We start from the raw sequence: 59621 nt of genomic DNA, 5'->3' as shown, positions 1-59621 counted from the left end.
CGTGCCCAGGATCCAAACCAGTGAAACCCAGGCTGCTGAAGCGGAATGTGCGAACTTAACTGCTAGGCCACTGGGCTGGCCCCAACATCCTCTTAACACATAAATCTCACCATGGCACTCCCTTGCTCAAAACCCTCCATCGGATCTCAACTCAGGGTAAAACCCAAATCCTCCAAGGTCCTTGTGATGTGGCCCTTGCCATTCTCAGTCACTTTGCTCCAGGCTCCTTGAACCCACCAAACACATTTCTGCCTCAGGACCTTTGCACTTGCTCATTCCTTTGTCTAAAAAAACTCTTCCTTCGGGTAGGCACATGACTTGCCCCCTCCCTTCAGAGAGGTCTTCCCTGAGCACCCTACCTAAATAGCAGCCCTCACTACTCTCTGTTCTCTGCTGCCTCATTTTTCTTCATAGTACTGATCACCACTTCACATTTTCTCTTTGTCTACTTGTTTATCATTTCTCCTTCCCTACTCCATGAGAACAGGGACTTGTTTTGTTCATGGCTATATCTGCAGTGCCTAGAGGAGAGCCTGCCATGCAGTAGGCATGGAATATATACTCGTTGAATGAATGGATGGATGAATGAACAAATGACTGTGGCCCATGCTGATCTCCTAAAGTAGGGTCTAAGCACCTTAAAAGCAGGTGCCCCTACTTTATCATCTTTGTGCGGCAATGTTTGTGCCCCAATGTGAACATTTATGAACACTGACAACAGATGTGCAGTGATTGGAACAATTTGTAAGTATCATGTAGAAGCCACTCCAGCCAAGCACAGTAGAAGAGGGATGGGGACACTGGAATTCAGGAGAGCAGGCTGTCACTAAGGAGCTGTGAGGTCTGGGAGAAAGAGTCAATATGAGCCTCTCTTTTCTCAGCTGTAGAGGCAAGGCTTGGACTATGAACTCCCTTCCAGCCTTGACATTCTGTGGTTGTAAATTTAGGGCAATTGCACATTCATTTGACAAATATTTACTGAGCTGGGTTCCAGGGCTAATTGAAAAAACAAGACCCCAAACTCAAGAGCTCCCAGACTGAAGGAACAAAATAAAACAGGGTCAGCATAGCTTCAGGAAGAGCCCAGTCTTAAAGAAACGGCTGTGCAAAGGCAGGAGGCATGGGGACAAGGGATATTTGTAATTACAACCACACCACTTAATTTTACACACAGAGTTATTTGAAACAAATGGCTTTTGTAGGTCGAAAAGTGTGCCCTGCATCTAACAAAGCTAAAGCCTGTTTCAGCCAGAACATTCACAACTGGAAAACAGCCGGAAGAGGCACGCCCACAACCTAAATGGCTCAAGGTCAGGAAATGACCCGGCTTCCTCTGAGACCTGACTTCTTCCCCAGCGACCTATGGCGGCTCCAAGGCCACCGCACACGTTTCTACCTCCCCAGCTCACGACAGGCCCTAGGCTGGGCACAGTCAGTCAACTGCTACTTGGTGTGATCTGAGGGAGAGGGCAGGGTCTAACCGGAGGTCAGGCGCCTGAACCCGGCCAGGGCAGTTGCCCCCGGCATGACCCCACCCCCCCAGCTGGTTGAGGCGCCCCTGTTACCAGGTTCGCTGCGAGGGAGAGGCTGGGGTTTGCTCGCCGCTCATTGGTCCGCAGAGCAGCGCCTCCGAGGAATCCTCAGTCCCAGACGCGAGAACGAGAGCCCATTGGTCAGGACACCTCACAATGGCCCCGGCAGCGCGCAGGGTTCTTCCGATTGGCTCGCTGCCGGCCTCGGGAGACCCCTGTGGCCTCGAACGCAGGAAGGCTCCCTGGCGCCTCGGAACTAGCGCTCCCAAGCCGACCCCGGTCCTCATTGGCTGTTCTGAGGGCCGCCGCCGTCTAACGAGGAACAAGGCGCAGAGCATCCGAGCGCGCGCTCCCTGCGGCGGGATCCAGTCCCGCGGGGAAGGCGACCCAGCAGGGGCTGCAGGGGCCCAAGCTGACGGCAAAGGCTCCGGAGCCTGGCATCTCTGCGGAGGACACCTGTTCTCCCTCGGGACCCTGTCTGGCTCACAGCCGGGGCCTCTCTCGAGAGCTCTGCATCTCCAACCTGGCACCCACCCCAGAAGGCTCCAGTAAGTTCGAAGCACCCACGCGGCGTGCAAATCCTCTCAGGGCCGTCAGAGGGGCGTCCCAACTCCTGTGTATCCAACCTGCACCTCCATTTACTTCTGCCTCATCGTTTATCCACCAACTGTTTACCAGTTCATTTACTTGGTATTCTGGGTCCACCCCGCGCGCCACCTGTCCAGATCCTTACTTCTCTCCCACGGTGTTGGGAAATCCCGTGCCCTAAAGAATTCGAATTGAGTGGTGGAGACGAAGGTGAAACCCCGGAGGGACGATGTTCTACTATCCCAACGTCCTTCAGCGCCACACCGGCTGCTTCGCCACCATCTGGTAAGGGCGGCGGGGCTGGGTGGGTGCGGGGAGTGGCGCGCAGGGATCCCAGTCTGACGCTCCCTTCATCCCCACACCCCTATCCCTCCAGGCTGGCCGCGACGCGCGGCAGCCGGCTGGTGAAGCGGGAATACCTGAAGGTGAACGTGGTGAAGACCTGGTAAGGCCCAGAAAAGGGAGGCGTGGACTGGGGCCTGGGTGGGTTAGGGGATGGACTGGGGTGGGCAGTCCTTGGAGCCGGTCCTTGTGGGGCTTGGGGTAGGCAATCCTTGGCGCAGCAGTGATCAGGACACGTTGTTCCCCCAGCGAGGAAATCCTCAATTACGTGCTGGTCCGAGTGCAGCCCCCGCAGCCCGGCCTGCCGCGGCCCCGCTTCTCGCTCTACCTCTCAGCCCAGCTCCAGATCGGTGTGATCCGGGTCTACTTTCAACAATGCCAGTACCTCGTAGGTAAGGCTGGGAGGGCTCCGAGGGGGGCAGAACTGAGTGGGACTCAGCTAGGCTGGCTCTCTACCTTGCCCTCCCTGCCCACAGAGGACATCCAGCACATCCTGGAGCGCCTGCACCGTGCCCAGCTGCAAATCCGCATCGATATGGTGGAGCCTGAGCTGTGAGTTAGTCCCTGTGGGACTGGGACCACCCAGCCTTTGGTGGGGAACCTTGCTGCTTAGCCTCAGCCTCAGTCCTTGACAGCCCACACTGTTTCTCAGGCCCAGCCTGCTGCTTCCTAACCGCCTGGCCATGATGGAGACCCTGGAAGATGCTCCAGACCCCTTCTTTGGGATGATGTCTGTGGATCCCAGACTTCCTAGCCCTTTCAATATCCCTCAGGTAGAGCTCATTCCCTGGGGAAACTCAGACTGATGAGTTGACAGGGCAGAAGGCGAGTGCTTTTCTTGTGCCAGTCTGACACTGGGGTTGGGGGGGAAGCCTGCCACAGCTCAGCCCCACAGGAGTCAGTACAGGGGGACTGTCATGGTGGACCCATCCAGACAAACCCACCCTGCTTACCTATTCAGGACCATCCTAGAGGCAGCTCTTGTCCCTACTCACCTCCACACTGTTCCCACTGCTGAGGCCCTAATCCAGGCCCTCATCGTCCCTTGGCACTGGGTTTCCCTCCCCATGTCCTTCTTCCATCCATTCGTAACACCCCACAGCTTAGACAATGTTACTCTTCCTTCAAAGACACCTCCAGTGGTTCCCCATGGCAAAGAGCATACTAGCATTTAGGGCCTCCGTGCCATGGTCCAGGGCTAGCCATCCCCAGACATCTCTCAGCACATCCCCTGGGCATCTTAGGCTCCCAAACTTCAGTCTGGCTCCTGTGTTCTGAAGATGCCGCATTCACTTCTTTGCTCGTGCTGTTTCCCAGACCCATAATGGTCACCCCTCACTCTCTACCAGTTAAGTCCTACATATCCTTACAGACCTGATGCAAATGCTACCTTTTTCCATGAAGCCTTTATCCCACTCCCAGTCAGAACCAGATGTCGTTCTGGAACTTAGCACATTACTAGGGCCTTGATTTGTCTTTTGTGTTGACTCTTGCTGGGGTCTTTTACAAACTTATCTCCCCACTAGACCGTGTGCTCCTTAAGATCAAGAATCGTCTCTGGGGGCCAGCCCAGTGGCGTAGCAGTTAAGTGCGTGCACTCCACTTCGGTGGCCCAGGCTTCGCAGGTTCAGATCCCGGGTGCGCACTGACGCACTGCTTGTCAAGCCATGCTGTGGCAGCATCCCATATAAAGTAGAGGAAGATGGGCACGGATGTTAGCCCAGGGCCAATCTTCCTCAGCAAAAAAGAGGTGGATTGGCATCAGATCTTAGCTCAGGGCTGGTCTTCCTCACCAAAAAAAAAAAAAAAAAAAACAAAACGAATCATCTCTGTTCCCTGTGTCCCCCACAACACTTAATATAAGGATGCAGTGGGGCCGGCCCCATGGCGTAGCGGTTAAGTGCGCGTGCTCCGCTGCTGGTGGCCCCGGTTCGGACCCTGGGTGCGCACCGACGCACCGCTTGTCAGGCCATGCTGTGGCGGCGTCCCATAAAAAGTGGAGGAAGATGGGCATGGATGGGCACGGAAGATGGCCCAGGGCTACTCTTCCTCAGCAAAAAGAGGAGGATTGGCATGGATATTAGCTCAGGGCTGATGTTCCTCACACACACACAAAAAAAGATGCAGTGCTTCTTGCACAGGTTGACAAAGGCTAGATAATTGGGGGTGCTAGTGAGGGCAGGAATGTGAGGAAAGGAGCCCAGATGGCGAGTGGGTTCGTGGATGCAGATGGCAGTGCCACAGGAATTAGGCATAAAGAGGTGTTACTGTCCATTGTCTGGATAAGGTTATGAAAGTGGGAAAGCAAGGGGCTGAAGTTGAACCCTATCTTTTGTCCCCACTGCCTCCCCAAAGGTTCGACGTCTCTTAGAGGCTGTGATCCCAGAGAGAGTTCTTGAGGAGATCCCTCCTGAAGTCCCTACAGTGCCTAGGAAGCCAGGTGAGCAGAGAGAGCCTTCTTTCTGGCGAGAGGCATAGGGAGGTCCAAGAGCTGAAGAAATAACCATCTTTGAGCTTCTCTTAAGAGCCAGGCCTGTGAGGGGTACTTTATGTGTGTAATGTCATCACAGCCTCGCGAGAGTCCTATGAGATCAGAATTCTTATCCCCATTTTTCAGATGAGAAAGGAAAGCGAAGCCCATGGTGGCTAAGCAACATATCCGGGGTCAGATTGCCAGTGACTGGCCTAGGCCTGACTAGAACCCAGGTTGACTTGCCTGCAGAGTCCATGCTTTCGCCTCACCACATGGGTGTGGGAACTTGGAAAGCAGCAGAGGGGCTGGTGTGACTTCCCTGCCCCTCCAGACAGGATCCCAGTCACTGTGGTGTCTCCCGAGGCCATCACCCTCCTGGAGGCAGAGCCCATACGCATACTGCCTATTGAGGTGAGTGGTCTCCCTGCACACAGAGCCTGAGGCCCAAGTCCTGCTTCTGATGGCCCAGCGCCCTGCATCTACTCCTGTCTGGCCTTCTCCTTCTCCATTTCCCTACTCCCCACCCCTGGCACTTGAGCACCCAGTGGGCTTCAGCCCGGCCCTGTGGCACGCCTCTCAGAACCAGTCCCCTAGATCCACTTGCCTTTTTCAGGAATGGAATCCAGTCCCCTCTCCTTGTTCTTCCTCTCCCGACAGGGTGAAAAGGAACTCCCAGAGATCAGCCGCCGAGAATTGGAGCTGCTGGTTGCTGAGGAAGAAGAAGCTATCTTGTTAGAGGGTAGGCCTATTGGCAGCATAGGGCCCGCCCGCACCGGACAGTCAGGACCCTGACATGGGCAGTTTGGGCCTGGGCGGTGCCACCATCTCTTCTCTTCTTCGCTCTGAGCCCTGATCCTCTCTCTGCAGAGCCCAAGGAGGAGCCCCGGGTCCCAGAGCGGGAAGCCATAGTTCCCCCGGTCTCACCTGCAGCTCTTGCACCGTAAGGGCAGGAACCTCTAGGCTGGGTAGGGGGTCAGTGCTGGGAGGGGTGTTCTCATTTCTCTTGCCCATTTTTCCTCAGGGTGGAAGCAGAGCCACTTCCAGGCCTGGTCCTGGCCCCTGAGGAGCTGAAGCCGCCAGCCTGGGAGCCCGAGGCCCTACTTCCTGGTGAGTGCCCGGCACGTCTGGGTCCTTCCTGGGAGCACTACACACCTGCTGCAGACAAGAGCCCTGTATTTCAACTTGCTGAAGGGAGGACCCTTTAGTTTCTGGCCCGGGGGGCTGTGGGCGAAGGGTATAGGGCAGAGCTGAGACTTTGAGTGTTGTTGCAGAGGTGACCCCACTGCGGGAGCTGCGTCTGCCGCCCCCAATCAGCCCAGAGGTGAGTAGTACCCTTGCAAGCCTCCTCCCCTTCGCTCTCCTCTCCCAGAGCTGCTTGCTCCTACCAGCTTTCCCAAGCCCAAGGCCACTGCTAGCCTACACGGGCCTTCGTTGAAATTAGTAAAAGGTGCCCCTACCATACCCCATTTCATCCAGCCTGCACTTCCCAGATGGGGACCCTCATGCAGGGTAGGCGCTACACACACTCCTGGAGGAGGCTGTGCCCAAGCCCCTTCCCAGAGCACCTCTAAGGGCAGGAGTATGGGGCCTGTTTGCAGTCCACCAGGATGACGGGAAAAGGAGTCATGGGTAGCCTTGCCCCCTCCCCTGCTCCCTACTCAGCGGAGGAGGCCCCCAGTCTTCCCACCTGCTCGCCGCCGCCGCCGGTTATTGTTCTGGGACAAGGAAACTCAGATCTCCCGGGAGAAATTCCAGGCACAACTGCACGTCAGAGCCCACTGCTGGGAGTGTGTGAGTGCACCCAGGCTCTGCTGGCAGGAGGGCGGTAGGGAGGGCCTGGGGCGAGTGCATGGCTGGGCTTTTCAACTCCTGGGGAGGCACTGGGAACATCACTCCAAGTGCATGGTTGGGGGGTTGCACATGCACAGCTCTTCAGCCTTCCTTGGTGACCCCGCCCAGCACAACCATGGGCACCAATTTAAAAAGTCCTACTCTTAGCAATGAGTGGAGCAGGCAGGGGCATGAGCCTGAAAGAGTTGAAAGGCCAGAGGCCCTGGAACAAGGCATTGCAGAGATGGAAAAAGGGCAGTGAGGAGCGGCTCCCTCTTAACCGGGCTTTCGGCCTTCCCCACCGCACAGCCAATGGTGCAGCCTCCCGAAAGGACCATCAGAAGCCCCGGAGAGCTGTTCGGAATCCCGACTCACTGTAAGCAGTGGTGGGAGCTGGCATGTGGGATCCTCTGAGCCCATATTCCTTGCTCTTGGTGTTCCTCACACCTCAAACCTGATTCCCCCTTGTTCCCAGCTGGCCGGCTACCCCCAGAACTGCTGGCTTTCTGGACCCACTGTGCCCAGCCACCCCCAAGAGCACTCTGGCCACCCATGGAGCCTGAAGAGGAGGCTGCTGAGAGGGAGCTAGCGGCTGAGGAGGAAAGGAGAAAGATTGAGATTCCGAGTGATATCGAGGTCAGTGCACCCTCGCTCCTTCCTGGTGAGACCTGTCTGCTCTGCCCGAGGTCCGGCAGGCTGCCTTCTGCCCACGTGAGCAGCCGTGCCGGGTCCTGTCCTGGAGCCGAGGCCGATTCAGGGCTGGGACCGCCTCACCCCTGCCCCAGGTACTTCTGTGACACTTGGGGTCTCAGTGCTGTTTCTCTGGTCCCCAGGTCCTGAGGGAGGCCCTGGAGCCCAGTGTGCCCCTCATGGTGTCTGCAGGTAAGCACCTGAAGAAGGAACAGTGGAGACACCACCACCCTGACCACTGTCCCGGGAAACTGGTACCCCTACTGCTGACAGTTTTGGTCAGAGGGAGTGTTTAACAAGGAAGCATAGATGGATTCTCTTTAGTTCTCCCCACTGTGTGTTAACAAGTCCCTGCACAGCTCTAGCATCCAGTTTGACCAGGTGACCCCAAGGTCCCAACTGCTCAGATCCAAGCACCCGCTCAGGACCTTCCCCTCCCCCAACAGAGCTCTCCCTAGAGATGGCTGAGGAAGAGAAGACCCGCATCAGCCTCGTCCCCCCGGAAGAGCGCTGGTAAGCACCCAGCCCAGTGAGCTCGGGCCGCAGCCCTGGCCAGGTGGGGAAGTGGCTAGGATGGGCTTGCCCCTCGTCACCATCACAGCTGCCACCTTTCCTGCTCCACCTGACTCGCATGTTCTCCTAGGGCCTGGGCTGAGGCGGAACTCCCAGAGGTCCCTGCATTGCCCGTGGTTCCCGAACTCCCTGAGGTGCCCATGGAGATGCCTGTGGTGCTGCCCCCGGAGCCTGAGATGCTCTCACTGGAGGCCGTGCACAGGTACCAGGGAGGGGGTGCCTCACTGGGGTGGGCCCGGGCTGGGCCTCAGCTAACCGCTCTTGATCCCCACAGGGCAGTGGCACTGGAGCTGCAGGCCAAGAGGGTGCCTGACTTCAGCAGCCTGGTGCCACCTCTCAGCCCCCGCAGGATGGCCGCCCGCGTCTTCTACTTGCTCCTGGGTGAGCGTGGGCACATGTGTGTGCATGTGCGAGGGGAGGGGACACACAGGCCAGATGCAGCTACAGGGACGCTCTCTGACTGACTCTCTCCTCCCCTCTTGACAAGTGCTCGCAGCGCAGCAGATCCTCCGTGTGGAGCAAGAGGAGCCATACGGGCGCCTTCTGATCCAGCCAGGACCCCGATTCCACTGTGGTTAGAGCCAATTTACAGAGCTGCCAGGAAACTGGCTACATTAAACTATGTTCTGCCTCAACAGCCCCTGCCTGCCTCATTTCTGAACATGCATCTCTACCCTCCCTGTTCTCAGAGCTACGGTTCACGCAGAACATGAATCCCTTTATTACAGTGTGATGTCACAGCTCCATTTGGATTGTCCCACAGCATAACAGATCCAGCCCCAGGGACACCCCCATAAGCCAGCAAACAGGGCTGAGACTTGAGGTGGGAATGAGGCCAGAGTCTTTGGTAAGGCCTAAACTGGAACTGGGCTGACAGGTGGTCTTGGGACCTGGGCGGGCTCTGTTCTCCCTAGCCCGGCTGCAGCACCCAGTCTAGGTGAGGCCCAAGACGGCCTGGAGCTCCTGAGCCTTGTCACCAGGCAGTGAGCCCAGGGCTGAATGGAAGCTGTCGGCGTGCTGTTTGGCCAAGAACGTCAGGAGCAGCAGCAGCGCGGCCTTGGTGTCTGGGTGGGGAGGGAAGAGGGAGAGATGCGGGGAGGACTGGCCCCCAACCCCAGCTGCCCCAGGCCCCTTGAGCCCTGCTGCCCAGCCCCGCCTCCCCCTAGCCCTGCCCACAACTGCTGCCCTCACCTGGTGGGATCTTGTTGTCAGCCAGATTGAGGCTGCAGATACGCAGAAGCTCAGGAGCCACGTCTACCACCTTTGGGGAAAGAAGGGCTGACTCAGGGGCAGTGGCACCCCAGGCCCTGGACTGGGGTGGGTGGCAGAGGCCAAGGAGAGGCAGAGTCTCCCACAAGGGCTGTTTGAGCCTGACAGTGATGCATAGGCATCTGAGACAATTGTGAAACGGGACAAAGGCCCATGAAACACTGGTAATAATTTTGCGGGGGAGAGGACAGGGGATTGTGACTAAAGATGATTAAAGTCATGGCCTCAAGACCAAAAGAAGCCCCGACACCCAGGAGCTCCACCAACATAATAGCCTCTAATGGTGCAAGACAAAGGTGATGGACACAGGAACATCAGGACACAAGTCCAAACCTAGCCACTTGGTACAGACCAATCTCATTCAGAAAGCAGAGCTGCTCTTATTGGAAGGGACCGTGGGGTGGCCCAGAGTACCCAGGCTCCATGGAACACAGTCTGAAAGAGCCCTGGTCTAGGAAATGTGGCTCAGACCAGAGGGTGGAAACGGCCAGGGAAGGGCGGCTTAAACTGTCACTCTGAGTCAGCTACAACTGATGCCAACTCTGCCTGTCACTGAGACTGGAGCCTCAAGCTCCGCTCCGAGGGCCCCAACATCGAGGTTACCTGGTCAGGGCTGCTCTGGTACAGGAAGCTGAAGAGGTGCCCTATGGTGACCCACTCCTCCAAGTCCTCCTTCAGGGGCAGGGCATGCAGCAGGGCAGCCAGCACCTGGACATACAGACGGCTCTGGCCCCTTGCCCCTCACCCTCTGCACCCTCCTCCGCTTCCTGGGCCTGCCTGATGCCCCATCCCTCACCTGGGGCTCCGGTTTCCTTGTGGGACTGGCCATCAGCAGGCGGGCAAGTGCCCCACAGATGTTGTCACGGACACGATCATGGCGCTCCCGCGCCAGGAGAGGCAACAGGAGCCCCAGCAGCTTGGGGAAGTGTCTGGTCCACAGTCAAGGAACAGGCACATGGGCAGACCTCTCCCATCACCGAGCCCCAGGGATACCCTTCAGACCTCACCCCACCCCATCCAGCAAGCCAAGGATACTCCTGGGCAGGGCGGCCCCCATGCTCTGCCAGCACACCCAGCCCAAAGATGGCATTGCTCCGCACCTCAGGGTCTGCCTCCCGGGCGGTGCATAACAGCACAGGGAGCAGCCGGGACACAAACTGGGCGGAGGCAGCACCCAGGCCCTGAATGGACTCTGCCAGTGTCCCCACCGCAAAGGACTTCTCTGCCACTGTGCAGCCCTGTTTCTGGTGGGGGAGGAGTGCAAGTCAGCTGGTCTGGGACTGCATGGGGGTTGGGCACAGAGTGCATGGGTGGAATGGGGTCCGAAGCCAGAGGATGCAGCACTCACCGTTTTGCACAGCAATAACGGCAAAAAGCCGGCAAAGAAGGGGGCAAAGGTGTCTCCCCCCGCCGCGGCTGCCAGGGCGGGGATGGCCTCACCAGCGTGCTCAAGCAACATGGCGTCATATTCAGCCTGTGGGGCCAGGTCAGGGGCTGGAGCAGCAGGGCCAGCTCTGCAACTGTGGGCACCTCCCACCACGCCCCTCCCCTGTCTCAGGTAGTCCCCTGGGGCTGCCCTTGGTGACAGGACTGGCCCCTCCCAGCCTGGGCTTGTTTGCAGCCCAGCTTCTTCTCCTGAGCCCCCTACTCTCACCTATCGATCCAAGCCCACCCTGAACACCCACGTCTGGGAAGCCTTCCCTGAACCCCCACTGCTTTAGTGGGAGCAGGGCGGCAGCATCTGGAGCCCCTACCAATCCTTCAGCACCCTGGCTTCCCCAATTCAAGCCAATGTGCACTGTCCACCCTGCCCTGGGGAGACCACCCGAACTGCCTGGTCCCAGTTTGCACCCCTAGCTCTCACCTGGTCCTCCTCCTCCTCTTCCTCGTCAGCGTCCTGACAGGCTGTCTGTGGGAAGAGGGAGCGCAGCTCAGCCTGGGTTCTCCTGCCTCTTCGCCTTCCATGGGGTGGGGGGAAGGGGGAAGCTGCACTTGTAGCCTGTGACTATCCCTACCTGGGGGCAGGCCCTCTTCACCCCGCAGCCCACTTGCGCTGCTCACCTTCCTCTGCAGCACGGCCTTCAGCACGTTGCAGAGCTCAGCAAGGCGCCCGGGGGGCTGCAGTGTGAGGGCCCCACAGCTGCGCAGCACCCCCGTCAGGGCCTCCAGCACGGCCATCACCACCTGGCGCTCCCGGTCCCTGTGCACTGCCTGCATGTAGGATGGCACCACCCGGGCCAGGGCAGCCTGCAGAGCTGGGGACATTATGGGCTGAAGCAACGGTCAGGCCCTGTCCTTCCCTCACGCCCCCTGCTTCCAGAGGCCCCAGCCTGGCCCTAGCCTCCTCTTCTCACCAGCAGTGTTGGGTTCTGAGGCACAGCTTTGACAGGCCTTGTGCAGCGCACAGCAGAACTGACCCAGGGCCTCATGGGCTGCCTTCCGCACATTCAGGTGAGGGCACTGCGGGATGAGGGGGGTGGGATGTGCCTGCTGTGTGCAGGGCGAACACAGGGCCTCCAGCCCTCAGACACCTCCCACTGGCACACTCACCTCCAGCAGTTTGAATACTTCTTCAAAGACGCTCTCCATGTAGGGGAGGAAGGCCACACTGTGGACAGACACAAGGCCATGGGGAAGGGGCTCCCAGGCGGGGTTCCCAGGACCAGGGAAGGACCGATGCTCACCTGGTGTTCACCGAGATCTCCCCCAGGGCAGCACAGGTGTCTTCCTTCTCATCGAAGAAGGCATTTTCCACGCTGTACCTAGAGGAAGGTGGGGAGGTAGCAGCGATCAGGCACCGGTAGCAGCAGATCTGGCACTGGCTCCTTGTCCAAAGCCAGGACTCCTCTGACCAGAATGGCACCCCTCCGCACCCTGAGATCTCTGAGTCATTCTCCTCTTCCTCGTCTTCGTCCATGAGCTCCTCCTCTTCCTCCCCACTGCTCTCGTCATCAAACAGAAGGAAGGAGCTGCTTCCGTCGTACTGAGGCTGGACACAGGAGGCACAGCAGGGACCTTGGCTCGGCTGGGCCCAGGAGATAAATCCCACCCCAGGGCTGGCCTTCCCCAGTCAGCCCAGCCCACCCGCTCTTTGCTCACCACAATGCCCTCGGTGGAACGCAGTGACAACAGCATGAGTGTGGTGATTTGTGACAGGTGGGGCGCCAAGCCCTCACCCATCAGCCCTGATAAGGCTGCAAACAGGCTGTACCTGGTGGAGGCAGGTGGAAGCTGTCGAGTCCTGCCTGATGTAGCCAGACAGGAGGGGGAGCCAGGGAAACCAGGGACTGGGATCTGGGGTGGGGGAGGGGGAGGGCTCACTCACGTGCAGCGCCGCAAGTCAGGGTCGTCTACCTGGTCGCAGAGGCCCAGCCCCAGCAGGCAGCATTCCTCAGCCAGGGGCCTCATGGGCTCCCCCACTGCTCGTGCCAGCACCCCCAGTGTCTCTGTGGGGGCAAGAGCTTGGTTAGCACCAGGACGTGGAGCTGGGCCAGAGGTGAGCAGGGCCAAGACCTGGGGGACGAAAGGTGGCAGCTGGGGGGAATTCAGAAACCCCACCTACTCCCTAGGTACACTGCAGAAAGTGCTTTCTTCCATGAGATCTGCCCTGGGGGAGATCTCTCCTCGGGGAGACCTCTGTGAACAACAAGTGAGCATCGGCCCTTCCCTGGTCCTGGGAATGCTGCCTACGAGCCCCTTACTCACCCAGGCTCTGGATCCGCACAGGCTGGAAGTCCTCGTGGCTTGTCAACAGGAAGTCCCGCAGGTGCTCCATAATGGTGGGGAAGTAGGGCAGCAGGGAGGCCTGGGCAGCCATGGCTGCATGATGGAAGGACAGAATCAGAGCTGGAGGGGAAGCGGGACCACCTGCTACAGGCTCTCTGGGTGAACCGCGTGCCCCACCACCTGCCTCCTTCTCACCAATGGCCCCCAGGGCGCTCACAGCCAGCTCCTTGGCCCGGGGGCTGCTGGGGTTCCTCAGAGGCTGCAGCATACACTCCATCAGCTCCGGAAGGTAGGGCTGCACTTTAGGCCCTGTGGGAAAGGGCACTCCTCTAACAACCAACCCAGGACTCCCACCTCCAGGCTGAGCCTCCTTGGGGTCCCACCACCCCCCATTCCCCACCTTGGGCAGTCGTTCAGGGAGCTGCACATCCTGCCCCTTCAACCAAAGCTACAGCCACGTTTTCTCCCTTGCACCCCCAATTGCCATCACTACCTAGGTTCTCCACGAAGTTCTCCAGGGCATAACAGGCCTTGGCTAGGTGCTGTGTGTGCCGGGGAGGCACTGACTTCAGGTAAGCGAGGAGCAGTGGCATCACCTCCCCTGAATAACTGCTGATATGGGGCTGGTGGAAGGAGAAAGAGGGCCCTGAGTCAGCTCAACCGCAGGGCACACACCTAAGTGCCAATGGCAGCACGGATGCCTGAAGAGACGAAGCTGAGGGGAAGCTGGTCCCTGGGATGGGGGGGGTGGGATCCTGAAATGGCGGCTGCCCACATTCAGCCTTGCTAACCTGTAGGTTCTCGGAGAACTGGCCCAGGGCAAACAGCGCAGCATTGCGCACAACTTGTGATCGGTCCTCCAGGCCCTTGCACACGATCTGCAGCAATGGAGACAGCAGTCTGGATGGGGCAAGACAAGAGGATGTAGTCCAAGGGGCAGGACCCAAGAGTCCTAGGCTGAGCCAGTCTCCTGTTTCCCCTAGGAAAACTAAGGTTTTTCTCTGTCACCAGATGGTGGGGACCAACCCCTAGTCCCTATAGCTGGGGTAGCCATTTATCTTTTAAACCAGGACACTTCGGAGAGTGGCAGGATATGCTATTGACAGGCTCAAACGACAAGCATAGACGAAGACTGCTATGGGCCATGTGGCCCTCCTCCCCATGGCCCACCCTCACTCCAGGACAGGGGAATGAACACCTCTGCCTGATGTGGTCGCCAGCTCCGTCGGACAGCACAGCCAGCACCAGGAGCCCAGCCTTGCGCTGGTATGGGCTCTCATTCCGCAAGGCCTCTTCCAGCATGGGCATCTAGGACAGCAGATTGCAATCTCCTGAAACCCTGGCATGAGGCTGCCCATTCCTGTGGCAACAGGCTCTCCACACCTACCAGCCCAACAGCCTCAGCCTCAGGGGACTAGGCACATCAGACGGATATGGCACCGGAAGGACCAAGACACACTTACCAGCAGGGGACAAAGCTTCTCGGGGGGCAAATGCAGCGCCAGCATGTCCACGACCTAAAAAAGGAAAGGGAGACTTTGCTGGACCCCATCTCTACCCTAACCTCCCACAGTCACATAACGCCCTGCCCCTGCCCCTGTCCCTGTCCCACACCCACCTGTACAGCAAAGTGCTTGGGAGTCTCCCCCACCAGTCCAATCTCCAGCTCTTCCTCCTCTGAATCCTGGTCCTCAGGATCCAGCTGGCCCAGAGGGGGCTCAGCAGCCATGATGGGGAAAAGGGTGTGCAGCAAGGGTGGCAGGAGACGATTCTTGAGTAAGGCCTGGAGAGGGAGGGTGGAATGGTGTCCCTGAGAATCTGCTCCCAAGATGGTCTCACATTAAAGATTCCAGCCTTCCAGGCCACAAGGGGTCTGGCAGGAGATTCCCAATCTCCCAGTCAGCAGCTGGGACGAGGCCAGACCAAGTCTTGAACATTTTAGCTATGGTACTTCAGATACCCTGAGATGGACAGAAAGCCCCAGGAGTGAGACGAGGGGTGGAGATGGGAGTGAGGTGATGTGCGACAGAGGGCACTCACCTTGCTCTTGACTTTGACCAAGAAAGTGAGGCAGCAGAGAATACGCACACGTATTGCATCACCCAGGGCCACGTTTCTAGCCACCTGCCCGGAGACTAACACAAATCAGAGACAGGCAACGAAACTCCCAGCAGAACAAGCAGCAGGGGCCGTGCCTACCCCAGGCTCACCTCCAGGCAGAATGTGAGGACTTCAGAGAGATGGGAGGTGATGACCGGCACCTCCGACTCCAGCAATTCATCCAGGGCCTCCAGGGCCTCACAGGCCTTTGCCTGCCAGACAGACGAGTCATAGGGTTACCACGCTCTTCTTCAGTGGACCAGGCTGGACACTCCCGCACTCTCCTTCCAACAGAGCCCCTGCCCAAATGTCCTCACCTCATCTACAGGGATCAGAGCCTGCACAGCCACGATGAGCTTGGGCACCAACATCCGTGCAAGAGGCTGGAGGACACAGGATGAGCTGAATCACAGAAAGCACGATGCAGCCTAATCTCAGGCCCCAGAAGCTGGCAGCTTCCTCAAAGCCTGGACACAGGAGGAGCCCAGGCACAGCCACCCACAGTACCCCCTCTCAATTGTTAGAAGTACAAAAGACAGAGAAAGACCCTGAAGCAGCTCTGCACCCTGCAAGAATGAGGATGTGAAGGCCGAGGACAGGGAGCCAGGGAAGGTGAGGGCCCACGTCTCACCACGTCATCAGTGCCGAGGTAAGGGGCCATGGTGGTCAGAGTGCGCAGGGAGTAGAACAGGAGCCCGGGAGAGCCCACCTCACCAAGGGTCTCGCTCAGAAGCCGAAGAAGCTCCCGGTGGTGGGGTCGGAAGGCCTCGGGCCGGGAGGTCACCACCACACTTAGTAGCAAAAGCCCCATCTGTCCAGTAGTAACGGATGAGAAGGAAAAGCTTACATGGTCTATCCAGCCTCTCGGTCCCTCCCTCTCACCAACCATGTGACAGTACCTCTCTCTCTGGGATGTGGGGGCTGTGGGTACTGTGCTGAAGAAGCTGCATGAGCTGAGGCCAGGCTTCCAGGCCTTCCTTTCGAAAGATGGTGGCTGAGAGCTGGGCCAAGCTAAGGCTCACAGAATGCCTGCAAACAGGAGAGATTCCCGCCCACCCTCAATCACCCTCCAGTACCCTCCCCTGCACACGTTGGCCCTGCCTCCATGGGGTAGTCAGGACAGAAACCTCCAGGTGTGGGCACAAACTCTTTGCCAAGCTGGGACACATAAGACAGCAGCTCAGAGGAAAACCAGCAGCACAGGGGGTGTTTAATCTGGTGAGCTTGACCTCACTCAGACTGAATTTCAGTTCCATTCTTCTGACAGGTTTGGCAAACCATCACAGCCCATGCTCAAGAACTTTAGTCTTCAACACAGCCTTAGAATCCTTGCTCCACCCTTGATCTAGCACTGAACTCTCTGCCCCCCAAGTCCCAGCCTGGAGCTGAAAGAGAAGGCAGAAACCCAGAGACGGTCTCAGCCTGGAGTGAGTGAGGATCCCAAGAGGAGGCGGGTAGGCACTTACTCTGTCTCTCTCTGGAGGGCCACGAGGACCAGGGACTTGAGGCTGGAACACAGGTGGCAGGTGTTTGGTACCCAGCCCGCCCCAGAGCAGCCTCATCCTGGCCCCGCCCCGCCCCTGGCCCAGCCCACCTCTCCCGATGCTCCGCCGGCAGCCGCCGCCAGCGGGTGCTCAGTCGTCTGCGGGTCAGCACGGCCGCGAACTGGCGGATCTGGGACGAGGAAGCAGGCATGTGAGGGTCCGGCAGGAAGGTGCTGAGCGGGCCACCGGGGGCAGGAGCTGGGGCTTGACCTATGGCGTAGGGGCAGGGAGCCCAGCGGGAAGGACAGGAGCCTCACCTGAGGGTCGGCCGCGGAGGCCAGCAGGTCGCAGAGCGCGGGCAGAGTGGCGGGGTCCCGAAGGACGGTCTGGAGCTGCTCGGTGGCCTGGGGAGAGCCTGGGGGTGAGTCGGGTCTTCCCCGCAGCCTCTCGCTCGCCCCTGCCCGGCCCCCTGCCCCGTACCCGGCGGATGCGCTCGGTGTCCGGCAGCAGCAGCTCCCGCAGGATCTGCTCCAGGCCGGCGGGCTCCATGGCAGTAGCGGAGCCGCCGCTACCGGGCCGGGAGGAGGAGGGACGGCACGTGGAGGCTCTGAAACCCACTTCCGGCGGAAAGGGCGTTGCTCGGCGCCCCTCCCGTCGCCAGGGTGATTCAACTCGCTTCGCACAAAGAGCTCCGCTCCGCCACTTCCGGTGGGCTGAGCGCCCGCCGAGCCGCGGAAACAGCGCCCTGGCGATGTGGCGTCTCCCAGCCGAGAGCTCCCAACCTCCGGGGAGAAGTCCAGTTCCGTGCATTCCGCGGCCGCCCCGGCTGTCTAAGAGACAGTGCCCTTAATGGCAGGGCTCGCGTTCCTATATCCAGACCAAACCCTCCAACTACGGGATCCTTTTTCTTAATAAATTTTATTTTGATATTTGTAAAAAGAAAAATCAGGACCAAAACTAAAGACAACTTAAAAAGTTCAAATATATACTCCTTATATAATAGAGATTTATAATTTCCAGGCCCTCTCTGGGGAAGGGAGGCCCAAATGGCAAAGGGGAAGGCAACAAGGCCATCACACAATTCAGTCACTCAATCAGGAGAGACGTTGGTAAGAGTGACCAAGGGGGCATGAAGAAAGGGGAGAAGAGCAATCGTTTTGCCACCCAAAACTCAGTCCATCTTGAGGTTAACATAGATATAACGGATGAACTTGAGGGAAGAAAAAAAGGAGATGGTGCCCAGCATGAGGAAGAAGACGTAACCAGTGAGTAAGGAGTAGCCGAAGAACTCTACTGTCTGTACCGCCCCTGACATGTTGGAGCGCCGAGCATAGTAGAAAACTGAGTAGAGGAAGATGAAGAGCCCAGTGGATCCAACACTCAGCACAGATCGCCACCACCAGCGGTAATCCTCCCCAGACAACTGGAAGTAGGTGAGCGCAATGGAGATGCAAGCCCCCACACTCAGGAGGATGGCAAAGACAAAGAAGAGGATGCCATACAAAGTGTACTGCTCCCGACCCCATACTGTGGCAAAGATGTAGTACAGCTCCACAGAGATGGCACTGTGAAGAGAAGAGACGATACACAGCATTAAAGGGCTGTGCACTGACAGCACAGTGGCTAGGCCAAAATCCAGCCACCACCCCTCCATGTTACTGGGTCACTGGAAAGTGGGTCCACTCTACTCCCTGCCCTGGAGTTCCTGGCTTGATGGGGATTCTCGTACCTATGATTAGCTGCTCTCATTTCAAGAACATCTTCTCTGATAAGTCGAGAGCAGGGATCTTGTCTGTTTTAGTTTCCACTGTATTATCTGCCTCACACTAAAAGGTACTCAACAAATTGAATGAGTAATCAAATGGGCTTTAAGCCCCACATGCTGCCTGTGGATACTCAAGTCAGAAACCAGGCCCACGGTGAAAAGAGAAATGTCTCTGGAGAGCTTTACACGTGAGACACCCTCATATTTGAACTGATTCAAGCTCAGTCCTGCTTGGAGAAAAGGGGAACCACATAGTGATCTCTTAATGGTATAGCTGACCCAGGGATTGTCACTGACGTTGGGTCAGGGTGTGGGGTGAGTGGGGAAAGGAAAAGTTAAGGTCAGGAACCTGAGAGTGATGGCCATGGAACAAAGGGAGGATACCTGAAAGGCAGGAAGCCTCCAACAGTCATGTGGATGAGAGTAGACTTGTACCAGGGCTGGGGCGGGATTTCCCGGGCGATGTTCTTGGTGCGACAAGGTGCATCAAAGGGGCTAGCGTTGTTCTTCCCGAAGATGCCTCCAATGACAGTGAGGGGAAAGCCCACCAGCAGCCAGACTGTCAGAAGCAGCAGGATGGTGGTGGCTGGCAGAGCCTGTGTCGAACCATTGGCCCAATGCACCGAGTTCACCACACTCCATGTCAGGAAGAAAGGCACTGCAGGGATGGGCCCCCAAAGGGAGGGTCAGCACTAAGGGCTACATCCCTGGGGGCACCCAATCAGACTGGACCTGTAGGGGAGAGGGGTGGAACATCCTGCTCCCAGGCCGACTCCACCCTTTCATGTCTTGTTCCTTCTTCCTTATCTTACCCACACGCCCTGCCCTATCCATTAAGGATCAAGGCAGCTGCTACATAATGATCTAAGAGTGACACAAATCCACCTCCTCCAAGGGCCTGTCCTGCTGTAGCATCAGTGATTCCTAGCATGAGCCATTCCTTTGGATTAAGGCCCTATTTTCAAGACTTGGTTCAAACATAAATGTGACAGAATATAAATCATACACTTAGGATTGGGAACATGAAATGTTCAGAATGCAAACTACTACTGCCTTTGAAAGGACATGCTGGCTTGAAAGGCTAGAGTGGGGTGGCCGACCTCCAAAATACACAAACGGAAAACAAAAAAAGGGAGTATCAAAAATTAAATTCAAGGGCCAGCCCCAGTGGCCTAGTGGTTAAGTTCAGCATGCTCCATTTTGGTGGCCCAGGTTCAGATCCCAGGCGTGGACCTCCACCACTCGTCTGTCAGTGGCCCTGCTGTGGCAGTGGCTCACATACAAAAAAAGAAGATTGGCGACAGATGTTAGCTCAGGGCGACTCTTCCTCAGCAAAAAGAGGAAGATCGGCAACAGGTGTTAGCTCAGGGAGACTGGTCCTCAGCAAAAAATAAAATAAATTCAGGGCCGGCCCCGTGGCTTGGTGGTTAAGTGCGCGCGCTCCGATGCTGGTGGCCCGGGTTCGGATCCTGGGCACGCACTGAGGCACCACTTCTCCGTCCATCCTGAGGCCTAGTCCCACATACAGCAACTAGAAGGATATGCAGCTATGACATACAACTATCTACTGGGGCTTTGGGGGGAAAAATAAATAAATAAAATCTTTAAAAAAATAAAAATAAAAAAAATAAAATAAATTCAAAAGTGTTATTTCAGTGTAATGGTTGAGAATATAAGCTCTAGAGTCAGGCTGCCTGGCTCTGAAACCCAGTCTTACTCTGACTCTATCCCAGATTCCACAATGTGTTCCAAGTTCCCAAGTCAGCCCACCAGGGAAAAGGCAGTCCTCACCAGAGAAGAGACTGGTGGTGAGAATGATGTTCCACACCCAACGCTCGCCTCCGATCTGCCGGTAGAAGTGGCTGGACACGTAGCCAGAGATGCAGCAAGTCAGGGCATACAACAAGATGGCTGCTGAGTTAATGGCCCCGTGACGGTGCACATTGAACATGCCCAGCAGTGCCATGACAATAATGCCTGCAGGGTGGTAAGTGGAAAGCCTGTGTTAGGTCTCACCTATCTGTCTTCTGGCAATTTCAGAGGAATTGGCCCCCATTCTCCCAGACCCAGGGCCTCCAGCAAACCAATACCGCCTAATTCTATGGCCCAGAAAACCCACAACAGAATATACACATCCTTGCTAGAGCCACCCAACCCCTTAGGTCTGGCCCTCACCTTGGACAGAGGTGAAGATCTGCAGATCTTTTCTGAACAAGCCACCTACTTAGTTCTACCCCTTGAGAGAAATCTCTGATTAATTTTTATGACCTCACCAGTGCCAAGGGCCAGGAACTGGGCACCCACACCAAGCACAGCACAGAGCAGACCACGGTATGGAGGGAAGCGGAAGACATCTGTATGGATAATTTTCCAGCCATTGTCACCTTGGTCAAAGTCATCACCAGCACCTCCAGAGGTCGTCTCCTCATCCAAGTTGTACCGGGCCAGGTCATTCCGAAGCACACGCATGAGAATGACAGCCACAAAACCCACGAGTAAAAACACAAGCACCATGGAATTGATGATGGACAACCAATGGATTTCTAGTGTTCGGGGAAAGAAACCACCATCATCACCACGGCGCCTGTCACTCCGACGCTCCACTGAAGTCTCAGACCAGCGCACGCTGTAAGTGTGTGTGAGGCCTAGGAACTCATCAGGTCGTAGCCCATCTAAACTGTGGGGCTTGACGTCCCGCACTGAGACATTGGCAAATATAATTCGATCTCCATGGAATTCCAGGTGGAAGTCCAGATGGGTCCAGAGACCTATCTTGTGGCTGTGAGGCAGGAAGCCACTCTCCTCCATGTAGCCCACAAAGCCACGGAGTGGCAAGTCGTCCACCACAAATTCAAAGTAGTACAGTTCCTCGATGGCCTGGCGCAGCTGTTCCACCTACAAAGAGCAAGCCAGGAGTCAGACAGGGCCTCCCCAGGCATAGAGTTAAAGCAGGGTTTCTCAACCTCGGCATGACTGACATTTTGGGCTGGATAATTCTTTGTTGTGGGGGGCTGTCCTGTGCACTGTAAGATGCACCATCTCCAGCTTCTTCCCACTAGATGTCAGGAGAACGCCCCCCGTAGTGACAATCAAAAATATCTCCAGACATTGCCAATGTCCCTTGGGAGAGAAAATTGCCCCCTCTTGAGAACCACTGGGTTAGACCCTAATATGTTGGGATTCTCCAAAAAGAGCAAGTATGACTCAACAGGGTTAAGGCCTAGAAAAAGGAGACACGCAAGGTGTACGAAGGTCTGGAGTAGACTAAGGAAAAGTGCCCTAAGATAGGATTTGCTAAGGAAAAAAGCGTGACAGGGAAGACTAAGTAGAGTGTAAAGGAGCCAGCTGAGACAGAGCTAAGACGTAGGTATGGAAGGAAACTACGCAGGAGTGATAGTTGCGACCTTATTACCAACAGAGAAGCTTGGAGTCAGGAACCCTGGGCTCTAATATTATAGCTAATATTAGCTGTAATTCACTTTCCATGTAGTCTTGAAAAAGTTACTTCTGAGCAAGTAGGGGTTTCTTCGTCAACTGAATGCAAATAATACCACCTGCCCTGCCTGCCACATGGGGTTGTAGTTAGAACCAAGTCAGATCATTTCCATAAAGGTGCTTTGAAAACCATAAATGTAAGGCACTGTTACTAGTCCCTGGGAGAGATGCCTAAGTTCTAGCCAATGTGGAGAGGCTGACCTGTGCAGAACTGAGCTGCATGTGGCACAGAACCTTCTTCTCTGCATTCTCCCGGAAGCGGATCTCGTACAAAGACTCAGCCATGCGGTCCCCATCCAGCACTTCGCCCAGGCTAAGGCTTTTGTGCCGTATCTTCTCAGGGCAGCAGACTGGAAGCTGATAGTAGTGGTAAGTCTCCTGAGGGTTATGGTAGGGTCCCACTTTGTTGACATAGAGAATGACGGGGTCTCCAGCCTTGTAGTGTGTCACACCTTCCACCCCTGGCTCATGGCCTGTGCCCAGCAGCAGCATCAGGAGTGGCAACCACTGGCAGCTCCAACTTCGAAGATGCCCTAGGACTGTCATCCTGAAGGCAGCAGAACCTGTTTGGGGCAGTCCAGCGGTTATGGAAACCAGGGATCAATTCATGACGCCCCAGGTCAGGTCCTTCGAACTGACGCCCCAAAGCTCCAACTCCTCCCCTTGGCCTCGCCCATTGTCCCTGGTCCCTCGGGGGGCCACCTCCCGACCCCCACACCACACCATGTGTCTCGACCCCGAAGACTGGGCTCTTGGGCCCCTCTGCTCTCTAGTCCTCTCAACCTGGGGTTCCCTCCTCCCGCAGCCCGCCTGCCGGGCACCTCCCCGCGCGCCCCAGCCCGTTTCCATGGCAACGCCACGCGGCCTCGCACCTCGGGCCCCTTCCCGCCGCAGCCCCGGGGTCCTCACCGCGCGGGAAGGGCTGGCCGAGGTGGCCCCAGCGGCCTCTGCGGCCCCGTAGCTGCCCTTGGGCTCCTGCCGGGGTCTCCCCCAGAGCAGCGCGCTAGCGGCGGCCCGGAGAGGACCTGCGGCCGACCTCCGCGGGCTGGCCGCCGCCGTGCCTGATCGCAGCGGCTGCGGCCGCACCACGGAGCACAGCGCCTTCGACTCGGAGAAGTGCTCCCGGATGAGCTCTCTACAGCTGGGGGCCCAGCCCGGCTCTGGGGACCCCGCGAGGCTCGACCAGCCGGTCCCCCGCGGGGGCCCGCCCGGCGATCAGGAGAGCAGCCCGGGACACGTCAGTCTTACCACTTCCGCCCTCACCCGCGGGGACCTCAGCCCGGCAGAAAGCTCCTTTCCTGGAGCCGGGTGGGGACCACGCCCCCACTGCCGCGCCGCGGGAATGCTCTGCTGGTGGTTTCCCGAGCTGGGGCTGAGACCGAGGCCAGGCTACGAGGACGCGGACGCCCCTGCAGGATAAGAGTCGCCGCCGGGCCGCCCGCTCGTCTCTGGGAAAGTTTGGGGCGGAGACTTGAGAGCGGTGCCCGCCGCGCGCGCCCAGTGACTGTCCAGGAGACGGAGCGGGTGGCGGCTAGTGGATGCCCCGAAGCAGTGGCCGGCAGACCCGATGGGACTCGCCACCGACTGCTGAGGCGGAGTCCTGAGAGGTGGTTCGTGGTCCCTGACCCGCTCGGGGTGAGGCTTTGGACGTCGATGTGCTAGGACAGCGAGAGAACAGCCCATGCAAGGGTCCTAGAGTCTGGATCTCACCTCACTGCCTCCCTCCCACCCGTCATGAATGGCCTCCCGCCAAAAAACAAATACATAAATAAAAATATCTTCCCGAGGCGGTACTGGAGGCCTCCCTGGCCATGTAATGACCGTCCCGTGTCCTACAATAGGCAAGCCTGAGCCAGGTCTGGTCTAGAGGCACGCAAAGAGATAGGGCGTCTGCCCTTTTACCCCGTGAGTGGGGCAGCCTGACAGGGTTACTGTTACTTGCAGGTAAAGAATCTTCCCATACGTTCGTCTCTTTCAATATTTTTGTTCATAATTATCTGTGTGTATGTGTTTGGGCTTCTCTTAATTGTGTAAAGCAGGTTACCCTTGTTTGTCTCAGCTTTTTTAAGGGGATCTGCCATTGGGGGAGGTGGCCTGGAGATCAGACCCAGGGGCAGTGACTTCCCTTTGGCCACATGGGAGTAACAGGTAAAGAAGCTGACATCAGGTTCCCTCTCCCTGAGGGAAAGTAGTACAGTGGAAAACCACAAGTGGCTTCTGACCTGACAAGTCCTTCATTTACCTACTTCTGCCCTCTCTGACCCAGCCCTCCTTCCTGCAGGAGGAGGTGGGTTTCCAAGAAGTAGGGAGTTGAGTTTTCTAGACAATCAATGAATTTTGTAATTGGAAAAGTAACTTAGAGTAGCTTTGGAATAGTCTAAGTGACAACCACCTCTAAAGTCAGAAACCTGGGCCTCTTTCTCAACACCTCTCTCTTCAGGCCAATGCCACCAAACCCCCTTGGCTTATTTCCTGAATATATTCCAAATACTTGCCCTCCATGGCTGCCTTCGTTCAGGCCCCATCCTGTCTCACTAAAATTACCATGACAGCCACCTTGCTAGTCTCCTGGTCACCTCTCTTGGATCCATTTTCCACACTGCTGCTGCAAAGATTTTTTTTTTTTTAAAGATGTCCTATTTCCTGCAACAGTGGTTCTCAAATCTTGGTATGCATCAGATTCAGCTAGAAGCTTATTAAAAACATAGATACCTGGGTCTCACAAATCAGGATCTTGAGGGAGGGGGTAACTGGGCACCAGTGTTTTTAACAAGCTCAGACTTTGATGCGCACCAAAATGTGACCATGAGTACATAAGATAAAGTCAAAAAAGCTGGCAGCTGAGGCCTGTCAGACCTGGATCTCAATTACTTCTCCAGGTACATCCCCCTTCTGAAACCCTATCCTGTATTCACATTGAAATCTCAACTGTCGTGTTCTCTCAAGCCTGCAAGCCTCATTTAGTTCCTTCTGCCTAGACTGCCCAATCTACCATTCTCTACTTACCTGCCTGGAGACTTCTTTGAACAGTGCAAATGCCACCTTCCCTATAAAGCCTTCCCTTACATCTCCTTCCAGTCTTTGTTTATAGCACTTTATCTCACTGGGCTGTTATTTTACTTCTTATGTGTCTGTCTCCCTTGCTAATTGCTAACTCCTCACAGGAAGACTATAATTTATCCATCTTGGTATCCTCAGGACCTAGCAGTGTTTTTATATATAGTAGGCAGCTTAATACACGTTCCTTGAATGAATTGGTTTACCCCCTGTATATGATGAGAACAGAGCTGCCACCAAGTTACCTATCCAAGGGGCCAGCTACCTATCCAGGGGAGCAGAAGATGGGTGGGATTGGGTGGGCCTCCTTACCACAGTGTGCCCTGGACTACTACTCATCTTGATAGATTGAGGATGTAGATCTGGATTCCAACAGGACTTTGGAACCATCCTGCCAGCAGGGTCAGGCTGTCAATAAATGGGAATTTACCAGTAGCCTATGGCATAATCTGTTGTTGGAGTTTTTATTTTGTTTTGGAGGATGGAAGATATAAGAAATCTGGGGCCAGCCCAGTGGCATAGCGGTTAAGTGCACACACTCTGCTGCCGTGGCCCGGGATTTGGATCCCAGGCGCACAGTGACTCACCGCTTGTCAAGCCATGCTGTAGGCAGCCTCCCATATAAAATGGAGGAAGATAGGCACAGATGTTAGCCCACGGCCAATCTTCCTCAGCAAAAAGAGGAGGACTGGCGACAGATGGTAGCTCAGGGCTGATCTTCCTCACACACACACACAAAAAAGAAATCTGATTCTTCCCTTTTTCTCCTCTGCATGCCACCCCCGCGAGCGTGTGCACACACACACACACACAATCTTAAATCCAGACAACCCCTCTATGTCCACAATCTCTTGTCCTCTGTCATTCCCACCAAACTTGTTCTTCCATTTCACTGAGACCTGCGACCCCTCCCACTACCCCTTTGGCCTTTTTCTAGCTTATCTTCCTAACCCGTGCAGCTTAGATTTCGCATTCCATCATTTCAGCCACATTCTTTCCTGTCTTCTTGATGTCTCCCATACTTTCATTGCAGCTGCCAAGTGAAACCTCAGTGATGGGTCAATTCATCTGTCAATATTCAAGCACCTATACCCAGGATGCTAAAAGAATCTTAACACTCTGATGTGTTAAGATCGTGTGTCTATAAATCGTGTTCTTCAACCTTAGTTGGGCCTCCATGCTGCCCAGTGATCCTGTTCCATTTCCAAATCAGCTGTCTTCCATTCACAACCCATTCTTCTCAAACCTCTAACTTATCTCCCTCTTCTCGTCAGTTGATCTCCCTTTAGAGCCTAGTGGGAGATGCAAGCAAAAAAGCAATTACAGACACGATATTAGGTGCTGTGACAGAGAAAGTATTTGAGCTGTGGGAGCACCCATGAAGGAGGAACATCTAATTTGGGCTTGAACAGTCAAGAGGGCCGGCCCCATGGCATAGTGGTCAAGTTCAGTGCCCTCCGCCTCAGCCACCTGGGATTCACAGGTTCAGATCCTGGGCAAGGACCTACACAACTTGTCAGCCATACTGTGGCAGCGACCCATGTACAAGATAGAGGAAGACTGGCAACAGATGTTAGCTCAGGGCAAATCTTCCTCAAGCAAAATAAAACAAAACAAAACAAAGACAACAACAGCTCAAGAGCTAAGTCCTGAAGGGAGAGGAGGAGTTTGCCAGAACAGAGGGAACAACGAAGGAGAAACAATTCCGTTTGGCTGGAGCATTGCGTGTATCTTAAAAGATAAAATTGGAGAGGCAAGCAGGATCACATCTTGAAGCTATGTAAAAGAATTTGGACTTGATCCTGCTTTATTTATTTATTTATTTTTTTAAAGATTTTGTTTATTTTATTTTTTCCCCCCAAAGCCCCAGTGGATAGTTGTGTGTCATAGCTGCACATCCTTCTAGTTGCTGTATGTGGGACTCGGCCTCAGGATGAACGGAGAAATGGTGCCTCAATGCACACCCGGGATCCGAACCCGGGCCACCAGCATCACAGCGCGCGCACTTAACCACCAAGCCACAGGGCCGGCCCTGATCCTGCTTTAAATGGGAATAAAATCAGATTCATGCCTCGGACTTCAGGGTGATCAGACTAGAGGAGAGCAGAAAGCTTGCTAATCAGTTAAGAAAAGATGGAGGCTTGAACTAAGGTAGTAGCAGTGGGCTTGGAGAACTTTGAATGTATTATTAAAGAGATAATTAGAAAGTAGAAGAGAGAGGATTTGATGGCTGATTGGAATGTAAGGGCTAAGGCAGAGGGAAGGGTCTGGGATGACATGTGGGTGTCTAAATTGAGGACAACTAATATAGAACTTACAGAAAGAGGAAGTCTGGGGGAAGAAAATAAGGAATTCAATTTTGGATTGTGCCTGGGATGGTGAGTTTAAGGTGCCTGGGAAAGACATGCATGTGATGTTCAGTGAGCAATTGGATGCTGGATCTGGAACTCCAGAGATCTGGGACAAAGATGAGATTAGGATTAGTCAGCATTAATGTAGTAATTGAAGTTTTGGGAGTAGATGAGATCCTTAAGGGAATATGTAAAGGTCTGAGGAAATAAGGCCTGTGATAGAACCCTCAGGATATGATTAAGGGATAGATGGAGGAAGATGAGGCTCCAGCGGAGTCAGGAATGGCTAGAAGGATGGGAGGAAAATGTACTACAGAGTTCAAAGTCATGGAAGGCAAGATAAGAATGCATTTCAGGGTTAAGACCTGAAGTCTACTTCTCCACCTTTGCAATCTAAGTGATCCTTAAAACCTTGTAACTGTCTTTACTCATATGAAGGTATGGAAGTGAAGCTTTGCGATTTTGGAGCCTAGGTCTGAATTGGTCATGCAATTTCTGATTTTTTTTTCTCATGAAATGCAGTGCCACTATGTGAGGGAACTCAGGCTAGTATGTTGGATAATAAGACCATATGTGGCAGAAACAAACCATCCTAGCTGAGATGAGACCACCAGACGAACCACCCAACTGCGCCCAGTTCAATTTGCAAAAAAAATGCATTTTATTTTATTTATTATTTTTTTTTTCTGAGGAAGATTTGCCCTGAGCTAACATCCGCTGCCAATCTTCCTCTTTTTGTATGTGAGCCGCCACCACAGCATGGCCACTGACAGAGGAGTGGTGTAGGTCTGCATCCAGGAACCAAACCCAGGCTGCTGAAGCAGAGAGTGCTGAACTTAACCACTTAAGTGGGTTAACCACTTAGGCCACGGGGGCTGGTCCAAAAATGCATTTCACGGTTAGATTCCTTAGAACATGCTTCTACACCTCGCAGTTCTCTGTAATATTCTCACACTCATGTGTTTCTTGTGCTGGATTATAAACTCTAGGAGCATAGGGTCTCTATTGGCCTTACTGGTTATTTTATCCCAGTACTCAGCATGCTGCTTGGCATACAGTAGGTGCTCAGTAAACATGAATGGCTGGGGCTGGCCCAGTGGCATAGTGGTTGGGTTCACGTGCTCTGCTTCGGCAGCCTGGGGTTCACAGGTTCGGATCCCAGGTGCAGACCTATGCACCGCTTATCAAGCCATGCTGTGGCAGGTGTCCCACATATAAAGTAGAGGAGGATGGGCACGAATGTCAGGGCCAGTCTTCCTCAGCAAAAAGAAGAGGATTGGCAACAGATGCTAGCTCAGGGCTAATCTTCCTCACCAAAAAAGACACAAAAAAACAAAACACATGAGTGGTTGAAGGGGCCAGATCTATGGAGGAAGTCTCACCAGATTCAGAAGGTGCCTCCAGGACTGAAAATGCTCCAAACTGCACTTCATTCTCAAGCTTTGTGGCCAATGGTGGATAGAAGGTGAATTGTGATGTATTTGGAACGTGGGACCTTGGGGTGTTCCGTAACCAAGAGGAGAAAGTAACAACAACCAGTCGAGACAAGAAGAACTGCTTCTCCCTTCTTCCTCCTCCAAATTCCTAGTGGAGAGCTGAGCCCAGCATCCCAGACTTGTGTGACTAAACAGGCAAGCATTCGGAGAGTGCCTTCACTTTGGTACTCTAGCCCTCAGTGGCTCAAGGTGTTGGCTTTCTGAGCAGACAGGAGGCTTTTAAGTAGCAAAGCTCCCTGCTGGCAGCAAGCCCAATATCATGGGGAAGGAAAACACCTTGGAGGCAGCACCACCCACCTCAGCCTACCGCTCTGTCATGGAGGAGTATGGTTACGAGGTGGGCAAGGTGATTGGCAATGGCTCCTATGGGACAGTGTATGAGGCTTACTACACAAAGCAGAAGGTCATGGTGGCTGTCAAGATCATCTCAAAGAAGAAGGCCTCTGAGGACTATCTTAACAAGTTCCTGCCCCGTGAGATACAGGTTGGAAAGGGCTGGAAGAGGGAACTGGTAGCAACCTGCTTAAGGCTTCTCAGAAGGGATATTAGGAGGGGGTAGGGCCAGAAACCCCCAAACCAGAACTGAATGTCTCACTAAGCAGCTAGAAAATTACCTGATGTAAATTCAACCTCTTTCCACCTACCCCTTCACCTCCATCCCTTCAAAAAGTGCAAAGCACAGGGTTTGCCCACAGGCCACCAACCTCTGGGGTTTGATTCTGTTGCAAAGTTCTAAGAAGGTAGCAGTGGGAGAGCAGGAGGGCTGGGAGCACAGCCAGGGTTCTCCCTTCCCAGGTTTGATGGATCCTTCTTCTGGGGCCAGGTAATGAAGGTCCTGCGGCACAAGTACCTCATCAACTTCTATCAGGCCATCGAGACCACATCCCGAGTGTACATCATCCTGGAGCTGGCTCAGGGTGGTGACGTCCTTGAATGGATCCAGCGCTATGGGGCCTGCTCTGAGCCCCTTGCTGGCAAGTGGTTCTCCCAGATGACCCTGGGCATCGCCTACCTGCACAGCAAGGGCATAGTGCACCGGTGAGGACGCTGCCACCCTGACTGGGGCCTTTGGGGTCTCGAGGGGGTTTTATGCACATCTCCCATTTTCGGCCCTTTTTTCCTCCCTTGACCTCCCTTCTCGGTATCTGGGCCCGTTCATCCACTTTATTTTAATCATATGGTCAAGAACATTTATTAAGTACCCACTGTGAGCAGAGCACTTTATGAAATACGATGGTGAGCTCCCAGTAGTCCTCAGGTACCATCTTCTCACCTCTGGGCTCTGCTCACAACTCCATGGCTTTCTTTCCTCTCTACCTTGTGTCCTCATAACGGCATCTCTCTCCCACTTTGCCTTTCCTCATGTCTAGCCTCTGACCCCTGGCCCTTCAGTTCCCGGTCTAATACTAAGCCCTCTCCCCAGCCTGACCCCCAGCCTTTCTGCTGCTGGTAGGGATTTAAAGTTGGAGAACCTATTGCTGGACAAGCGGGAGAACGTGAAGATATCGGACTTTGGCTTCGCCAAGATGGTGTCTTCTAACCAGCCTGTGTGCAGTAGCCCTTCCTACCACCAAGTGAACTGCTTTACCCAGCTCAGCCAGACCTACTGTGGCAGCTTTGCTTATGCCTGCCCAGAAATCTTGCTGGGCTTGCCCTACAACCCTTTCCTGTCTGACACCTGGAGCATGGGCGTCATCCTCTACACTCTAGTGGTTGCCCATCTGCCCTTTGATGACACCAATCTCAAGAAGCTGCTGAAAGAGACTCAGAAGGAGGTCACTTTTCCATCTAACCAGACCATCTCCCAGGAGTGCAAGGTGCTGGCTCCCCCAGGAGGGCTGAGGCCTCAGGGATGACCCACAGGAAGGGAATACCTGACTTAGGCCTCCCAACCCTAGGCTCTACTCCTGCCTGGAATAGTGGGAGGGCTTAAAGGGCCAACCCACCTTAAGGGCTGTGCACCTTAGATGTCATAAGCAGGTTTCAGCCTCTCTCTTTAGGCCAGAAAGGGATTATGCAAGGGATTCCCCCAAGGAACCCTTCCTACCCCTCCTTTCCAGGGGAGTTAAATGCCTGGCTCTTCAGGATACAATCAGGGCCACACCCCTTTCACCAGAGTGGCATGATAGGCTATCCTGCTTCTTTCTTAGGTCCAGCTGCTCATTGCCAGTGTGGCACAATGGGGGGCAAGCTCAGCCAAGACCTCTCTCTCCCCTGTCCTAGAACCTGGTCCTCCAGATGCTACGCCAGGCCACCAAGCGTGCCACCATCCTGGACATCATCAAGGATCCCTGGGTGCTCAAGTTCCAGCCTGACCAACCCACCCATGAGATCAGGCTGCTCGAGGCCATGTGCCAGTTCCACAGTACCACTAATCGTCACCAATCCTTGGAAATCAATACCTGAAAGTGGCCGAGGGAGGGGACTGAGAGACAAGCAAAGCAGAAGGGTCTGGGGCTAAAACTCTTTTTATACCAAAAATAAATCTAATTCTGATTTAGTTTCATCAGCTGGGGTCAAAGACATTCTTTCCTCAGGGGAAACTTAGCAGGGAACACTGCTGAGGGAAAGAGGTAGATTTCTGCCCAGAGCCTGCAACAGACACCTGTTAAGTCAGCATCGTGATTCAAAATGTAGCTTGTATGTGGCTCATGGGGAGAGGTGCTCAGATGAACACCTGCTATTGGGAAGCTTCACTATCCTGGTGAAGTACATGCTCATTATTTTACATCTCTGTGCACTCTAAATGTTCAAGCAGTGGGGTAGAGGCCCTGGTTGCTCTGTTTGGTCATGGCTCTGCCTCTGTCTATAGTCCAAAGGGACGGCATTGTTTGTTCTGTTAGAAATGGGTATCAGGATATATGAAATATCTTGGTTCTTTCTTCCTCCTCCAATTGCCACCTTAACCACTATTGAAACAATCCCAGTGAATCACGGCCCCTCGCACTACTGCTCCTAAACACAGAAGTGACAGTTCAAACCAAGCCTATTACCTATGGGTTCTGGATCAAGGAAAGCTACTTTATCCCTCTATTCTCCCTCCCTGTCCTTGAAAATGGGCTTTGCAAAAGCACAATGGGTAGTAAATCATGGGGCTGTCTTGGCAGAGGCATGATTGGAGAAAGCCATGAGGGAAGACTCAGAGACAGCTCCACGTGGCTCTAAGATAAATAATAGACAGCAGTTTCCTCAACCTCAGCACCAGGCAACTCTAGGACAAACCACCTTGAAAGATGAAATAGTATCCGCCTAGAACACAGTAGGTTAAGACACTGGAAACTCCCATTTATTCTATGTTCCAATGCCCCTTCATTACTCCCATTATTATTCATTGCTTAAAACAAAGCTCCAAGGACCAGGGGAAGAGTTTCAGGTGGAGAGCAGGCAGTAGAAGCACTAGCACTCCATCTACCCAATTTTATTGGGAACAAGGGCACTGTAAGTGCTATCAAAGAGAAGGGAGCCCAGGGGCTCCTCCCACACCAAGATCCTTCTTCAGAGTTGAGCCAGGGATGGGAGGCAACAGACCCTTTTCTCAGGCAGGGTCACACTACCACCCTCAGCAGGACCTCCCGAAAAGGCTATGGTCCTTTAGCTCAGCACTTGGCACTTAAGGAAAAGAGAGCAACGAAGGCAGCGTCAGGAAGACAAGCCCAGACTCATCAGGATACCCACTCAGCCAACTGCTTTAGTGCTTCTTCATCTTCATCCGCTTCGGGAGCTTTGGGGACAAGGATACCCAGAGAAAGAAAGACGTGTTAAGGCCTCAGCAACTTCCAACCATCCCCTGCTATAACACTCAGAACCTGCTGAATTATCTCTCCCCAGCAAAGAACCTAAAGGTGTGGTCCTTCTGCTTGCTGGGCTGCTGCTATACCCATAGCCCTTTGTGCAAATTAGATTCTCCCAGCACTTGCAGCCCTAAACCAGGGTACACAGCTTGCTGAGTGGAGCACAGGCCAGATTTCAGTCCCCATTCCCCTTCAGCCAGGTGCCCTTATGCAGTCAACAACCTTTGCAACTGTAGCAGCAGCCCTCTCTGCCTGGTTCCTTGAGCCAGGATAGATGAGGAATAATCTTTCCCCATATCTATCCCACTCTCTCAAGTCCTTGAGTCAACAGAACAGCCCTGGGTACCTGGCCCTGCTGGCAGGTGTGTAGAGGGTACACTGGGTAGTTTGATTGGAGGTTCTTCCTCCTTGTCTTCCACATCTAACACCTCCCGGGCCAATTCCTCCTGCTCCAGCTCCTCTAGCTCCTCCAACAGTTCATCCTGGATATGGGACAACAAGACTGTTCAAGACGAAGAAAAGAAACTTCTACTTCCCAAAACATACCACTTCAGGAGTTCCTCCCCCAAACTTGCCCCATAATTCTCTTGGGCATTCCTTCTGCCTGGTCTCATGCTTTCTCCAATACTCCCTGACCCCTCACTCCCAATCACCTCATCCACATCCTCTCCAAAGCCCACAGGCCGAGAAATGGCATCTGAGATCTGCTGGGCCACCTCCTGTTGTTCTGTGATGTCAGCCATCAGTTCATCCACCTTGTCAATGTCCCTGAGAATAAGATATATAGCAGAAAAATTAGGCAACAACCCCCCTGACTTTCTCATCTCACATGAAGGAAGTCCCTCCTGCTTGTGGCCTCAGACTGATAAATCCGTGGCTACCATGTAGAAGAGATCCCTGCAAAACTGTAAAGATGCAAGGCCGGGCTGAGAAACGGCAAGAAGCCACACTGGGGAGGAGAGTTTGCACTTCCTTCTCTGAAGGATTTTTACCAATTAGGAAAATCATTTTTCCTCCCTAGAACACCCCAGCCAGTAAAGAGATCTTCTTGCAGGAAGCAAGGAAGCTGACAGGGGTCTAGCCATTACGGGCATCTACACTGTGAATTCATATTCCGAGAGGTTTTAAGATTCAAAGTACAATACCAAGCCACTCTCCCCAGTGCCTGGGCCCCCTCCGCCCCTCCCCCCGTACCCACATGTCCTGGTAGGCCTTCTTCATGCCTTGAGCAGCAAGCTCCATGGTACGAAGCACTTCTACATTGGTGGTGGCATTTTCAATGGCCTCACGCTGAAACTCCAGGGTGGATAATGTCCCGTCAGTTTGTGCCAGTTGCTGTTCCAGTCTCTTCTTCCTCCGCAAAGCCTGTAGGGCGGCTGACCCAGCCCACACCCTGAAGATCAGAGCCAGAAGCCCCTGCTGCCCACCTGGACCCTCCCTATTGGCACCTTTCCCCCTTACCTCTCTTATTCTTGGTGCCATGCTTCTTGGCCGTTTGTAGCTCCTGTTGAATCTTGTGCTCCAGAAATTCCTGTTTCTTGATCAGTATCTTCTCCGTCTCCTTCAGTTTCTGTATTGCCTCTTCAGGGGTTGGCCCCTTCTCCTTCTTCCCTGGAGTCCAATGGAGCAGGCCCATATTGTGTGAAGGAAAAATACTAACCACCAATCATTGAGTGCACAGTATATGCTAGGCATTTGACTGTTATTCTTAATTGCAAAATGACTCTCTGCAATGAATGTGCTATCTTTACTTCATACATATGAAAAAAGGCAAAAGGATGTTAAATTTTTTTGTCTAGAAATCACAACTACTAAGACAGTGAGCAGGAATTGAAACGTGGCAGTATAACCTCCAAAGCCAGTATTCTTTTGCTGTTCCAAGCTGCCTTTCAAGTTGTTTCCAATTTTTAAAAAATTAATAGACTCTATTTTTTAGAGCAGTTTTATGTTCACAGCAAAACTGAGTGGAAGGTACAGAGATTTCCCATATACCCGCCTGCACCCACGCATGCACAGCCTCCCCACGATCACATCCCCCACCAGAGTTCAGTCCCTTTTTATAATCACTGTTCCACTTGCTGTCCTAGGAGATGCCCAAGGTCCTGACTCCACAGGATCAAACTGAATGAAATACAGGGGGCTAGAGAAAAACAAAATCTGATCTCAATTTTCCCCTTCATCTTCTGCACATCTAACAGAGTTATTTTTCCACACACACACAAAAAAAATCTGACCACCCTTGCCTACTTAAAATCCTTCCATACTCTCCACTGCCTACAGGATAAAATCCAAAACTTTTTTAACAAGACATACAAGGTCTTTCATAATCTGCCTCTTAAGTACCTCTCCATCCACACTGCCTTCTACTTTCCTCTTCCCCTTCAGCACACAAACACACTACACACTACACACACACACTCATACACACAGGGAAGCTAGAATTTCTTTTCCCTGAATATACCATACTTTTTCTTGCTTCTGTTTTGCACACACAGCTCTTCCTGGAGTGCTTCAGTTCTTCACCTGGCACACTTCTGCTTCTGTGCTTTCCTGATTTTTAGGAACATCTCCATCATGGAGTTGCTACACTACACTGTAAACGCCAATTTTTGCTTGTCTTTCCCCACCAGATAGAGCTTCAACAGGGCAATCATTCTTCGTCATCTCAGATTCCCTCTTGCCCGGCAAAAGTAAGCACCAGTGTTTTGGAAAGGACTGGATGACAAAAGCTGGAAACTCGTCCCCAAACCTAAACAGTGGGAGCCAGCACAGTCGCCACGCCCTCCACTCACATTCCCTCCAGGGCCTCGAGCTCTTCCCTGTGGGGTATGGGAAGCAAGGCACACGGAGCCAGGCCCCCTGACAAGACGGGACCTCCTGGCACGAGAGGCGGCCTTGCTGGGCCATTGGACGGGGTTTTCGGGACAGCCTGTCCCCTGGGTCTCTTCCCCTCCGGGGCTGCGGTCTCCCCGACCCCTGCGGCCAGCACCTCCCGGTCGATCAGTCTCGCCCGGCTCACCCCTCCCGAAGAGTCTGCCGAGCCCACTCATCGCGAACCCGGCCTCTTCCTCCTGCGCCCCACAGCGGCCCGCACACTTCCGCCTTGCTCCTGGGAGGGTCCTGTCTCATCACTCGGAGACCAGACTCGGCCAATCCCTCCTTGGGGCACCGCGACGACATCATCAACCGGCGCCAACGTGGCCGCTTCTATCACGTGACGCGAGCCACCCGCCCCCGTGCATTCCTCTTAAAGCGGCTGCTTCATTGTCCACTATATAAAAAGGCCGCCCCACCCCCACCCCAAAACAAAAGATTTGTTTCCTGGAGGGAAATGTGCAGGGTAATGCGCCCCACTACTTGGGGCCAGTGGAAGAGATCTTCATGCCCTTGACATAGCTCCGGAGAGGGGTGGGGATGGGGCAAGCACAAGGGAATCAGTCTTGGGTTTGCCACACGTTTATGAGGCAGAACCTGATGCCGTCTAAGGCCTCAGACTCTGGTCTTGACACCTCCGGGTAGCCGACCCCGGTTCACGCGCTAGAAAAACAGAAACGACCCACAATGTGGGTAAGTCCTCTTCTGTCACATGCAAATACACTTTAATAATTTACAAATACACCTGTAAATGCTTTCCTGATTTCCTTTCAGTTTTATGCCTCCAATGAGGCTCATCCACAAGACCGGACCTCAGGCTTGGGCCTTTGCAAATGTCTCTAATCCTTGAGTTAGGGTTTGAAGACTCATTCCATTCCGAATATGAATGCAGGTTACACCTGGCAAGAAATGAAACCACATTTCATCAGGCCTTCGGGGCTCTCTACTATTTTTTTTTTTTTTTTTTGGCTCGTAAACAACAGGAATTTATTTCTCAGGGATCTGGAGGCTGGAGTCCAGGATCAGACACCAGCTGATTCCGTGTCTGCTGAGCAGGGCTCCATAAAATTACTCTCACCTTTGTGGGTGTCACCTGTCATGCAAACAATCCATCCTGTACATATCTACCTAACTCCTCCTAGGAACCCTGTCTCCTCACTCTCCAAATGGCTATTTTCACCACTCAGTACCCAGTTTGCCGACGTCTACAATATTCCGCTTCTCATCATCAAAGAAGATCATCTGGGAGAAAGGAACTCCAGTCTTCTGCTGCAACCTGTGCAAGACAGGGCAGGGGGTGACCATGCTGGCTTCTTTGCTCCTCCCGCCTCTCTGGTCTTGTCTCTCCCTGCTTCTCCCCTTCTCCCCACAAACCTCTTAAAGTGTGTGACTTTGCTGCCTGGATAGATTTCCCGATGAACAAAGTATCTGACAAGGTCAAAGAGCTCCAGCAGCTGGTTGGCCCCTTCAATCTCACTTGTCCTGCAAAAAGGTGTAGAAGATGAGATCAGGAGAGTGGAGGGCCAGGGCTGCAAGTGAAGTTATGTATAACCGGGAGAAATAACTTGCTGTATTCCGGGATGGGTAGGCATCCTCGGCCCTTATTCAGCTCCATATCCTTCCTGTCTGACACAGGTGGCTCTGAGCCAAGGTTTAATAAAAGACACAGGAGAGGGTACAATTAGAAAAATACGCAAGTATTTGCAAACGTGCACCGCCGAAATTTCTGTAGCCAAGGGGTTACACGAGAAGTCTCCTCACGCACGCATCTCTCAGCATTCAACTGAGTTTTTTTTCAGTCGCTGTTCTTACCGTGAAGCGGCCGCGACGGGCACCCCAAGGCCTTGCAGTCGTTCCAGGACCTCAGACACCTCTGGGTACAGTCGGACGGCCTGGCCCAGCCTATCTCGTACAGTTCCATCACTGGAGAGGACGAGAGTGCGCTCAGCGCCGGCCGCCCCACCGGGCGCGTCCCCCCAGCCCTGCCTCACCTGCCCTTGTGGAACGGGGGGTCTACGTGCGTGTCCACCCAGAATGGCCAGAGCGTGTAATCTGCGAGAGGAAGGGGGGCGTTCAGCTTTGGAGGGCGCAGGGCCTCGAGAGCGGCAACTGGGGTTTGGGAAAGGAGAGCGCCCTACAAAATTGCCCCCAGTCGGGCCCTCACCCAGGTCGAAGACCACAAGCTTCGGGAGCCCAGCCATGGCCCGGGCCGCAGGCTACGCTACAGATGCGGAGCTTGCCCGGGGCCACAGAGAGCTCGCTGCGCTCCCGCGGCTAGGAGGCCGCCCCGCCGGCCTGAGAGACCCGGCGGCTAGAGCGCCGCCACGCCTCGCTGGGGCTGTAGCCTGAAGACCGCGCAAGAGCGCCTTCTGATGGTGGAGGAGGGAAAAGACTACAGCAAGTGCCAGGGCGACAGCGCGCAGGACCACATTGGTCCTCAGGTCTCTCCAAGGGATCTTCTTCCTTACTTCTCCACTCCACCCAGCCTCGCCATTCTACTAGACTAGAGAAGCCAGGGAAGGGAAGCCCTTTCTTTTGGCCCCCTCTCATCCTATCTTACCAATTGAGGCCTAAGTGATGTATCACAGCTTGGGTCACTCCTCATGCACCCTTTCCCCCTCTCAGCCTCTCCATAGTGTAGAACCCAGAGCCCCAGCAATATTCCAGCCATAAAGAATGCAGTGTCTGCAAAACCCTTGAGGCCTTTTTCAAACCAGGCCTAAATGTCCAGTAGGCCACAATGGGAGAGAATTCACTCTCCTGGTTTCTACCACCCATGTCAGTAGTATGCTGGTAGATGTGTACCAACCAGTTTGGGGGGAGCGACTGATTTGTATTGTCTGCCAATTTCTGTAAATACTCCTAGCATGGCCAATTTCAAGCTACCAACACGAAGTCACTTAACATTGGGTTGAGAACAGATGCCGATAATTAGCTCTCGTGCGCTGGTAAGAGCTGGCTCCAGCACACCACTGAGAAAAGGCATTCCTAGTGTCTGGTAATCCTTCAAAGGGCACATTCTCTTCCATTGTCCTACTCCTTCAGCCTGGTGTAACCGAGTGTGCACTGGGTCCATTTTGGTTTCAGTTACATTTATGCAACAGAAGAAAGATTCCAGGAGGCCAGGAAATATTTTATTGACAACCAGGGACATAGCCATAACAGAGGGAAGCACGCAGGACTGCAAACTAAAACCCAGTAACCAGCAAGGGCCCTTTGGGCCAGGAACACTGCATCCTGGGGCCTTCACAGTCTCCCACCAGTAGACACACAAGACTGGGCATCCGTGAGAGGGGGCAGCGGCTCTGGTGTCCCAGAAAGTGAGAGGATATATGATGCCTCATTACGAGCGACAGGGTAAGGAGGTAAAACGGAGGGAGGGTCCATCACTGCCTAAGACCACCTCCTCCTCGCAGAGCCAACACCAGGTGGAGGACTGAACCACCTAGGATCTTGTAATCAGCTGCTGTCTTCTCATCATTCCTGCAGGAAAAGGAGGCAGAAAAAGCATTAGAAATACCATCTAGAACAGGGTTCTCAAGTTAGGTTTCATGGATCTCTCTGGGGGTCTATGAACTCAGATAAGAAAAAAAATTACATCTTTATTTTTACTAACCCCTAATTGAAATTTGATATTTAAAACCCACAGTGGTATTAGCAACGTGGGTAACCTATCAATAATAGAAATTAGATATTTTCATGTCATATTACAACTGTTTGCAGATATCTTGAAAATATTTCAAAACTATGGTAGTTATTAGACTCACCACTAGATCTTAATGTATTAATAAAGTACATGTATTACTATATCATAAATTTGCTTTTTTAGCATTTTGATAACTGTATATCAATATAATTCAGTTTCTTTCATAATTCTATGTATTTTATGCCTGCAAAAATCTCATTCTGAGAAGGGGTTCATAGGCTTCACAAAATTGCCCAAGGGTCCAAGGCACCAAAAAACAGAGACAGGCCTGCTCCACCTGCAGTATTTGCTCCCTCATCTTCACATGAGACTGCCACGCCCTCATTCCCATTCCAAACTCACATCTGTTTACCACTGTAGATAAGCCGCTGCTGCTGGGGAGGGATTCCCTCTTTCTCTTCCACACGCTCCTTGATTCGCTCCACCTTTAGGGAACAAGTAGTCAGGGGCTGCTCAGGGGTAGGACCGGGGAAGTGGAAGGAACAAGAGCTATGCAGATAGCACAAGAGCAAAGAACTAAGTTCATCAGCATATCCAAACAAATTTACATGCAGGACGACAGGAATGAAGAGGTGGTGGGCATACGTTACCTTGTCTGTAGGTTCAATGTCAATCTCAATCTCCTTTCCAGTCAGCGTCTGAAACAGGCAAGGGTTTCATGAGTCCTAGAGCCCCATACATAATTTGTCTTCTAGGTAAAATATCCTGTCCTCGTCTCTGGGGATCTACTATCTTCTGAGAGACGCACATTCTCATCTAAGCTGCTCTGAAGAATCACAAGGCTTTGACCACACCTGTACTTGTCAAACATGTTTAGGCTGTGGACAACTTTGATAGGGCAAGATTCTGTCAACTATTTGGCCCTCTTAATCCCACAGCTCATCTCCCACCCCACTAGAATCCATGAGAATACTGGCATTCCTTTAGATGAGACAGCAATGAGAGGTGTCCTAAGGAAAGTACTCCTTCGAGTCCGAAGGACCTTGTTTTATGTATCAATGCTGGAAATGAACATTCAGGTAATTCAAAGAATTCTCAAGGACACCAGAGATCACCTCTGACCAGCTTTTTAAGGAACACTAGTATTCAACATCCTATTCTCCCATATTTTCTCCAGACTTCTACCTAAATCCTAAATTGCAGCTCTGGTCTTCTTGACCTCTTCCATAGGCTAAGGGCTGCTGATATCCGAACACAATAATTATACTGACTATAGACGTACAAATATTGTGCTCCATCCAATCTAATCTCCCACCCATCCTTGCTCTTAAAGCTCTACCCACACCGGTCTACGGTAACCCAGAGCACAAACACACATGCACGGTCTAGTTTAGGGGCATTTCTTTGCTTCTACTCTTTTCCTTGTTGCCATACCCTCCCCTACTCTTTTCAAACCTTCAAGGACCCTGCAATATAAGATGGATGACTTGCCCCCCGTGAACTTCAGCACCCATTACAGCTAGTTGTTTTAAGTGTCAAACTCTCCAACTTACACTCCAGCTTCCTAAAGGACAGAGATTGTTCTAATCTAAGCACAAAGCACAGTCAATAAGTATTTGCGGAAGGGCTAAATACACCGATGATCAGGTTATGATCACAACCAACATTTACTGAACACTTTCCAAGAGTCAGAGACTCTGCTGAGTGTCTTACATGCATCAATATGTTTAGTCCTTGCGAGTATTTATGAGATATGTACTATTACTATCAGCATTATAGATGAGGAAAATGGGGCCTGGACAGGTTAAAAACCCTATGAAGTCAAAAGGAGAGTGTGGATCCAATCACAGATTCTCTGGCCCCAGAGCCTCAACTTTTAAGTCTGTAGTCGGTACTGCTTAAGTGAGTCTGGCTGGTCTAGCTGGGACCAATATACGTCCCTGCAGTAGGTTCACAAAATAACATACGGTTTCTACTTCTGGTATTCACATAGACCAACATGAAAAAGTACTTAGGATCTGATTTCTCAACTACAAGAATGGTTCAGAACTAAGTACATTTCCAAAAATGCAAGAGTAACTCCTTTTGATTTACCTGTTGGGATGCAAAAGAATAAATTACAACAGTGCTTCTCAAGTTTCTACCCCAACCCAAGCTGATCTGTGTGAAAATTTTCAATAGTTTGTGGTAAAATGAGAAAAATAATGACAACAGTAAGATTTTCATAAAACTAAATATATTCAGATGTTTTAAAATGTCCTTTTATGAAATGACAGTGACAACATATAGTGGTTTTTTTAGGCTTTTCCCTGACAAAATGAAAAGTTTGCAATTCTGTGTTGTCCACAGATTATTTCACTTTATTGATCTTAATACTTTAAATGCAAAGACTCTTCAACAAGAGAATTCTATTTCTAGGTAAGTAAGTTGGAGGAAAAGCTTGAGCAGGTATCCAAGGACAGGTGAGGTTTACTGTAGCACCTTTCATAAAAGCAAAAGCCTAAAAATAGCCTAATGCTTATTAACAAGAAAACTATTAAAGTATGGTACATTCATAGAACGATATATTTACTATGTAACAGCTTATACACTAACATGGAAAGATCTAAAGACTGCATAATTATATATCATTTTCTATATGTAGATATACACATATGAACATGCATAGAAGAAGGGATTAAAAGTACACATATCTCTTATAATGGTGACTATCTTTGAGGAGGGGAGTAGGACTGAGGGGAGGTTTTATCAAGGGTAACTTCCTTTATCTGTGCTATTTAAATTTCTAATAAAAATATATTCCTGGGGCCGGCCCCATGGCTTAGTGGTTAAGTGCGCGCGCTCCGCTGCTGGCGGCCCGGGTTCGGATCCCAGGCGCGCACCGACGCACCACTTGTCCGGCCATGCTGAGGCCGCATCCCACATACAGCAACTAGGAGGATGTGCAACTATGACATACAACTATCTAGTGGGGCTTTGGGGAGAAAAAGGGAAAAAAAGGAGGAGGATTGGCAATAGATGTTAGCTCAGGGCCGGTCTTTCTCAGCAAAAAGAGGAGGATTGGCATGGATGTTAGCTCAGGGCTGATCTTCCTCACAAAAAAAAAAAAAAAAAAAGACAACATGGGGATGTAATCAGCAAAATCCAAACTGTAGGAACCTCTATGGGACAAACTACCTAGTTTATTCAACAAGAAAAAATGGGGAAAAGGGGGAATTACAGATTTAAAGAGGCTTAAAATACATATCAACCAACTGCAATGTATGATCTTACTTGGATCCAGATTCAAACAAACTTCAAAAAACAAATGAGACAATAGGGTAAATTTGATGGTAGTAAGAAATCATTCTTAATTTTTTAGGTGTGATAATTATAGTTACATTAGGAAAAAAAGGGTCCTTTTTTACAGATAAATACTGAAATATGTACGAATAATCTATGCTGTGCTGTCTGGGATTTGCTTCATAAAATATCAGCTAAGGAGAGCTGGCAAATATAAATAAAATAAGACTGGCCATGAGGTGACAGTTTTTGAAGCTGGTAAAGGGTGCATTATGTCCTTCTCTCTGGTGTTGTATATGTTTGAAATCGTCCATAATTAAAGTTGTTTTTAAAGTAATTGAACAATTTTTAGAAGATACTCTTGATACGTCATACTGAGTTTCTTCCCTCAAATCTGGTCATTGTGACCTGGGAATACATGCAATGCTAGTTAACAACTCTATGATAAACCTAAGCCCAACACACTGCTTTAGGCACTGGAGGGGATATAAGAGAAATTAAGAGATCCAGCCCTTGCCAAGAATCTTTTTCAAGCGAAGATTTATAACCAAGAAACAATGAGACATACAATTAACAGAACAAACCAATACACAAGGAAGTGTCATACGAATATTACTGTCCAAATACAGGGTGGAATGACACAGTGCTATGGAGAGTGAAAACCAATGCTGATTAATTTAAACCTGCATGAGACAACATTTCACACTCCTCATAATACCTAAAATAAAAATGGCTGACATGACTACAAGTTAGCAAGGGTGGAGAGCAGCTGGAATGCTCATTCACTGCAGGTGGGAATGCAAAATGGTACAACCACTTGGAGAACTGTTTGGCAGTTTCTTGGAAAGTTACATAAATCTACCATGTGACCCAGTAATTCCATTCCTAGGTATTTATCCAAAGGACATGAAAAGATGTTCAAAAGAAGACCCGTATAACAATGTTCATAGGAGCCTAACTCATAATAGCCAGAAACTGGCAACAACTCAAACGTCCAACAACAGGAGAATGAATAAACAAATTGTGACACAGTCATCCAACGGACTACTACTCAGTTATAAGAAGGAACTACAGCTACAGCTCCACAACTATCACAATAGACATACAATAGACATAATGGTGAGTCAAAGAAACTAGACACAAAAATTATATATTGTATAATTCCATTTATATGACGTTCTAAAACAAGCACAACTAACCTATGGAACTTTCAGAGGATGGGGTGAAGAAGATCTTCCAGATCTTGTGGTTACATGAGTGTATATTGTTGTTAAAAACTCATTGAACCGAACCCTTAACAACTTTGTGTTTTATTCTTTAACAAAAACGTGAATGAGAAAACTGGGGCTTAGACAGTAAGGACAGTTGCCCAAAGTAATCTGCTAAGAGGGTATCAATGCAGGATCTAAGGATAGAATATGATGAAAAAGAAGTTTAAAGAAGACCTGTACCCTATGATTTTGTACACCATGTCTTGGTTTGGACTCTAAACTTTAGAGGGTGTGGTGGTAGGAAAACCTGGTTGGAGGTATCACAGAGAAATACAGACATAAGTTAGTGAGACCCCAGACTAGAATAACGGTAACAGAATGGAACGAAAATCAAGCAGAAAGAGGTATCAAAGGAAAAATTAGGTTCTATAAGAGAACAATGACTCTAAAGAACTGGGTTCCAGACACCTGGTAGACTCATGGGGTCAATATATGAGATGAGTATTCGGAAGATGGCTTAAGGTAGAAGACAATGTATTTGATTTCAGAAAGACAGAGATGAGGTTATCAAGAGCAGCTTTACATCAAGAGGGATTTACTTGTAAAGGACCGCAGAAAGATATATGGAAGAAGTCAGCTACACGGAGATGACAGTTGAAAAATGAATAATTCACAAAGGAATCCTCCTAATAAAACCTATCATTTGTATAAGAATTAACAGCTAACTAATTACTCTCATATGTATTTAACATATAAAGAAATGCAGCAAACAAAGAAAGAGAGAGATGGAAGACATAGAAATCTGTTTGAAGGCAGAAAGGAAAGTGTTTTGGGAAAGGAGACTGAATTTCAGAGAAATACTAAATAAAAACAGATTCAAAGAAAGAGACAAAATGTAGAACCTTGCTACTCAAAGTGTAGTCCCCAGACAAGCAGCATCAGCATCACCTGGGAGCATGTTGGAAACGCCAGAATCTCAGGTTCCATCCCAGACCCACTGAATTAGAATCAGCGTTTTAACAAGATCCCCTGGTGACTCTTATGCACTTTTCAGGTGAGAAGCTCATCTAGCATACAGGATTTTTTAAACTGCAGGTCTCAACCCATCATTGGGCTATGAAATCAACTTTGAATAGAATTGAAAATATCAGAGCATATCACACATGGTAAGTTTTTTGTGTCTGTACGGGGCACTAAATTTCTTAGTGTAGGTTGAAATAAAAAAAAGTTTACAAAACATTGAACCGAAGTATAGTAATAACTTCTTTGGACTGAGAGAGGACTAGGAGGACATGAGAAATCAAATGCATTGAAAAAATAAAAGCATTCATCTGCTAGTGTTTCTCAAACTTTTTTGACAGTGACCCACACTAAAAAATACATAGGAACTAGTAACACATACATGTAATATACATATAAAATGAAAACAAAAATTTCACAAAACAATACTCTTACGCAGCAGTATACCTTGATATTTCTATTTTCTTTCTTTCTTTTTAATGTTGCTTGTGACTCCCTGACCCATTAAACTGATTTCACAATTACTGACTCTTTTATAAGTCACTACTCAAGTCTGAAAAACAATGACCTTTAACATACATGCTGTTTGGCCTCAGTCCTTAGTGAAGAGGTGGTCTGGAAAGACTGAAGAGGTTAAGGATGGCTATTATGTATGGTAAATACACTAAGGAGCTGATGAAAGAAGATAGACTGACTTAGCAGTAAAAAGGCCAAACTACTGTTGCACTGCATCAATTGTTAGTTTTTGACTCTCTGTCTGAAGGTACAGAAGAGGAAACAGCAGACAGGACTAATGACGGCTGGGAATTGATGATGAAGAACCACGGGAGTAGAGAGGTGCAGATGAAGGAAATACTGCTAGTACCAAGAACCAGGGCACTGATAACTAACCTGCCTCAGTCAAGGAAGTGAGGCTGGTCCAGGATGCCCGGCTCAGAAAGGCAGGTGCCGACTGAACACACTCCCAGCTTTGGTTCCTGAAGGCCGGCTGAGATACTACACCTTGGCCACAACCAGCAAAGGCTTACAGGCTAGCCCCCGGGAGGCCCTCGGTTCCCCAAGCTAACGTTTTTGTGCCATGCTCGGAGGCAGCCTATGTTAGCGGCTAGGAGAAGCAGGTACCCTGGACGTGATGAATGGAGATCAGAGCCCATCCCAAGAATCTGCAAGAGCGGGGAGCCGAGCTGCTGCTAGGCCTTCTCTATGACCGCGGGGGTTCGAATACAGCGAGACCTTGGACAAAGGCGGCCTCCTTCTGGGTCATGGCAGAGTTCTGGCGAGAAAGCAGGAATGGTAGACACCCCGGGGTCGTCAGGCTGGGCCTGCCCTCAGCTCTCACAGCCCTTTTGGGTCCCCCTACTTCCCATCACTCCTCGCGCGGAGCCCCGAGGCTGTCAGCGCCCTCCAGGCTTGGGAAAGGCGTGGTTTCCCTTCTCCCGCAAGGCACAGCGGCCAGCCCAGTACCACTGCGTCTTGGCAAGGCTGGAGGTGCTCCCACCTTCACTTTAATTAGCATCTTCTTCCCAGTTTGGGGCTGCACGCAGATAAGCCGCTGCTTCTGCCGCTGCAGTCACCGCTGCCGCTCCCCAGCACTCCGCCTGTGGCAGTCACGTCTGCTTCCGGGTCACTGTCTGACTCCACCCGCTTCTTTCCACGGGGTTCCCAAAAGGCTCAGGGATGCTCCCGCGTTTCCTCTCGGTGGCGTCGTAAATGAAAACAAGGCGACAAGCTTAGTTACAGCAGAGATGACGCGTCTGCGCTTCTGACAATCCCTACAAGCCCGGGCTAGTGGAACGCGGGAGCGGGACGAACTACTTCTCCCATCATGCCGGGGGGGGGGGGCAGCTCCGCGCGTTTCACCCTGGGAGTTGTAGTCTCCCGCCCCTCCAAGTGGCGACCGCAACGTTGAGAATCCAACGACAACCTCAGTATGTGAACTCTGTTACCCAGGAGGCCTCGCACCGGTCCGCTGAAGCTGGAGTTCCCGTGTTAATGGTTCCCGCCGGCAATCCGCGGAACCTGTTGGCGTGGCCCACAAGGTTCAGCGGGGCTGCTAGAGGCTAGTTGCTAAGCAAGGGGAGCTTCTTCGGTCAACTGCCACTTGGGTCACGGCGATAGGAAGTGAGTACCCCTGTTCCGGAAGCTGGTTATGGGACCCCCCAACCCCCATTCCTTTTCGCCCCCAAATCAGCCTCTTACTCCAAATTGCTCTTTGCACGGGCGGGAGACTGAAGAGTAGTGGGGGTAAAGAATGCACCTTTTTAGAGTCACTCGCGACTCCATCCCAATTCTTCTCCCCAACAAATAGTACCTAGGAGGGAGACACGAGAGTAACTGCAACCACGGGACGGGTCAAAGGTGACAGTCTTCAGGGACCGTGCCTCGACCAATGCCCCGACCTTCCACAATTTAAGCGAGGAGACAGATGAGCCCTGCCGCTAACCGTAACAGGGCATTAAGGCCTGCTACTGGTTCAGCTCTCTTCTCCTGACTTTTCCTACTTTCCAGTCCCCAGATTCGTCACTACCCCGAGGCCCCCGCTATGCCTCACATCGATAACGACGTCAAACTGGCCTTCCAGGATGTCCTGTTGAGGCCCAAACGCAGTACCCTTAAGTCTCGAAGTGAGGTGAGCCGGCTTCCCTAGTTCCGCTTTCTTGACCCCAAGTTCCTGGTGGGCCAGGACTGAGAAAGATTCCTAGCTCTTGTCCTCGTGCAATACTTGTTTTTTGGATGAAAGTATTAGAAAACAAAATTCAACGGAGTAAATTTGAAGATCTAATTGACTTCATTAAACGATTTATGAACTGGGCAGCATCCTATGTAGCAACTAGAAGGGAGCTCCAAGGGGTTGTACAAAATGGAAAATTTTCATAGGAAGCGGGGTGGGGAAACGGAGTTATTAACAAAATAAAAAGAACAGTTATTTTGGGCTGGGACATCTTCTTTTGGGGGTGGAAAGGGTACTGGCATGGGTTTTATCACGCAGATTACCCTAGTTCCTAGTTCAACTTGGGAAATTTCAGATTGACTGTTTAAAGGTCACATTCTTGGGAGGGGCTGAAACTGTAATTAAGTCTTTGCAGTTGTGGGGGCCATTATGGGCCTCTTTTTTTTTTTTAACAAATGAAATGCCCAGTTTCCTCTTTATATCTGCAGGTGGATCTCACAAGATCCTTTTCATTTCGGAACTCAAAGCAGATGTACACCGGGATCCCCATTATTGCCTCCAATATGGACACTGTGGGCACCTTTGAGATGGCCAAGGTTCTCTGTAAGGTAGGACTTCCCTCATGCCCCTTCCTCAATGGTGTCCAGTTATATGGGCAACGGTGTCCAGTTAGATGAGGTATCTGCATCCCCATCCCCATCCCAGTCAACTCTCTGGCAATTAGCAGTCAGGATGCTCCGATTTACTATTTTCTCCAGTACTAAGGTCCCTTTATCTGATAAGTTCAAAGGGCCACCTGAGTTAGTGATATTCAAGGCTAAGTTCTGTCCCCATTTTTCTGATATAGGAACAGAACTTTCCCTTTTCTCCTGTCCAGCAGTTTATACATCCTGCCAACTTTTCCCACCACCCAGGTCACCTCTTCCAAATCACAAGCATCCCTCCAGTTACACCATTGTTAGGACACTAAGCATTCACAGTTTTAGTCCAGAAACTAAATACAGTTTGAGCATTCAAAAATTCCTAACTAGAAGATCCTAGAGAGAAGATGCTTGTTGATTTTCTTTTATGCCTGCTATCATTTTTTTTTTAACCTTCTTTTTTATTTTGAGTCCTAGGTTCCTGGGAGTTTCTGGGATATGCTCAAAATGGAATGTCTTTTTCGTATATACAGGTTATTCTTCACTTTCAAAATGGAAGATGCTGCTTTTGTCAGTAATATTACCTGCCTCTATACTTGTAGCTGACAATGTAGTTAACTCTGGGCACTCTGAGAACATATGCACTCTTCTGGTGAATCCATGTAGCCCTGGTTGATGGATTCTGCTGCTGCTTGTGACTATGTTAGCCTTAAGGACTCCATCTCCCTTTCTCTGTTTTTTGATTGCTGTAAGTCTTTGCGGAATGTCTGCTGTCATTTCTCTGAGTTAATAGTTGTGCAGTTTTAGTACTGTTTTGCTGTTGCCATTCACTGACTGCTTAGGAATCCTGCTGTTGCCCGTTGCCTGCCTGCCCACCTGAGTTGAATGGTCAATCTGACTTCAGCATTAACAGACGTGCCGTAATACAGGAACCTTGTTGGGACTGTCTTGATGCTTTATGTTGAGACTGGCTTTTCAGTACTGCTGATGAGTGCTAAAGAAATCAGATTTTAGAGATAGAGCTAAGTCTCCCAGTAATAATAAAAAGGTTGGATATAAGCATCTTTTTCTAGATCTCTACCTTGGTATGTAATTGGATGTGCTCATCATCCACACTATACCAGTATGTCTCCTGGGTCTGCTGACCTCCTGGAGTGGTTTTTCTTTCTGTCAGCATAGTGATGGCAGAGTGTTGCTGAGAAAGTAGAATTCAATACTGGTTTTAGCTAGGTCATGTTGATGATGATCTCTGAGTGAGTATAGCAATCACGCTTCCTTACTGCTGGTTGATACGTGACTTCCTTGGATTTCTTGTCAGTTGCAAGATTTGTGCCGTCTCTCGTGTGTTTGCATGTCTGCACTTTTAAAGTACAAACATCAGCATTCACAGTGGCTTTTGAATGCCTTTCTCAAAGTATCGGGATATTATTTGCAATTTGTTGAGCTAGGGAATACAAATCTGATGAGTCATTATATCCTTGAACTTGGTTGCCTGAAATAGACTGAATGACATAGACTTTTCAAGTTGGTGCATATCTCAAGAAAATTGGTCCTTTACTCCAGTGGAGATGGAGTAAGGATGGGGTTGCACCTTATTGGCTCTGTTAACCTTAAGGCCTTACCTTTTGTGAGCATTTAGACTCACTGGATTACTGCTGGTAAATGGACCAGAAAATACCAAAAATAGGTTAGCTCAGTACTAGATTACTATAGGAGGAGGGGCGGAGTCAGTGCAGGCAGACACTGGCTCCATCCAGCCTCTTCATGGTTCTTATCTACTGCTTTTCCCACTGCACCAACAGCTTGTCCTTGTCACCTTGTAAGTCAGAAGCACTGTATGTGCTGGCAAGTGAAATCCAATCTAGATGACAGTACTTTGGTGGGATCGTCTGATAAGTACTAGCTTATGGTAAAAAGCCCTACTGGGATTTGTAGGGACAAAATCCCTACAAACTAAAAATCCCAGCTCAACCACTGACTTCTTCAAGTTGCTCTTTCCAGGCTTCCGTCCTTTTCTCCCTCAGATAGAATAGTATAAAGGTCTATTTCTAGAAAAAAGAACCCTAATAAAGTTCTCTTCTTTTTGATGCCTCTTTCTTCTCTCCAGTTCTCCCTCTTCACTGCTGTCCATAAACACTACAGCCTCAAGCAGTGGAAAGAGTTTGCTAGCCAGAATCCTGACTGTCTTGAGGTAACACTGGCCCTCCCCAATCCCTTCCTTGTCCGTTTTCCAGGAATCTTTCTTTGGCTTCCTGGGGACAAACCCTCACCTCCCCTCCCCTGCTGGCTGCTCACCAACTCAATTCTGACATGCCAATGGCCCTGTTTCTCCCACAGCATCTGGCTGCCAGCGCAGGCTCTTCTGACTTTGAGCAGCTGGAACAGATCCTGGAAGCTATTCCCCAGGTGAAATATATATGCCTGGACGTGGCAAATGGCTACTCTGAACACTTTGTTGAATTTGTAAAGAATGTGCGGAAGCGCTTCCCTGAACACACCATCATGGTATGTTTCTTTCCCCCTGTAGTTGGTACTTTGCTCTCCTTCCACTCTTCCCTGCCACGCCATTTTGTTACATCAGTTCATTTCTCTGCTGCATTATGATTTTACTAGTCCACTTAATCGTGTTACCGGTGATTATCCATGGTTCCACGCTTAAAATGTTTATTTATCGGTCAATGCAGTTATCTCACCGTTGATAGAGAGTCTTTGTAAATCCAGTGCCCCTGACATCACTCACCAAACCGTGATGGAACATCTGTGTTGTTCATACCTGTGGTCCATATATACCTGCCCACTGAAATGGACATGGTACTACAATCGTATTAAAGGGGTCACCTGAAATGATGTTTTATTTTTGTACAAGCTTAAAGGAGTGATGACAAGGCCTCATTTTCTTCACAGCATTGAGGGAGTCTCTTTGTTCTGTCCATCAAAAGCAAATACAGCTGTGCAGATGGGTAATTAGCCTACATTACCATGTCTTCCTCCCTTCCCTGAAGCCACAGAGGTTTTATGACATAACAGCTTAAGGACAGGCTGTGTTTGGGTCTCTTGGCAGGAAGAGGGAGATAAATCGGCTGTAAATCAGATTTGAGCTTGGTCCAGTCAGACCCCAGGTTTACCCTGGTGCAACAGTGACACTGGCCACTCAGCCCCTTACCTTAGCTTGGGAAGCAGGATCCTTTGAAGTAACTAGTCTAAAAGCCCTTAGAGGGTGCAGTAGAGGGAGCCCAGGCACCCTTTTTTGTAATGATGTTGGAAGGTCATGGTCCAGGCATACTATCTATGAGAGCATGCAACCTCCTCTCTATTTGTGACCCTAAGAATGCTCTGTTTTGACTGTTCTCTCAGGCAGGGAATGTGGTAACAGGCGAGATGGTGGAAGAGCTGATCCTCACTGGGGCCGACATCATCAAAGTGGGAATCGGACCAGGTAAGCTGGTTCACTGGGGGCCCCTGGCTACCCCTTTGGTGGCAAACACCTGTGGAGCACTTCCCTCTCATCCTTGTCACGTTCTTCTCAGGCTCTGTGTGTACCACTCGGAAGAAAACTGGAGTGGGGTACCCACAGCTCAGTGCGGTGATGGAGTGTGCAGATGCTGCTCACGGCCTCAAAGGCCACATCATTTCAGTAAGGCCAAGGGCAGGGTCGGATGAGAGGCTGCCAAACCTCTGGGTTTTCTGCCAGGTCTGGAGGCTCTGGTAGAGGTGGATCAGGACTCGGGGCTCCTGTCAGCTTTGAGGTGGACCATTGGGACATTGCTGAGAGGGCTTGGGAAATCCATGCTCTCTCTTTCATAGTGTTCCTTCCTTTGCAGGATGGAGGCTGTACCTGTCCTGGGGATGTGGCCAAGGCTTTCGGTAAGGACGTTGGGAGGGCACGGAAGGAGGATCCTGTAGAAGAGGATGAGTCACCTCTGATGGTCTAGGATCAGGCTAGGAAAGGTGGAGAGAGCTGTTCAGATTCTTTCATAATATGAACTAGTGACCCTGAAACCTGTGGTGTCACCTGGGGCAAGCCAGCAGGGGAAATCCTGCAACTTTGATATGGACTCTCAAAGTGTGGGCCAGGACCATAGGCACTGTCCCCTGGACTGTTGGACAACATAGATTCCTGACCTACAGTCAGGCTCTGGGGTGTGGGGCTGCACACCTGCATTTTCACAGCCTCCCAGGTGGTTCTTGCTCACACTAAAGTTGGAGACCTTTGCTCTTGGGACACTTAAAGTGAGTCTTGTTTAGCTGGGCACAGTAAAAAGAAATGACCAGAAAATGGCAAAAACAGCAAAAAGGAGAGAGCAAAAGGCCAGGCAGGGAATCTCCAGAGGATCTTTTTAAATTCTTAGGGACGTCAGGCCCACTGAGTAGAGGCCAGGGCAGAGCAGGCCTATGTGGGTTATGGGCCAGCTAGGGAAACAAAACCAAGATGCTGGAATCACTGTCAAGACTCAAAATTTGGCATGAGTTTCTTCTGAGGGTGGGTGGGTAGGCATGTGGGCACCTGGGTCGGATTCATCTCTTTCCCCCCTCATTGATGCTGGCAGGGGCAGGGGCTGACTTCGTGATGCTGGGTGGCATGCTGGCTGGGCACAGCGAGTCAGGTGGTGAGCTCATCGAGAGAGATGGCAAGAAGTACAAGCTCTTCTACGGAATGAGTTCTGAAACGGCCATGAAGAAGTACGCTGGGACTGTGGCTGAGTACAGGTACGAGTCGGGGGCCGGGAACTGAGGGGTCTTGGCAAGTGTGACTAAGTAGGGTGGTGGCAGAACTGATGGCTGCTGGGAGATGCATGGTACTGTTCTTGGGAGAGAGGTGGTGAACCGGGCCTAGATGCTAGAGACTGGGGAAGAGTCACTGGGCTTAAGGAATCCAAAAAGAAAAGGTAAAAAAGTTTTTCCTCTTCTAAGGGCGTCAGAGGGAAAGACGGTGCAGGTGCCCTTTAGAGGGGATGTGAAATATACGGTGCAAGATATCCTTGGAGGCATCCGCTCCACATGTACCTACGTGGGAGCAGCTAAGCTGAAGGAGCTGAGCCGGAGAACTACCTTCATCCGTGTCACCCAGCAGGGGAATCCAGTCTTCAGTGACGAGGGCTAGACCTTGCAGTTCTGCCCTCCCAAGGCACCAGCACCTTACCACAGGGCTCCTGTGGCCTCTGTACCCATCCCACCTACTATGGCTATTTATTATTACTTGGTCATTTCCTATTGTCTCACTCCTGAGGGCTCCTGCAGTAATTCTGTACTTCTCTGTCTGCACACACAGAATGCCCAGGGCATTTACTAGAAAGGAAGCAAGGAAGGCAGGCTGAGAAAATAAGGGAAGATAATCAAATGGGAATCTGGGGACCTAGCATTCTTAAGATTATTGAAAGGAAAAGATGCTGATTGCTACATAAGTGTTTTATATGGCCTTGGTCTGGAAGCCGGAAGGCTTTTAGAATCATGTTTTGTTAATTAGCTTCATTAAATAGGATCTCTGAATGTCTAAAAAACTTAGAAGTAGTATTTACATATTTTAAATACCTCAATAGGGGCCGGCCTGGTGGCGCAAGTGGTTAAATGCGCGCGCTCCGCTGCGGCGGCCCGGGGTTCGCTAGTTCGGATCCCGGGCGCACACCGACGCACTGCTTGGCAAGCCATGCTGTGGCAGCGTCCCATATCAAGTGGAGGAAGATGGGCACGGATGTTAGCCCAGAGCCAGTCTTCCTCAGCAAAAAAAGAGGAGGATTGGCAGATGTTAGCTCAGGGCTAATCTTGCTCACAAAAAACAAAAAAAAAAAGATAAATACCTCAATAAAGAGAGATCCCAATGACTGTAAAGAGATTCTGGGGCTTTCTGCACAAGGCTGGCATCTGGGTGCTGCTCCAGGGCAAGTGGAGGTAGAGTTGGCACTGACCCAGTGGAGGATCTCCATTCTAGTGCCACCACCCCCAGGTAACTGGCAGCATGAGAATTTACAAAGTATATTCTGGCATCAGGACACAGATATGTTCTGAATAGCAAAAGGAAATTGTTCTTCCAGGCTCTCAGCCCTGGTAACCCTTCTGGGCACATCTGAAGAACACTTTCCAAGGGAAGTAAAAAGGCCAAGGGATTCTTCCAGCTCTGGAGAGGCTGGTACTGTTTTTAAGGAATGACCTACACTGACCTTAAGTCTTAATTCGGGCCAGCCCCGTGGCATAGTGGTTAAGTGCACGTGCTCCGCTGCTGGCGGCCCGGGTTTAGATCCCGGGTGTGCACCGATGCACCGCTTGTTAGGCCATGCTGTGGCGTGTCCCACATAAAATGGAGGAAGATGGGCATGGATGTTAGCCCAGGGCCAGTCTTCCTCAGCAAAAAGAGGAGGATTGGCATGCATATTAGCTCAGGGCTGACCTTCCTCACAAAAAAAAAAAAGAAGTCTTAATTCCCCTCACTCACACCAAGACAGTGTTTTAACAAATCCAAAGTTTAATGATCAAGCATTAAAAAGTAATTTTAGCAATGTAGTCAAGCTTGGACTTCCACTTTATTCCCACTAAACTGCGTGTACAGCTGAGGAGGAAGGAGAGAACAGAGTGCAGAAGGCATTCCAGTCCTATCAGAGGAGTCTAGAGCTGTCTGCATGGTCATGGGAAGGGACAGACACGGCACTGGGGCCTAAGGGGGGAGGTATTCACAGAAGGTGGGGATCAGGGTGTCCAACTTTGTCTTCTGATAGTTATCCAGAGACTCCTGCAGAAAAGGGAGTGGGGAGATCCTATCATCATCTGAAACTATCCCCTGAGCCCTCTATATTCTGGAGCATGTAGGTTTCTCTGTCTTATTCTGCCCATCACCTTCTCCAGCTTTCTCTTCCTTCCTACTCACCCTTCCTTCCCTCTGGCCATTTTCTTCCTCATCAGAGTCCAAAACCAAGTCCCCTATGGTAATGACAGAGCTGCACAGAGATGGAGGACCCACTGCAGGAAGGAAACCAGAGACAAAGCACTCTTCTAGGGGAACAGAGGCCCTCAGGAGCCCCCAAGAGAGAAGGCTGTCTGACCCAATCCTGACTCAAAATACCTACCTGGCTTCCTGGCCCTAGGAGGTGATAATGACAATCTCAGGGGGTCCATGGGGCAATCCAAGCAATTCCTGAGGTGGGAGCAAGCAAAGAAGACAGAGTGAAGGGAAAGCAGGCAAGGAGTGTGCTGCTAGTAGGGAGAAGCAACTGATCTACTCACTCCTTTTGCTCCGAGGCAGACAAGTCAACTGAGTTCTCCTTCAGAGCCCTTCCCCCCAGGGTCTGGGATGCATTCTTAGGCTTTCCCGTAGAGGCTGCTCTTGTGCCCACAGCACCTGCTGGATCTGCCATGTGTGTCCCATATTTTTTCTGGTCCTCAGGCTTAGATATGACCTGGGTTGGTGAACCCAGATTCCTAAAGGGGAACAGCATGACTGTGGGGCGTTCCTTATGGCCTCCCCTAGTGGATGCCCATTGGGACTGGATTCGTCGTCGGCCTAGAGGGGCCAGATTGAAGTGGTGGCCAGCCAAAGGTTCTGGGTGCTTCCTTGACGCTGGTCCCTGAGGAAGGTATGGGCCAGGCCTGGTTTCTGGCAGAGGATCATGGAGTGCTAGTCTTGGTTGCTGAGGAGGACTCTGCTCCATGGGCTCTGTCACGTTCACTGAATCAGCATCAGAGCACTCTGAAAAAGAAAACGGAACTCCTTATAAAGAGAACAGATGTTAACACATCAACTTAGTCTGGTTTCTGCCTCAGGCCCAGGTAACCCTTCCAATGGGCTGTCTCAAAAAGTCTTGGGCTAAACACTCGACCCCAAATTCCTAGTTCACCCAGATGGTCCTGGTACCTGAAAGTGGCCATCCCATGTCCACACCATATTGGCTCAAAGCAAAAGAAGAAGTGATAGAAACTCCAGGCTGCATCCAACTCAGCACATCCTGAAGCTGTGGGCAGGGAAAGAGGCATGAAGACCGCAGTCCTTAATACCACCCCGCACTCTGCCCTGATGTGTTCTGCCCCAACAAAACCTGTTGTGCCTCCAGGGGGGGAAGTGCTTTTTCCATCTGACACAAGTACTCAAAAAATAGCTTTTCCATGGCAGCCAGAAACGGTTCCCCATACTCTTGCTCAAGCTCCTGCAGGGGGGAAGGAAGCTGGTCAGAAGAGGACCAGAGAAAACGGCCACATCATAGCTTCCAAACCAGCCAGTCTCACCTGCAGCTTCGAAGCCAGGTCCACAGGAGCCTCTGCCAGCTGCTTCACCTGCTGGCGAAAGGTTTCCTCTGCCTCTGAGATCTTCTTCAGATCTTGCTTTGTCTGTTGAGGGTAAGGCAGGCCGACAAATTAGGGGCACCAGGATCCAGTGGTTGGGAGGGGCAGCAACTTTGCACCGACTGTTATTTGGGGTTAGGGCTTGTTCCAGGGATTACTCACAGTTTTGGGGTCCCGCAGTACAGGTCCAGGCTCTGGGAAGTGGTGATACAGGGCATTCAGAACCTGGGCCCAAGGCCGGCCCTGCAGGATCAGCTCCACCACCACCTGTGAAGGCTCCTGAGCTCAGAATACCCACTTCAGGGCAAGCTGCCTTTTTCCACCGGTCCCACCCTCCACCCCAAAGCTGTCGGCCCTTGGCAGGTCCTCCCGTCGCGCCCTTTTCCCCTCTTCCAGGTCCTACTGGCTCCAATACCTTAGCCTTTAGGCCCATACACAGGCGTTCATGGTGCCGATAGCGAACCAAGCCAGGGGCAGCAGCGCGCAGGGCTCGCAGAAACTCCAACACTTGCGGAAACTGCTCCACGCAGCGTCGGCGAACCACCTGCCAGGTGGCCGCGGCTGCCAAGCGCAGAGCTGCGGGACCGGCCCCCGGGGGCGTGGCCATGGCCGGCGGGCTCAGCCCCAGGGGCAGTCCCTTTGGGTTCTCTCCTCCGCGGCGACGCTGCGGGACTCCTCCTAAGGCCGGGGCTGCCGGCGGCCCTCAGCGGCCCCGCTATTTCGATCTGCTTCGGATCTTTCGCGATCTGACTCAGCGCCCTTCCCTAGGCCACCAGAATGCTGGAGGTCTTCCCCAACTCGGGTTGGAGCCTGAGTGGGGAAGCTGGCCGGCTCCAATGGCACCGGGCCGCCCTCCTCTAAACGCCGCCGCCGCTGTCTCGAAGCCGAGGGCTACCTCGCTTCCGGCTCCGCGACCAGCTTCCCAACTTCCCTGCCCCGGAAAAGGGCGGTAATGGAGAGCCAATGAGCCGCGAGACCAGGGAACGTGAGGTCGCGTCATAAGGCCCCGCCCAGGCAGATCCGGCGTCGCCCCGCCCCCTCCGTCGTCTGTCACCGCGGTCTGCTGCTAGGCCGTGGGGACGCCCATGCGGGCACTCCCGGCCCCTGCCGTTCTCCTCGGAGCCTGCAGAGCAGTCACATCACCCTCTGAAGCCTGACTGCCCAGTCTGCAAGGCGAGGATCGTGCCGCTTCCCCTCTCCGTGGTCTTCACCCGCTGAAGTACGGGTTCTGAAATCCCGGCCCCACACCAGCGCCGGCGAAGCCTTCACCGGCGGCGCGCCGCTTCCAGTAAGAATTTTCAGCTGTTCCTCTTACTGAACAGGAGAGGGCGCCCGCCTCTAAAAAATACAAAGTTTGAAAGATCAGATTGTTACCCTGGTTTTTCTTTGGATGGTGAGACTGTAGGTAATTTTTGTAGTTTTCTGTGTTTGAGATGTTCTTTTTTTTTTGCATCGTGTAGTTTTTAAATAAAAAATAGTTTTCTTTTTCGAATTTCTGTTGTATGCTTACTCCAGTCAGCCCCATAATGTAATTGACGGTTTTGCTCGTTTATCTCCTTGCCACCCTTCCCGGTGTCTCTCTTTATTTCCATCGCCAAGTGCGTACGGAACCGGGCACACAGTGTATATTCTTTGTTGGTTGAATGAATTACCCGCCCGGACTACCTTACAGGGATCTAGTGAAACTACCCTCTCCTTGGGCCATCTCCTTTCCTAGAGATGATGGCTTCCTTATCTCTCCTTGTCTCCATCCAAGGTCAGTCTTCTGAGATGATCCGCACATTCAGCTGCCCGCGGGACATCTAGCTGGGGGTCCCAAAGTACCCAAATTAGACATGTATGAAATTCTAGTTCTTTTTCTTTTTTATTTTACCTTTATTTTCTTTAAAGATCTTCCTTTATGTAGATCTGAGTTTCTGACCTATATCCTTTTCCTTTTTTCTAAAGAATTTCTTTTGACATGTCTTGCAAGTCAGGTCTCCTGGTGACAAATTCCAATTTTTGAGAAAGTCTTTATTTGTCTTTCACTTTTGAATGATAATTCTGCTGGATACAGAAGTCTAGGTCAGTGGGCTTTTTTCCTTCAACACGTTAAATATTTCACTCGGCTCTCTTCTTGCTTGCATGCTTTCTGAAGAGAAGGCCGATGTAATTTTTATCCTTGCTCCTCTGTAGGTAAGGTTCCCCTCGCCCCAGGCTTCTTTCAAGATTTTCTCTTGTTTTTTGGTTTTCTGCAGATTGAATATGATATGTCTAGGCATAGATTTTTTTTTGTTTGTTTTTTGGTATTTATCCTGCTTGGTGTTTTCTTTTTTTTTGTAAAGGGGTTTTCTTTTTTTTATAATTTTATTTATTTATTTTTTCCCCCAAAACTCAGTAGATAGTTGTATGTCATAGCTGCACATCCTTCTAGTTGCTGTATGTGGGACGCAGCCTCAGCACGGCCAGATAAGCCGTGCGTCGGTGTGCACCCGGGATCCGAACCCGGGCCACCAGCAGCGGAGCTTGTGCACTTAACCACTAAGCCACGGGTCCGGCCCTCCTTGGTGTTTTCTGAGCTTCCTGGATCTGTGTTTGGTGTCTATCATTAACTTTGGGAAAATGCTTAGTCATTATTGCTTCAAATATTTCTTCCGTTCCTTTCTTTCTTCTCCTTCTAGTATTCTCATTATGCATATGATTTTGTAATTGTCCCCCAGTTCTTGGATATTCTCTTCTTTTTCATTTTATTTTCTCTTTGCCTTTTTTTTTTTTTTTTTTGATGAGGAAGATCAGCCCTGAGCTAACATCCATGCTAATCCTCCTCTTTTTGCTGAGGAAGACTGGCCCTGAGCTAACATCTGTGCCCATCTTCCTCTACTTTATATGGGATGCCGCCACAGCATGGCTTGCCAAGCGGTGCATCGGTGCGCGCCGGGGATCCGAACTGGCGAACCCTGGGCCGCCGCAGTGGAGCACGTGCACTTAACGGCTTGCGCCACCGGGCTGGCCCCCATAGTTGTTTTAAATTCCCGGTCTAATAATTCCAGTATCTCTGCCATGTCTGAGTCTGGTTCTGATGCTCACCCTGTCTGTTCAAACTGTTGGGTTTTTTATCTTTTAGTATGCTTTTAAATTTTTGTTTTGGAAGTCAGGTGTACTGGATAAAATGAACTGAGGTAACTAAGGCTTCAGTGTGAAGTTTTATGTTTATCTAACTAGGGGTTAGGCTGTCTTTATTGTTTGCTGTAGCTGTAGGTGTCAGAGGCTAAAAGTTCCTCTGGTGTCCTCATTATTGTCTCCCCTGTTGTCTTTGGAGTTCCCTAGAGACTTCTTAAATAAGGTCTGTGATGTGCAGTCTTTCCGTTGTATTCCCCTGTTATTATATGGGAGCTCTGCTGATGTGGTAGTAAGGTGTGGGGGGGAAGCATCCTATAATCCGATGATCAGGTCTCAGTCTTTTCGTGAGC

General features: G+C 51.5%; 9 protein-coding genes across 15 annotated transcripts; 3 read left to right on the top strand and 6 right to left on the bottom strand.

Annotated features, from left to right (window-relative positions):
- Positions 1–1351: 1351 nt before the first annotated feature.
- Positions 1352–8697, top strand: REC8 (REC8 meiotic recombination protein). Of its 3 annotated transcripts, XM_004421922.3 has the most exons (19): positions 1352–2405; positions 2497–2565; positions 2712–2854; positions 2939–3014; positions 3115–3235; positions 4818–4902; positions 5267–5346; positions 5593–5674; positions 5803–5875; positions 5957–6042; positions 6207–6256; positions 6598–6726; positions 7075–7141; positions 7241–7401; positions 7599–7647; positions 7902–7968; positions 8099–8230; positions 8303–8409; positions 8516–8697. In XM_004421922.3, exons 1-19 carry the CDS (start codon positions 2350–2352, stop codon positions 8605–8607), a joined length of 1725 nt encoding a protein of 574 aa, XP_004421979.2. In that variant the 5' UTR covers positions 1352–2349; the 3' UTR covers positions 8608–8697. The 3 variants fall into 3 exon arrangements, with proteins under 3 accessions (XP_004421979.2, XP_087279395.1, XP_087279392.1); XM_087423269.1 differs by lacking the exon at positions 6598–6726; XM_087423266.1 differs by having other exon boundaries at positions 8099–8409.
- A 28-nt stretch (positions 8698–8725) lies between these two features.
- On the bottom strand, positions 8726–17510 carry IPO4 (importin 4). Its single transcript, XM_004421188.3, has 30 exons — positions 17088–17510; positions 16925–17011; positions 16718–16797; positions 16590–16631; positions 16023–16152; positions 15755–15934; positions 15441–15506; positions 15234–15335; positions 15064–15147; positions 14642–14806; positions 14487–14540; positions 14222–14331; positions 13815–13923; positions 13517–13646; positions 13219–13332; positions 13003–13116; positions 12623–12743; positions 12397–12508; positions 12171–12286; positions 11982–12059; positions 11848–11905; positions 11652–11757; positions 11359–11552; positions 11162–11206; positions 10646–10771; positions 10333–10541; positions 10094–10226; positions 9901–10005; positions 9220–9289; positions 8726–9092 (listed from the first exon to the last, which is right to left on the bottom strand). The coding sequence occupies exons 1-30, from the start codon at positions 17415–17417 to the stop codon at positions 8962–8964; spliced, it is 3501 nt and encodes a 1166-aa protein (XP_004421245.2). The 5' UTR covers positions 17418–17510; the 3' UTR covers positions 8726–8961.
- TM9SF1 (transmembrane 9 superfamily member 1) lies at positions 17507–23288 on the bottom strand. Of its 3 annotated transcripts, none has more exons than XM_087423263.1 (6): positions 23116–23288; positions 22069–22430; positions 20646–21267; positions 20164–20349; positions 18757–19030; positions 17507–18172 (listed from the first exon to the last, which is right to left on the bottom strand). In XM_087423263.1, exons 2-6 carry the CDS (start codon positions 22411–22413, stop codon positions 17779–17781), a joined length of 1821 nt encoding a protein of 606 aa, XP_087279389.1. In that variant the 5' UTR covers positions 22414–22430; positions 23116–23288; the 3' UTR covers positions 17507–17778. The 3 variants fall into 3 exon arrangements, with proteins under 3 accessions (XP_087279389.1, XP_087279388.1, XP_004421247.1); XM_087423262.1 differs by lacking the exon at positions 23116–23288 and adding an exon at positions 22740–23084; XM_004421190.3 differs by lacking the exon at positions 23116–23288 and adding an exon at positions 22777–23083.
- A 5742-nt stretch (positions 23289–29030) lies between these two features.
- Positions 29031–31271, top strand: TSSK4 (testis specific serine kinase 4). Its single transcript, XM_004421186.3, has 4 exons — positions 29031–29255; positions 29595–29809; positions 30195–30588; positions 30995–31271. The coding sequence occupies exons 1-4, from the start codon at positions 29031–29033 to the stop codon at positions 31175–31177; spliced, it is 1017 nt and encodes a 338-aa protein (XP_004421243.1). The 3' UTR covers positions 31178–31271.
- An 867-nt stretch (positions 31272–32138) lies between these two features.
- On the bottom strand, positions 32139–35687 carry CHMP4A (charged multivesicular body protein 4A). Of its 3 annotated transcripts, none has more exons than XM_004421185.3 (6): positions 35582–35687; positions 34024–34173; positions 33761–33938; positions 33216–33330; positions 32909–33044; positions 32139–32492 (listed from the first exon to the last, which is right to left on the bottom strand). In XM_004421185.3, exons 1-6 carry the CDS (start codon positions 35610–35612, stop codon positions 32434–32436), a joined length of 669 nt encoding a protein of 222 aa, XP_004421242.3. In that variant the 5' UTR covers positions 35613–35687; the 3' UTR covers positions 32139–32433. The 3 variants fall into 3 exon arrangements, with proteins under 3 accessions (XP_004421242.3, XP_087279413.1, XP_087279419.1); XM_087423287.1 differs by lacking the exon at positions 35582–35687 and adding an exon at positions 35355–35575; XM_087423293.1 differs by lacking the exon at positions 35582–35687 and adding an exon at positions 35029–35347 and having other exon boundaries at positions 34024–34702.
- Positions 35688–36139: 452 nt separating this feature from the next.
- Positions 36140–37760, bottom strand: MDP1 (magnesium dependent phosphatase 1). The gene is given in 7 exon segments (XM_087423308.1): positions 36140–36204; positions 36206–36335; positions 36617–36712; positions 36811–36918; positions 37249–37359; positions 37428–37488; positions 37601–37760. Coding segments are annotated over 7 exon segments (603 nt in total). The 5' UTR covers positions 37638–37760; the 3' UTR covers positions 36140–36144.
- Positions 37761–38548: 788 nt separating this feature from the next.
- Positions 38549–46370, bottom strand: NEDD8 (NEDD8 ubiquitin like modifier). Its single transcript, XM_004421184.3, has 4 exons — positions 46094–46370; positions 39733–39780; positions 39485–39567; positions 38549–38919 (listed from the first exon to the last, which is right to left on the bottom strand). The coding sequence occupies exons 1-4, from the start codon at positions 46109–46111 to the stop codon at positions 38823–38825; spliced, it is 246 nt and encodes an 81-aa protein (XP_004421241.1). The 5' UTR covers positions 46112–46370; the 3' UTR covers positions 38549–38822.
- A 138-nt stretch (positions 46371–46508) lies between these two features.
- GMPR2 (guanosine monophosphate reductase 2) lies at positions 46509–53126 on the top strand. The gene is made up of 10 exons (XM_014780462.2): positions 46509–46716; positions 47104–47224; positions 47755–47874; positions 50015–50098; positions 50245–50412; positions 51262–51343; positions 51435–51541; positions 51729–51771; positions 52455–52614; positions 52819–53126. Exons 2-10 carry the CDS (start codon positions 47138–47140, stop codon positions 53006–53008), a joined length of 1041 nt encoding a protein of 346 aa, XP_014635948.1. The 5' UTR covers positions 46509–46716; positions 47104–47137; the 3' UTR covers positions 53009–53126.
- Positions 53127–54344: 1218 nt separating this feature from the next.
- On the bottom strand, positions 54345–57102 carry TINF2 (TERF1 interacting nuclear factor 2). Its single transcript, XM_004421181.3, is given in 10 exon segments — positions 54345–54556; positions 54559–54628; positions 54764–54855; positions 54963–55030; positions 55120–55582; positions 55748–55844; positions 55929–56036; positions 56116–56217; positions 56335–56439; positions 56588–57102. Coding segments are annotated over 10 exon segments (1359 nt in total). The 5' UTR covers positions 56780–57102; the 3' UTR covers positions 54345–54494.
- Between the last annotated feature and the right edge of the window lie 2519 nt (positions 57103–59621).

Source organism: Ceratotherium simum, chromosome 3 (genome assembly GCF_057802395.1).
Source record: "Ceratotherium simum simum isolate JZ-2026a chromosome 3, ASM5780239v1, whole genome shotgun sequence".
NCBI lineage: Eukaryota > Metazoa > Chordata > Mammalia > Perissodactyla > Rhinocerotidae > Ceratotherium > Ceratotherium simum.
The sequence above is the reverse complement of the archived record's forward strand: the minus strand, read 5'-3'. Positions and strand labels throughout refer to the sequence as shown.

What these genes read in the sequence shown, in the direction of transcription:
- CHMP4A (XM_087423287.1), bottom strand. Translation starts at nt 35,469, where the DNA reads ATGGCCCAGCAAGGCCGCCTCTCGTGCCAGGAGGTCCCGTCTTGTCAG. An exon ending in CTCGAGGCCCTGGAGGGAAT is followed by an intron (nt 34,174 to 35,354) that starts GTGAGTGGAGGG and finishes ATTGGACTCCAG; the next exon opens with GGAAGAAGGAGAAGGGGCCA. An exon ending in AAGAAGGCCTACCAGGACAT is followed by an intron (nt 33,331 to 33,760) that starts GTGGGTACGGGG and finishes TCTTATTCTCAG; the next exon opens with GGACATTGACAAGGTGGATG.
- TM9SF1 (XM_087423263.1), bottom strand. Translation starts at nt 22,413, where the DNA reads ATGACAGTCCTAGGGCATCTTCGAAGTTGGAGCTGCCAGTGGTTGCCA. An exon ending in GTTCCTGGCCCTTGGCACTG is followed by an intron (nt 20,350 to 20,645) that starts GTGAGGTCATAA and finishes ACCACCCTGCAG; the next exon opens with GCATTATTGTCATGGCACTG. An exon ending in GGAGGCTTCCTGCCTTTCAG is followed by an intron (nt 18,173 to 18,756) that starts GTATCCTCCCTT and finishes TTCTCTTCACAG; the next exon opens with TGCCATCTCTGTGGAGCTGT.
- IPO4 (XM_004421188.3), bottom strand. Translation starts at nt 17,417, where the DNA reads ATGCACGGAACTGGACTTCTCCCCGGAGGTTGGGAGCTCTCGGCTGGG. An exon ending in GAGCGCCCTGGGGGCCATTG is followed by an intron (nt 13,117 to 13,218) that starts GTGAGAAGGAGG and finishes TCCATCATGCAG; the next exon opens with CCATGGCTGCCCAGGCCTCC. An exon ending in GTTCCACCGAGGGCATTGTG is followed by an intron (nt 12,287 to 12,396) that starts GTGAGCAAAGAG and finishes TCCTGTGTCCAG; the next exon opens with CCTCAGTACGACGGAAGCAG.
- GMPR2 (XM_014780462.2), top strand. Translation starts at nt 47,138, where the DNA reads ATGCCTCACATCGATAACGACGTCAAACTGGCCTTCCAGGATGTCCTG. An exon ending in AGAATCCTGACTGTCTTGAG is followed by an intron (nt 50,099 to 50,244) that starts GTAACACTGGCC and finishes TTTCTCCCACAG; the next exon opens with CATCTGGCTGCCAGCGCAGG. An exon ending in CAAAGTGGGAATCGGACCAG is followed by an intron (nt 51,344 to 51,434) that starts GTAAGCTGGTTC and finishes CGTTCTTCTCAG; the next exon opens with GCTCTGTGTGTACCACTCGG.
- TSSK4 (XM_004421186.3), top strand. Translation starts at nt 29,031, where the DNA reads ATGGGGAAGGAAAACACCTTGGAGGCAGCACCACCCACCTCAGCCTAC. An exon ending in AGCAAGGGCATAGTGCACCG is followed by an intron (nt 29,810 to 30,194) that starts GTGAGGACGCTG and finishes CCCTCTCCCCAG; the next exon opens with CCTGACCCCCAGCCTTTCTG. An exon ending in CCATCTCCCAGGAGTGCAAG is followed by an intron (nt 30,589 to 30,994) that starts GTGCTGGCTCCC and finishes CCCCTGTCCTAG; the next exon opens with AACCTGGTCCTCCAGATGCT.
- NEDD8 (XM_004421184.3), bottom strand. An exon ending in ACATTGAACCTACAGACAAG is followed by an intron (nt 39,568 to 39,732) that starts GTAACGTATGCC and finishes TGTTCCCTAAAG; the next exon opens with GTGGAGCGAATCAAGGAGCG. An exon ending in ATCTACAGTGGTAAACAGAT is followed by an intron (nt 38,920 to 39,484) that starts GTGAGTTTGGAA and finishes CTTTTCCTGCAG; the next exon opens with GAATGATGAGAAGACAGCAG.
- REC8 (XM_087423266.1), top strand. Translation starts at nt 2,350, where the DNA reads ATGTTCTACTATCCCAACGTCCTTCAGCGCCACACCGGCTGCTTCGCC. An exon ending in GTGAACGTGGTGAAGACCTG is followed by an intron (nt 2,566 to 2,711) that starts GTAAGGCCCAGA and finishes TTGTTCCCCCAG; the next exon opens with CGAGGAAATCCTCAATTACG. An exon ending in TACAGTGCCTAGGAAGCCAG is followed by an intron (nt 4,903 to 5,266) that starts GTGAGCAGAGAG and finishes CTGCCCCTCCAG; the next exon opens with ACAGGATCCCAGTCACTGTG.